The 58,635-nt window shown below is 49.0% G+C and overlaps 1 long non-coding RNA gene across 3 annotated transcripts; it reads right to left on the minus strand.

Annotated features, from left to right (window-relative positions):
- Window positions 1-20,492: 20,492 nt before the first annotated feature.
- On the minus strand, window positions 20,493-40,252 carry LOC133240098 (uncharacterized). Of its 3 annotated transcripts, XR_009734107.1 has the most exons (5): window positions 39,132-40,252; window positions 29,562-34,698; window positions 25,524-25,570; window positions 22,659-24,850; window positions 20,493-20,930 (listed from the first exon to the last, which is right to left on the minus strand). It is a non-coding gene; the product is annotated as an uncharacterized LOC133240098 (long non-coding RNA). The 3 variants fall into 3 exon arrangements; XR_009734106.1 differs by lacking the exons at window positions 20,493-20,930; window positions 22,659-24,850; window positions 25,524-25,570 and adding an exon at window positions 28,345-28,432 and having other exon boundaries at window positions 39,132-39,709; XR_009734105.1 differs by lacking the exons at window positions 20,493-20,930; window positions 22,659-24,850; window positions 25,524-25,570 and adding an exon at window positions 28,345-28,432 and having other exon boundaries at window positions 29,562-29,697; window positions 39,132-39,350.
- Window positions 40,253-58,635: the final 18,383 nt, after the last annotated feature.

The following is a 58,635-nucleotide window of genomic DNA, read 5'->3' on the forward strand; positions in this document are numbered from 1 at the left end:
CTGAAATAAAAATTAAATTAAAAAATAAAACTCAATGATCAAAAAAAGGAAACAGAAATGTGACAGGCTAGAAGTCAGAAATAGACGTGTGGGCAGCCCTGCCCACCTCCAGGGGCTCGAGGGGGGCATCTCCATGGCCCGCCCCCAGCCTGGGAGGGGGTGTGCTCCAGGCCGCCCTGTCTCCTAGGGGCAGAATTCCAGGCCTTGCCTTCCCCTGCGTGTCTCTCTGTATGTCTTCTTTTCTGTCTCCTGGAAAGACACTGGTCACTGCATTTAGAATCCACCCATATGATCCAAGGTGATGTCACGGCCAGTTCCTTAATTATTAATCCATCACAAATAAGGTTGCGTTCACAGTTTCCAGGCGTTAAGAGGTGGCCCTGTCTTCCCTGGAGCCCAGGTCAGCCACTGCCCCAGGCGTGGGGTGCACCTCCCCTCTCTGCCCCGGGAGAAGGGTGCTCCGTGGTTGGGGACCAGCGGGGGGAAAGGGGCCTGAGAACCACTTGCCTGGATGCTCCATTCCTCCGGATGCTCCCGGTTCCCACCATGCTCCCCGCAACCCCCCCCCGCCCCCCCGCCAGCTTCCCGACCCTCAGCTTTGGATCCCCTGCTTCACCCAGGGCCTTCAGGTTTCCCCTTCAGATTCCCAAGTGTTGACGGGCGCTGGCCAGCCCGGGACAGCCTGATCTTGGCTCAAGTGCTTTTCCTTGGACTGGTCACCTAGGGCCCTGTGGGGCGGGGATGGCAGAAACATGTGACTCTCAAAGGGTCCCCCAGGCCTGCTCCTTGAGGGGGTGGAGAGCATCTCCTTAAGAGGGGGTGGCGTGGTATTTGGGTAGACAGCTCTTGCATGGGCCCTTGGAGGAGAACATGATGGAATCCTGGGTTCCGCACTGTACCTGGGGCTGAGCTCCATTCATTGAAGTGCCAAACTCCTTTTTATAGGGAGACACGTTTTGGGGAAGATGTCAGCCTGAATCCTGGGGTCACGTTATAAGGGAGGCTATGGTAATGATGTAATCAGAGCAGCCCTCCCATTGATTCATCATCCTTCTCGTTTCTCATTGAAGTTTTGCAACAAAACTGCACAGGAGTCCCCAGCCCTGCCCCAACCCCACGGAGCCATCGAGGACACGGAGGCCTAGAACCGCTCAATGACTTGCCCGAGGTCACCTGGCTGCCAAGTACAGAGCCCGATGAGTCTGCCACCTTCTTCTCAGCATCCCATCACCTTCTTCTCAGCATCCCATCACCTTCTTCTCAGCATCCCATCACCTTCTTCTCAGCAATGACTGCTTTCATTAACGCCACACATTAGTCACTCCCTTTGGAAATCAGCTTGGCGTTAATTTAATGCCAAGGGTGCCGTGGGCTTCCCAGGTGGCACTAGCGGTAAAGAATCCGCCTGCCAATGCAGGAGACGCAGGAGACGCGGGTTCGATCCCTGAGTCGGGAAGATCCCCTGGAGAAGGGCATGGCAACCCACCCCAGTATTCTTGCCTGGAGAATCCCATGGACAGAGGAGCCTGAGGGCCTACAGTCCATGGGGTTGCAAAGAGTCGGACTCGATTGAAGCGATGTAGCACACATGCACAAGGGTGCCCTGTTAGGAAAGACGCCTGAATTCTGCGGCGCTCGGATCTGGCACGATCATAGGCCTGTGGAGGGGAGTGGGGGTGGAGGACCGGCCCTCCTGGAAGTGGGGGCTCCGCCGGCCCCAGCACAAGCCTTGGGAACCTCAGCCTCTTTGCCTCCATCTTTTCTTTCTCTTCCGGTATGATCACTGAGGGCTGGATGCCTGTAAATCTTGTGAAGGAAATTAATCAAAGTTATTTATCTTCCCCCAGCCAGGGATTAACGGTGGGGGACTCTAGCAGAGCACAGGAAGGACCCCTGGCAGCTCTGAGATCCCTGTTTGTGTGTGGAGATGAAACTACACGGAGTCAGATGCAGAAATGGGAAGGGGCGCCTTTGCCAGGCAAGCAATAGGATGACTGCCCGGGAAGAGGCTGGGGGAGCCCCTGGAGGTTTTATGGCGGAGTCTGCCTCTCCTTCCTCCCAGGCGAGGCTCACGGTGACCTTCAGGAAATGACACTTGGGAAGACTTCTCTTTTCCCAATACCCCCACACAGTCTTCATTTTCAGGAAAATAATTAATTTTGGAAATAACAAGGTAATAATGAAATGAACTCCATTTTTGGTGGGCTGCCCTCACCAGACACAGAAGCAGCAGGGCTGTGCACCCTGGGCCTCCATCACCTCTCTCTGGAGTCTGCACATTTTTTTTTTAATGCTTCAGATGCATCTTTGGCGAAGGATATGAACTCCACCCGTCCAACTCAGGACGTCATTAGGGCCTCAGCAGGCCTGCTGGGCTCTGTGGCTGCAGGTGCTATAAATAACCGGAGAGGTTAAAAAAAAAAAAAATGTGGAAGCAGATTTAAGGGCTCTTCTGCAAAATGAAACCCAGAAGCTGAGCCCTGGGTGGTTCTATTTAAAGGCGATCACCATCTCACCGTTCCCGTGGAGCTACACGTGAAGCCTGTATTCCTGGCGCTGAGCCGGGCGGGCGGGGACCGCTCCTCCCCCGCGCTTGGCGGGGCCGCCCCCGAGAGGGGCAGGCGGCCGACCTCGGCGCAGCCCTTTCCTCCCACAGGCGTCCCTTTGAATTGAGGAAAGTGAAAATAAAGTTTTTGAGGCCAGTGTCACAATTTTATCTTCTGTGAAAAGCAAAATCAACGAGGCTCTGAAAACTTACAAGCGGTTAGAAGACTTAACGTGTGGCCCTTGCCTTAGAGAGGGAAACAGAGAGAGCCAGAGACCCAGAAAGAGACAACAGACAGAGATGGAGAGAGAGAGACAGAAAGAGAGAGACAGAGGAAATCGGGCTGCACTGTTCCAAGCAACAGCCAGCAGAAACCTTCTTCTTTCTTTCTTTCCCCTGCTCGCTGCCACCCTTTTATTTATTTATTTTTTTTTAACACATCTGGTCTCAATCTTTATACACCAGTGGACAAAAGCAATTAGACAGCTCTGCTTTCCACGTCAAATGAAAGTCATATATTTTCCACGGCTGTCTCATTTGGTTACCCAGCTCTGCAGAAAGAGCTTAAATGGAATTTCAATTTCAGGCCTTTGCTTGACAGTCCTGTTAGTGACGTGAGAAGTCAGTGCAGCCGCCTCTCCCAGAACCAGGAGAGGAAGGGCAGAGTGACAGGTGTGAGCTGACGCGTGCCCACTGCCCAGTCTTCCTAACAAGCAGGCGGGCGGGGTGCCTGTGATCACTGGCTCAGGCTTGACTGACCCAGTGGAGGAGGCAACAGGAGCCTCCCTGGAAGGTGAAACTCTGACGGTCACTCCAGTGGTCGGGACTCTGCCAGAGACAGAACGCAGTACAACCCAGCCTAAGCAGAGAAGAGAGTTGGTTCCTAGACCTGGGACATTTAAGAGAGCGAATCTGGCCAGACACAGTTGATTCTGAAGCACCAAACAGCGCCATTTGCTTTCTTTCTTCCCTTGACTCTGCCAAGAAGAACAACTCCAATCAAAGGGCTGCCTGGGATACTTCCTTTTCAAAAAAGATTTATTAAAATTTTTAAATGTTATGTATTTATTTTTGTAATTTTATTTGTTTATTTATTCCCTGTGCTGGGTCTTCATTACTGCGAAGGCTTCTTTCTAGTTTTGATGAGTGGGGGCTGGTCTCTAGGTGTGGTGTGCGGGGTTCTCACAGCAGTGGCGTCTCTTGTTGAGGCTCCAGGCTCTGGAGCATGGACTTCAGTAGCTGCGCTGCCTAGGCTTAATTGCTCCTCGGTATGTGGGATTTTCCAGGATCAGGAATCAAACCCACGTTCCCTGCATTGGCAGGCGGATTCTTACCTACTGAGCCACTGGGAAAGCCCTGCCAAGACTTCCGGGATTGATTCTGGAATACACTCTCATTGAGTGAGGCGCCCGACCTTAAACTGATCACAGCTGTGGGTCCCTGGTCCATTCCTGGAGATGGGAATGAAGTCCGCTCCACGAAACCCGAGGACTGAATTTAGGTTGAGGTTTCTACAGAGAAAAAAACCTTTCAGAAGAAGGGTGAATGGCTGCAGAGCACTGTAGCTACCCTCCATGGGAGCCCTTGTGAACCACAGCTGGCACCCCCTGTGAGCTAATGCAGCTTGGTGCGCCCACCATTTAGGGGGCTGATGGCACCCAACTTCCTTTGGGCGGAAAGCCACTCCAGGCCCAGGACACAAGGTTGAGTGGGTGGCGATAAAGCCAGGTATCAGCCCACTGGCCTCCTCAGCCGGACACTCTTGCACAGTGCAACACCTGAACAGCTGTATTTGGCGGCCCCGTTGGGTAGGCAGATGTCCTGACAACCAGCCAAGACATCTTAGAAGAGGTCCTTCCCTCGAGGGTCCTTATCTGACAGGCTTAAGCTATGGCTTCTGCACGAGGCCATACACAGTATTCATTGTACAGCTTCGTGTTTGTTCAGCCTTGAATGTGTGAGGTTAACCCATGGTGGGGGCGTGCTGGAGACCGGGCCAGACCTGGCTCAATTGCTGGTTCTGTCCTTAAGCATCTAAGCCTTCCTGTTCCTGTCCTGATGCTTTTCTGGGTCTCAACCTCCCCAGGGGGACGAGAAAATGAAAGTGAAAGTGTCAGTAGCTTAATCGTGTCTGACTCTGTGCAACCCTGTGGACTGTAGCCCACCAGGCTCCTCTGTCCATGGGATTTCCCAGGCCAGAATACTGGAGTGGGTGGCCTTTCCCTCCTCCAGGGGATCTTCCCAATCCATGGATCAAACCTGGGTCTCCTGCATTGCAGGCGGATTCTTTACTGTCTGAGCCACCAGGGAGGCCCCTGCGGGACAGGAGGACCCTCCCCAACGCTCCCCCCTCCCACCCAAAGCCCTGATTGGGAGGAGGTCTGGCGGTTTGGGGGTCTCTGCTTTCCTCCCAGCCTTCCAGAGCCAGTATCAGCAGAAGCAAGTCTTTCTCCTACCTGCTGGCCCCCGTCCCTCAGATGTGTGAACCTCGTGGTTTTACTGCCTTAGTCAGATCCCGCAGCTCCAGGGCGTCCTCGGGGTGTTACTTCCCTTCGCCTCTGTGCTGATGACACACAACCCTGCCTTTCTGCCTGTTAGGCAAATCGGCGCCCACTCACCAACGGGCCCTGCAAAGCTGGGGCCGGAAGAGGCAGGATGCAAAGCAGAGCAGTGGGACTTCTGTCCGGTGGGGTCGGGCACTCGCTGGCTGGGCAGAGGGAGGACCATGAAACAGGGGTTTTCTGTAGGGGAGGGCAGGACGCTGCACTGACACCCCAACTTCCCCCGCTGGCCCCGGGAGCCCCTGAGGGGCAGATGGATTCATACAGATCCCATAGGTGGGCATTTAACACACCTGTTTACATGTAATGATAGCAAATTCTAGTGCCAGTACAGAGCTCCACAAGGATCTTGATGACTCTGTTTTCTGACAGAAACCAAACTTCCTTTTGGGTCCCTCTGCCTGGTCCCGCCCATCTCAGACCTGGGAAAGCCAGGGCACAGTGGCCAAGATTAGACCCCGAGGAGCTGCTCTGGGCGGGACTGGGGTCTGCGCAGTGTCCTTCGGGGTGAGCTGGTCTGCTTCTACTTTACTACTCACAGCCAAACGGGTGTCCCAAGGCTGATGGGTCAGGGTCATGGGTCTGGGTGGGGTTAAGCAATGCCTGTGGGTGCCACTGGGTGCCACTCGTGGAGTGTTCTGGGGGCCAGACAACCTGTCACACACACGAGGAAGCATAATGTCTATCATTCGACGTCTTCGGGGATCAGATCATACACAGGGAAGTGTAATAACCACGATGACCGTGATGCCTATACTCAGGGAGCCTCGTTCAGTTCTCAGAAGCTCCCTCCTTCTTTTTGGCTGTGCTGTGAGGTTTGCGGGATCCTAGTTCCCTGACCAGGGGTTGAACCCAGGCCTTGGGCAGTGAGAGCATGGAGTCCTAACCACTGGACCCCCAGGACATTAAAAAAAATTTTTAATGATTTATTTTATTGAAGTGTAGTTGACTTTCAATAGTTACTTTCTGCTGTACAGCAAAGTGACTCAGTTATGCACGTAAATATTCTTCTTCATGTGCGTTTCTGTTGTAGTCTACCCCAGGAGATTGAATACGGTTCCCTGTACTATCCAGCGGGACCTTGTTGTTTATGCATTCTTGATATAATATTCGATCGTATGCATCTGCTAGTTCCAGACTCCCAGCCCTTCCTCTCCCCACCACCACCCCTTGGCAACCACAGGCTAGAACCCTTTTATACAGAGGGTAAAGCCTTGCAGTTCAGAACTTGAGCTACTGGACTCAGATCTTCACTCCTCCAGTGAGGAAACCTCAATAAATTATCCTCCTGGAGCCTCCATTTGCTTATCTGTAACCTCCAAGAGGATATGGCCTCTGATCTCAGTTTCAGAGAAAGTTCATTGCAGTAGTCCATGTGAGACTCTTGAAAGCTTCCCCAGGTGACTCAGCAGAAAACAATGCACCTGCCAACGTGTTAGACACAGGTTCTATCCCTGGGTCAGGAAGATGCCCTTATAGAAGGAGATGGCAACCCTCTCCAGCATTCTTGCTTGGAGAATCCCATGGACAGAGGAGCCTGGCAGAATACAGTCCATGGGGTTGGCAAAAAGGGGTCGGATGCGATTTAGTGACTGAGTGTGCACACACATCATATGAAGTTCTTAGCTCATGGTCAGATGTGGAATAAAGTTTCAATACAAGTTGGCGACTGCTGTTAGGATCTGTGAACTCATTTGACTGTAATAACCCCGTTAAGTCATTTTCTTCTTTTGAAGATATTTTCTTCTTTGGCTGAAGGAGGAAAGTAAGACCAGAAAGTGAAAACACAAGCCTGGGGGCTGGGGAGGTCATGGAGTGAGAAAGAGGAGATTTGGGGTCGGGAGGGCTTCCCTGGTGGCGCAGGTAGTAAAGAGTCTGCCTGCAATGCAGGAGACCCAGGTTTGATTCCTGGATTGGGAAGATCCCCTGGAGGAGGACATGGCAACCAACTGCAGTATTCTTGCCTGGAGAATTACATGAACAGAGGGGACTGGTGGGCTTCTGTCCATGGGGTCATAAGGAGTTGGATATGACTGAGCGACTTTCACTTCACTTGGCCGGTGACACATTGCCACAAGCATCGTGGGGGCAGAGACTCACGCGCTGGGTGAGTCTGAGTCCCCTGCGGAGTGTGCAGGAGGGGCCCCGGCCCAGAGAACTGGAACAGAGCGTTAAGGGGCCACTCAGGCAAGGGACCGAGACTTTACAGTGAAGAGAGGAACAGACTTGATTGGCATTTTATCTCGCCAAAGAAAAGAGGCTATTCCCTCGTGGTCCAGTGGTTAGGACACCAAGCTTTCACTCACGGATCCCTCGTCGGGAAACCGAGATCCTGCAAGCCAAGTGGTAGAGCCAAAGAAAAAAAAAAAACCAAAACAGCAACAACAACAAAACACGAAAGTATGAAAACAACTTTCAGTTCAGTTCAGTTCAATCGCTCAGTCATGTCCGACTCTTTGCGATCCCATGAATTGCAGCACACCAGGCCTCGCTGTCCATCACCAACTCCCGGAGTTCACTCAGACTCACATCCATCGAGTCAGTGATGCCATCCAGCCATCTCATCCTCTGTCGTCCCCTTATCCTCCTGCCCCCAGTCCCTCCCAGCATCAGAGTCTTCTCCAATGAGTCAACTCTTCACATGAGGTGGCCAAATGAAAACAACTTTACCCTCTAACAAAACTGAGAGTGTAGTCTCAGCCGTGCGCTCATTCTGAGAACAACAAAAAACTCTGAACCTTTTTTTCTGATAAAACTATAGTCTTCTTTACTGCATTTTTGACTGGCATGTCACATTCATAGAGGAGTACTTCCCTCCTCCCCCCACAAAAATATTTGAAGGCCTGGTCAATTTTTAAGGCCTTTCCTGAATCCTTGATATTTCTGCTATCTTGTCTTATTTCTGGGTTTTCCCTTTGGTAATTGTTAACTGGCCTCAGTCACGGTGGTCGTTCACAGGCCTGCTAAGTGAGTTTCAGCGACTTCAGGAAACCCGGAGACTCTGCAAGATTTGCAATTTCACCTGATGAACTGATTTGCATTGAATTTGAATTGTAATTTTGGATGTTGCTACAAACCACACAAGTGTCGATGTGATGGGTGGGGGTGGCTGCTGGTGTGAAACAGGGAGAGACTGTGTTATGGTCCATGAGCACAGAGTTTCACCTTACGACAACTTTTGCTTCTTAAGCAAGTCATAACTGTAGGTACTTGGGCAACAAATTCTCAAATAACAACCATATCCCGTGTAGGCATGAGGCACATGGTTTTGATAAACACAGGGCTCCACGGCCAGAGATGCGGCTAAAAACTTCCTTATACAGGTGCTTGGTGTGGGATGAGAGGGGGCAGAAAAGCCATGATGGTAACGTTATACATAACAGTGAATAAAATAGGAAACTACAAGTCCCTACTGATATAAATAAATAAATGACTCAATTGCAAGTTTGATGAGAAATGAAGTATTTACATGGTTTCAATGGTGTCCACAGAATACTGATGAAAGAGGAGAGAATCACTTTTGAGGAGCCTGGGAAACACCATCAAAGAACCGAAAGACTGGCATATGGCTTGTATAAAACTGATAGCTAGTGGGAAGCTGCTGAATAAGGCAGGGCGCTGGACTCAGAGCTCTGTGATCACCTAGATGCAGGAGGTAGGAGGGAGATGCAAGAGAGAGGGGGTAAATGTACACTTACGCTGATTGGTGGGGTCCTACAGCAGAGGCTACCCCAACATTGTAAAGCAGTGATACTCCAGGGCAACAAACAAGCAGACCAACAGAACGTCACCAGCACGGGGCAAACTGAGACCACGCCCCACACAGCAGGACTCGGAGAACGCAGCCTCACTCCGCAACATTCCTGCCAAAGAAGCATTCTTCCTTCCCAAGTCTAGTCCAGGGGAAACCTCGAATCAAACCCAAAAGGAGGGACATTCTATACAAGTCTGCACCATCATCTTCAAAAGTGTCAAGGGCATAAAAAACAAGGGGAAATGAGCTGCTCCAGAATGAAGCAGCCAGGAGAGGCAGGACGACCTACGCATGGGTGACTCTGAATTGGATCCCTCTGCTGGGAAAAGGATGTTTTTGAGCTAGTTGTTAAGACTTGAATGGGGCTTGAGGGTTACATGGCAGCAATGTATCAGGTTAATTTCCTAACTCTTCAAAGGGTTGGGCTCCATGTAGGATGTCATGTGGAAAAGTGTGCTGAAGTTGCAAGGCATTGGGTCTGCAGTGTGGTGGTTGAGTCACTAAGTCCAGTCTGACTCTCTGAGCCCTCCAGGCTTCTCTGTCCGTGGGATTCTCCAGGCAAGGATACCCGAGTAGGTTGCCATTTCCTCCTCCAGGGGATCTTCCCAACCCAGGGATCAAACCCGCCTCTCCTGCATTTGAAATGCTGGTGTGACATTTTCACAGAGATGCCAGGAAGCAATTAGATATGATCTGGAAACAGGAAGAAGGATCCCAGTGAGCAACATGAATTTGGGGTTTATCTGCTTGGAAGCCAAGAGAGCAACTGAGTTTAGTGAGGAGGGGGTGAGAGAGTGAACAGGGGAAGGCGAGAGGAGTATGGTGGAAGGGAAGAGAGTATGGGGAGGGGAGGGGGAGTATCGGGGAGGGAAGGGGACAGTTTACCAGCCCTATGACCGTGGGACTTTAATCCATCTGTGCCTCAGTTTCCCTGTCAGTTAAGTGGGGATCATATTACCTCCTATTCCTAGGATCACTATGGAAGTTAAAGCTGTTGAAGCTTTTTTTCCTCCCCCACCCTTTATTTTATTTTATTTTTTTTCATTCTCCCCCACCCTTTAAAGATGCTGAAGCTTGATAACCATTTGGAACCACAGACAGCACTGTGTAAGTGTGTGCAGTTCAACAAGTGTGAACACCAGCAGCAGTCCAGCCACAGACACATCCCTGCTCCTGCTGCAGTGGGAGTGATGTTCGCGTTACACCCAGAGGCCAGTCTAGCTGTTTGTATGTTGGCAGCTGGGGGGGCCTGTGCGATCGCTCACGAGAATCCACGTCGGCTTTGGCACATGTGGCCCTGGAGGTGACCGCAGAGGGGGCTGCGGAGGGGAGCAGAGAAAGCCTGAGTTTCCGCAGGCCTGCCCTGGACATGCTGTCTCCCCATCTCAGCCTAGTCGTAGGAGAGCTGGCAGGTTCTTCTGCAGCGTGGACGAGCCTCGAAGACCTGATGTCACCAAAGGATAGATAGTGTGTGCTTCTCTCTCTGGGGTCCCTGAGTGTCTAACTCATCACGACAGAAGGAGAATGGCGGTTGCCAGGGGCTGGGCAGGCAGGAATGGGGAGTCAGTTTTTAACGTGGGCAGAGTCAGTTTTGCAAGATGAACAGAGTTCTGGAGGCGGTGGTGGCAGTTGCACAGCAGTGTGAAAAGGCTTCATCTCACTGAACTCTTCTGTTACTTTTTTGGCCTTGAGGCACGTGGGGATCTTAGTTCCCTGTCCACCAACTGACCATGTGGAAGCGGGAGTCCTGACCACTGGACCACCAGGGAGGTCTCAATTATAGTCTCAGAAATCGCCGAGAGGGAAGACTTTAGATGTGTATTTTTACTACGTTAAAAGTTCTTTAAAAAAATCCAGATTTTGGATTTCCCTGGTGGTCCAGTGGCCAGGAATCCGCCTGCCAGTGCAGGGGACACGGGTTTGATCCGTGGTCCAGGAAGATCCCACAGGACGCTCAGGGCAACTAAGCCCATGCACCACAACTCCTGAGCCTGTGCACCAAGAGCCTGCGCTCGGCAACGAGAGAAGCCTGGGCATGACTGGAGAGCGGCCCTCACTCCCTCCAACGAGAGGAGCCCCGCGCGGCAACGAAGACCCAGGGTGGCCAGAACAATTCTTAAATAAATAAATACATTTTAAAAATAGGCAGATTCTGATTCAGCACTTTAGGAGTGGGGCTCGAGATCTTGCATTTCTGTAAACCTCCCAGGGGAGGCAGGCGACACATGACCAAGCTCTGTGCCAAGAGCCCACCCTGAGTTCCAAGCTGCCACACTGCCGAACCAGTGCCTTTAGCTCCTCTTTAACAGCCCTGGCACCTGCTTCGCATTAAAGCTATAGGAATGGCTTGAGTGAAATGCAATTGGACTCTAAGCCCTTTGAGAGCTCTGGCCTCCTCATTCGGCACTCAGAGAAGCTGCCAAGAAAGCTTCCATCACAATGGACACAACCGCAGCGAAATGCTTCTAGAGCCAGCCAGGGATATTTTCTGATTCTCTTGGGCTGGTCTGGTCTGTTTCTAAGGGAGCTCTTCCAACGGGTCTGAGCCTGCGTCTTTCCTTTGCTTAGCCCTCCAACACAGGGACCTCCCCTGTGATGCTGCCTTCCCAGCACAGCAGCTGGTGCATCATAGGCGTTCAGTAAACGCGTACTGAAGGGAAATAGCTAACTCACGGATAGTGCTTATAAAGCAGTGCTCTGAGAATTTTATACAGTGGGTTACATCTTCCCCAAAGGCCATAAAATATCTTCAGTCCTACATGTTCTTCTTACAATGTGACCTGGGTGTTCTTCCTATTGAGAAATGGAGTTTCGGTCCTTCCGCTTGAACCTGCGAGGACTCGGTATGGATCAAACCCGCATGTGAAGGCGAAAGTCAAGGACCGTTTGCCCAAGTTTTCAAATGCTGTATCTTTTTTTCCTAAAATTTTTTTTTTAATGTGGGCCATTTTTAAAGTCTTTTTAAAAATATGTGTTTATTTATGTTTGGCTGCGCTGGGGTCTTCACTGCTGTGTGCGGGCTTTCCCGAGTTGCAGAGCGCGGGGCTACTCTCTAGCTGCGGTGCCTGGACTCCTCATCGCGGTGCCTTCTCCTGCTGCAGAGCTCGGGTTCTAGAGCACAGGCTCTATAGTCGTGTCGCACAGGCTGAGTTGATCAGACGCACGTGGGATTGTCCCAAACCGGGGATTGAATTTGTGTCCCCTCCACTGGTAGGCAGATTCTTAACCACTAGACCACCAAGGAAGTCCCCGTTTTTAAAATCTTTATTGAATTTGTTACAGGATTGTCTCTGTTTTAGGTTTTGGTTTTTTTGGCCATTAAGCATGGGATGTGAGCTCCCTGACCAGGCATCAACCTGGACGCCCTGCATTGGAAGGTGAAGTCTTAACCGCTGGACCACCAGCGAAGTCCCAAATGCTGTATCTTTGAATTTAAATTTTGTTTTCACTTTATTTATTTTTTTTGGCCACGCGTTTTGTGGGATCTTAGTTCGCCGAGCAGGGATCACACTCAGGCCCTGTGAGTGAAAGCAGTGAGTCCTAACCATTGGTCCCCTAAGGAATTCCCTCCAGTGGTGGATCTTTGGAGAAAAGATCTTTCTAGAATCGGAGCAGACCCTCTTCCTCTGTTAGCCAACGATGTCAGAAAAGGGCTGGATGATGAAGCTCCCACCAGTAGGTGTGTGGTACGTTATTCCTAGGGATCTGGGGGTTTGCTGGGGGTGGGTTGAACCAGGCTGTGTTCAGCTGGAAGGAAGGTCTGGTTTAGCTGCACACATCTGCCGTCCTCTTCTAGAACCAGGGGGCTCACCTAGGTTGTTCTCAGGCAAAGGCATTGGCTCAAGAGAGGCACACAAACCCTGCCAGTGCTTCGGAATCCCCTCCAGCATCTCATTTACTTGTATCCCTGTGGTCAAAGCACACCTCACAGCTGAACCCACAGTCGAGGAAAAGAAGGAGAGTGAATATTTTTAACAATAGCCACACGTGTTCCGACGTTAACATATTTAGAAGTGTTCGGAGATCTTACATATATGGTGACCATGCCCTCATTTCATTCAATACCCTGAACACACTATTTTCAGAGTCAACCTGGTAACCCATCCCATAAATGTGCTCCAGTGAATTTCATCACTCCCCAGTGGTTGAACATTTAGCTTGTCCTTTTTTATTGCTGCTATAATTAATATTACAACAGCCCATGAATCTTGGCTCACATTTCATGATGATTTTCTTAGAAATGAAATTTCTGATCAAAGTGATTCAAAATTTTAAGGCTGTGGACAGAGAGTTGATGGCAGAGAGTTTTGTTCAAACTCCCTCTTCAAAATATTACACACAGACTGGACTCTATAAGCGGAAACTCACTCACTAATTAGATTCTTCCTTGTAGAACATGTGAGCCTCAAGTGAGTTTGGGTTGCATAAGCCAATTTTGCCCAGGATTGGTTACCCATGAAAATGGGAAATTTACATTTTACCGGGACAGAAACCCAATGCTGAGACCCTTAGTCCGAGACAGCACATTTATTTTGCAAAACACTGTGGAGGAACATAGAGTTAAACCACACTTTCTGTGAAAAGTATTTCTTTTTTTGTTATAGAATTCAATTGCTAAACCACACATGATGACCAAGATGTGTTACACTTTTTAAAATTGAGTTCACGTTCTGGCCCTCAGCATCGAAGTTGGTGAAGAGTCCAAACTGGTCATTTTTGAGAGGACACACGCGTGCACCACCACTATCCCCAGCCAGGGTCACTGTATATGCAGTGACAACCACGGGGGGAGTTAGTCCAGGCTGTGGCCCTTTCTGGAGTTGTAAAGTGACGCCCTCCATGCCCAGTTAGTTATGCAAGAACCGTGGGCCTTATGCTAGGCAGAGGTGAGACTCGAGGGAAGCGGCAGGGCACAGCCTTGAAAAGAATGAGTAGCTGTTGAGGACCTAACAAACTGCTTAGAACCGACCCGGCCCAAGATGGCCAAAGATTCAACTTCCAGTGGACCTTGAGCCTCATTACATGCTAACTGAAACTCATCAGCATCCGAGTGACACCCTCAAAGGCACCAGTACCGTCTGAGGCCAACCAGGAAAGGCCAAAAGCAGGTGGTGGCCCAATTCCTGGAAACTCCGCCCCTTCTCCCAAGTAGTTGGGATAATCTTCCCACTCAGCACCCGATGAAATTTACCCAGTCCATAAAAGCTGACCACCCCGTTCGGTGGGGCCTCTAGCTCTGAAATGGCCTGCAACCAGTCTATGGGGGGGTATCTCCCTGGATAACTCTGCTTCCACTCCACTTCCGCTTGCTCTCGCATTCCTTCCTGCAGGAAGCCAGGGACCCTCACTTGGCCTCCCGTGCCAGGGACTCTCCTGCGACTGGGCTGTGAGCCTCCTCTTGCCCCATTTTCTTCCTGCAACAGAAGTATGCCAGGCTTCTGTTTCATGCGATTCCTGATGCGTTTCTTTCTTGTGTGCACGCTCAGTCGTTCAGTTGTGTCCGACTCATTGCGACCCCATGGACTGTAGTCCGACAGGGATTCTTGCTACGGGATTTCCCAGGCAAGAATACTGGAGTGGGTTGCATTTCCTCCTCCAGAGGATCTGGCTCACCCAGGGACGGAACCTGCGTCTCTTCTGTGTCCTGCATGGGCAGGCAAGTTCTTTACCACTTGTTCCACCTGGGAAGCCCCAGATCTGGGCCTTGGAGAGCCTTGCCCGTGTCTGTTTGAAGCTGGGTATCTCTGCAGGCAGCTCTGAGGGTGACTCCACTCTTTTAGGCCCAAGCTCAGAAATGGCGCTCTTCACCAACACTCTCAAGGTGCAGTCAGGTACAGCTCAGTCCTCCCGGGTACCTGCCCGGCCATCTCTATGCCTGGTCCTGCCCCTCAGGCAGGGGTGTTAGAACAGGCCCAGGTTCTAAGGCCTGCAGAGCCACCATGCTCTCTTCCACTCTTGAAGCTCACAGCCACCATCTCCTTTGCCTCAAATATTTCAGATTAATCCCCTTAGTGGGCCTAGGCATGCTACGAAAATGCAGACCCTCACCAAAACTGGCCCGTACATAAATGAAAGACACAGTGACATTGTTACCCCCAAACTGGATGTGTGTCTTGGTGAGTGCGGAGCCAAAAGACACAATCACGCCAAAGATCGGGAGAAGGGAGAATTTATGACTTGCAGCCAGTAAGGAGAACACCAGGGATCTTTCCCAAAACAGCGTCTCCAGGAACAACAAAATTGGGGAAGTTTTTTTTTTTTTTGTGGGGAAGTTTTAAACAATGAGTACATGCATATTCATGAAGGAGCTTGAGCAGAGGAGAATCCAGCATAGAACTGGGGCAAAGGTCGACAGACTCCAGGTTTTAGTTGATGGAAGCCACCAGGGTCAACACCATCACCCGCCCTCCTCTTGGGTGGGGCCCTCAGTTCCTGTAGAACTCAAAGGTACTATTATGTTTGATATAATAATAATAATACCTTCCCCCTGAGGAGGAAGCAGGACTTGCTTTATCACTGCACTGTGCTCGGACTGCCTCTTCTCTGTCCCTTCATTCCTTTGTTCCTTTAAGATCATTATTTATGGAGACCTGTTAAGGGATAAGCACAGTGACCAGGCCTAGGCCAAAACGGCTTCTCTTAGGTCAAGAAATCCATGCCTCGTTCTCTTTCCCTGGGGACCCCTAACCTGTCTATTTACAGTATGAGACCTTAGGGAGTGGTGGGATTGCCGCAGGCCAGGGAGCACATGATCTGTCTAAAGGGGATCACGTGACTTGGATTTTGCCCATTTTTGCCACGTGAACGTAGGGGACCAGAGGTGCTCCATCTTTGTTTTCCAAGAGAACCCAGAAATTTAGATTTTCATAAGAAATCTCCCACTGTTTGAACATTGCAATACATGTTTAAAATTCATATTAAATTCTTCAAGGCCAAATAAGGATTTTCTGGGCCTCCAATTTCAACTTGTGGCCTCAACCTCAGAAAACATAGGGGGAGGCAATTGCACCAAACAGCTTCCCTTTTTCCCACAGAAAACACAGGAAAAGGCTGTGTTTTTCCTCTGGGGCTCGGGGAAGTCAGAGTTCCAGGTTCAAAGGCTGGTTACCTTCTCTGCAGGGATGCAGGTGAAGAGGGTGGGGAAACACCTTTCATTCTTTCTGGGGGAGTCAAGGAGAAAGGAGTCCTTTCTCAGCCAGGATGGCTGATGGAGAACGCTACAGGCTTGAGTGTTTGGATGACTGCTAGTTGGAAAGTCAGACATAAATAACGTGCAATAATTACATTTATTTATTTAAAAATTAAAATATATTGGAGTATAGGTTTTTTAACAAGAATATTTATTTATTTGACTGGACCAGGTCTTAGCTGTAGCATGTGGGATCATATTCATCACAACTCTTAGTTGTGACATGCGGAATCTAGTTTCCTGACCGGGGACTGAACCCAGGTCCCCTGACTGGGAGTGTGGAGTCTTAGCCACTGGACCACCAGGGACGTCCCCGGAGTACACTTGGTTAACAGCACTGTGTTAGCGTCAGGTATACAGAAAGTGCTTCCGTTGTACGTATATTAATGCGTGCCTGCATGCGTGCTAAGTCACTTCAATCATGTCTGACTCTTTGCGATCTTAAAGACTATATCCTGCCAGGCTCCTCTGTCCTTGGGATTCTCCAGGCAAGAATACTGGAGTGGGTTGCCATGCCTTCCTCCAGGGGATCTTCCTGACCTGGGGATCGAACCTGTGTCTCTTATGTCTCCTTCACTGGCAGACAGTTCTTTACCACCAGCGCCACCTGGGAAGCCCTCATAATTAATGCATCTATGTATCCTTTCTTCATTCTTCAGGAATGAAGGACCAGAGAAGGCTTTCTACCTGGGGCGTGGTGTGACCGGGCCTGCAGTTTTGCAAGTCATGCTGCAGATTAGGGCCTGTGTCAGGGTGGATTAGGAGGCCAAAGCGGGTGTGTGTGGGCAGACTGGTCCGTGGAAAGCCTGGTGTGGTGTGGGTGGGGAGAGAGGAAGGGGCTGTCACAGGCTCAGTGACACAAGAAGAATCGGCAGGAAGTGAGGCTCCGTGGAGGGGAAGTAATCAAGATCACAATCTGGGTGGCTTCGCTCTCCCTTCCTCTCCTGGGTCCCTCAGGACGCTGCTGGGGAAAGCCACGGTTTCAAAGGAGGAGGTGATGCTCACCGTCAGCAAGGCTTGCAGCCTGAAGCCGCTCTTCCCCTTGCAACCCATGCAGCTCTGACATGCACTGCAGTTTACACTTTAACATCTCTGATGCTAGGATACATCAAATGACCCATGGCATGCTGGAGTTTAATTGGTGTTTGTTATGGGCTAAATTATGTCCCATACAGTTCTTCTGTTTAAGCCCTAACCCCCAGCACCTCGGAATATGTCTGTATTTGTATTCCTAAGGTGCGGCGGGAGGAGTTTGGGGTTAGCAGACCCAAACTGTTATACGTAGAATGGATAAACAACCGGGTCCCTCAGTATAGCACAGGGAACTATCAACTTCCTGTGATAAACCAGAGTGGAAAAGGATACATATGTAACTGAGCCACCTTACCCTGCAGCAGAAACTAACAGGTGATAAATCGACTTCAATAAAAAACAATGTGTCTGTATTTGCAGGTAAGGCCTCTAAAGAGGTAATGAAGTTGGAACTTCCCCGGTGGTCCAGTGGTTAAGATTCCGAGCTTGCAGATGCAGGGGGTATGGGTCTGAGTCCTGGTCGGGGAAATAGGATTCCACATGCCGTCTGGCCAAAAAGCAAAAGAACAGATAAACGGATGGGGTAATGCTTGTACCATATGTTAAAAAGTCACATCTGTACACATCAGAGCAGAAAACCAAATACATAATAAAGAGATCTTAAAAAAAAAAAAAAAGAAGTGACAAAGTTAAAAATAAAGCCTTCAGGGTGGGTCTTGCTCTGATATGACTGGTGCTTCTTATAACAAGAGGAGATTCAGACACAGACACGTAGCAAAGCCCAAGCCTGTGGAGGCACGGGGAGAAGTCGGCCATCTGCGAACAAGGAGTGAGGCCTGCAGAAGAGCCCAGCTGACACCTTGATCTTGAACCTCCAGCCTCAGGACTGGGAGACAGTAGGGCTGTTGTTTAAGCCACCTGGTCTGTGGTTCTTGGTGACGGCAGCCTTCGCATTTGAATACAGTGGGCTTTTTCTTTCTCAACGGTGCGTGGCATAGTGGTGGATCTTAACACTGATGCGGGCTAAGCGTCCTGGAGTCTATGAACTCGTGTGCATCATCGTTTTCCCTTTTGTTACTTACGGTCCTCACTCATGTGTGCATGACTCTGACCAAGGTCACTATACCATTTATCACCCTCCTTGGGATGATTTTAAAAGTGGAAAGGGAGCTTCTATTAGTAATGATTCAGGGACTACACGGGGGTAGCCTGGCATGTCCTGGGCGGATATGGACCCCAGTCCCCTCCACTCTCCCTGGAGGGTGTTAGAAGGAAAGCGTGGCACTTACCCCAGGGGGACCTCATCCCCGCGTGCCAGAGCCCAGGCCACCGCCTGCCCGACAACAGCACAGATGATGCCGCCCACCGAGACAGAGGAGCCAGGAGTTCCTCACTTGCTCAGACAGCCCTGGATTCAGGGTGGATCTCTTTAAAAAGGCCGGAAAAGGTATCTTCATGTCATAACTGGTTAAGCTCTCCGTCTCAGGCGTGTCTTTCTCAACTGGTCTGCTACAAGGTGGGAAATTCCCATGGCGCTTCCTTTTTCGAGTTCACGCATCACGGAGTCTTATAAAAACGCGAAAGCAAAAATTACCCTTGAAAAGTGACAGCTTATTCAGCGATTAAACCATAACTTCTGTGAGCTAATTAGGAAAAACCGTTGACTGAGCACCAACTACGTGTTTTATATACATCGTCTCACTGGACTTTTCACAGTGAACCCAGTGGGGTGAATGACATGCCTCCATTTTCCACAGCAGGAAGCTAGCACTGCAAGCGCTCTGGGGCCTGTTCAGGGCCACGCAGCTGGAAGGCGGGGCCAGGATTCGCAGGGGGTCCTTGACTCTGATGCTGAGTTTTTTCTGCTCTGCTGTCTGCGTTCTTTCTCCCTTCTGTCAGCTACAAATTGGAGCTTGCCAAGGGCATTTGCCTCCCGCCTCTGCTGAGATTGAACCCTGAGCTGCTGCAGCTGCTGACCTTCGACACCCCCTGAGGGGAATTCAGGGTGGAGAGTGAGGCACCCTGTGCCCCAGGGAAACTGGTGGGACAGGTCTTCAGATGGTTAGATATTTTCAGGAACTGATTTCAGGATCCCAGTCCTTGCATCTCTTCATACCTAGAAAGGCACTAAATCCCTTTGTGGTGACATCAGCTCCTCGTGACTAGCAGAAAACCTTTCGTAACGTAAGCTCTTGATTGCACTGAACTCCCCCTTCACCGAAATCCTACATACCGACCTTCCCCTACAACCTCTTTGGAGCGGACTGTCAGGGCTTTCTGAGGTGCTGTCTCCCAGGCTGCAGTCCTCGCTTTGCCCCCAATAAAGCTTAACTTGCGACTCTCACATTGTGCACCTTTTTAGTTGACATTTCCTTCTTTTTAAAAATTGTATTTATTTTTTTATTGGAGTATAGTTGACTTACAACATTGTGTTAGTTTCAGGTGTACAGCATAGCAACTCAGAGTACATATATATATATATATTCTTTTTCAGATTCTTTTTCCTTGTAGATTATTACCAAATCCTGAGCCGAGCTCCCTGTGCTATACTCCAGGTCCTGTTGATTATCCATTTTATGTACAGTAGAGTGCATCTGTTCATCCCAAACTCCTCATCTATCCCTCCTCCCCTTTCCGCTGTGTTATCCATAAGTTTGTTTTCTATGTCTGTGAGTCTGTTTCTGTTTTGTAAATAAGTTCATTAGCACCACTTTTTTAGATCCCACCTAAAAGCGATACATTTTATTTGTCTTTCTGTGTCTGGCTTAGTCACTAAGTATGATCATCTCTAGGTCCATTCATGTTGCTGAAAATGGCATTCTTTTCTTTCCTTTCTTCCTTAACTAAGTTTTATATGTTTACCCAGCTTGCAAATGTTTTCCGTGTTTTTCAGATGCAGCATTTCATAACGAATAAGGACTGGGAGGAGAGACAGAGAACCGAATGGAATGGGCTGGATGTGGGAGGTGGGAGGACTTGATTTCTGGTTCTGCTGGGTGGTGGCCCCGAGTTTCCGGTGCTGCGTGTCCTAGACCCTCATTCCAACTCTATTAGTTGGTAGCGACAGGCAAATAGCACCCACATTTCGCCTTTATTTCAGCAGGCAAGTATCTTATAGTTAACGGTTTTAATGTTATTTGGGTAAAAGGCACTCAGAGTACGAATCAGTCACTAACATTGCTTCACCTTCTAAAACTGGACAGGATTGCTTATTTTTTTCTTATGTCAACGCTCTAGCGAAAAAATGTATTTGACTTAAGCAAAAAAGATCACTCTAACACATTTTCAAAGTTACAGGTGCTGATAATAAAGTGCTAGGGTGGAAATCAAAACAGATACCTGGAAATCAAAATAAGGATTTTTCTTGAGGAAAATATGGGCTTTTCTATATTTCTCTGCCTTTGTGACTTTGTGAGGGTTTAAGCCCAGGACATGGCTTGCCAGATGGCGCTGATCCACTGCTCTGAACAGGTAAGGGAGGAGCTAAGACATACACAAGCTTTTGCAACAAAAATCAGGTAATCAGAATATCAAAAGATTTTGCTGTTGCTCAGTCGCTAAGTCGTGTCCAACTCTTTGCAAAGACATTGACTGCAGCACACCAGGCTTCCCTGTCCTTCACCATCTCCTGGAGTTTGCTCAAACTCACGTCCATTGAGTCAACAATGCTATCTAACCATCTCATCCTCTGCCTCTCCCTTCTCCTTTTGTCTTCCCAGCATCAGGGTCTTTTCCAATGAGTCGGCTCTTCGCAGCAGGTGGCCAAAGTACTGGAGCTTCAGCTTCAACATCAGTCCTTCCAATGAATATTCAGGGTTGATTTCCTTTAGGACTGATTACAAAAGATTTCTGTTAAAGAAAACCAGATAACCCAAGTTAATGAAGTCAGAGCTTTTCTAGCTCTGGAAAGATGCAGGAGTCTGGGCTCACTGAAATCACTCTTCGATATGCACCTTAGCTATCTAGGGCCAGAATCCTGTTTCTCTCTGTCGTGAATCCCCTCAGGGTGCACAGCTGGGGAAAGGCGGCGGGCAACTGCAGTGGCTATGGGCTTGAGGGCTGCATCATCTTTTGTCCGTATCACCCTCAATTTGCTGCCACTGGAAACTTGAAAAAACAAACAAAAGATTAGGAATCTGGGCGAATGGCAAAGCCACAAGATTCTGCCATCTGCCTTTCTTCCCCTCCAGCTATCACCATGACTACGCACACCCAAACAGCGTGCCCAGGCTCAGAAACGTGGTCCTCCCCTTCTGGCCCGCCTCACGAGAAATGTGGTCCTCCCCTTCTGGCCCTCGTCACGAGAAATGTGGTCCTCCCCTTCTGGCCCTCCTCACGAGAAATGTGGTCCTCCCCTTCTGGCCCGCCTCACGGCTTTGACATGAAGTCCTTGGCATCAGACCAGCCAGCCTTTGTCCGAAGCCCCAGGTACAGGTGCACACTGACCCCCTGAGACAGTGGCTCCTGGCGCTGGGGAAGGCAGCATGGGGTCCTCAGGAGACGAGGGTTTCCCCAGTCTGGAGTGATGGGTAGGGAGGAGGAGGAGTGGGTGGTGAGAAGGGGGTAGGGGCCTCTGCATCTGGGCCCCATGGGACCTGCGTGTACTCCGGGGGCAGCAAGCAAGGCCCCTTCCCCTCACCTCCAGCTCCAGCTGTGGATGCAATCGCAGCCGGGAACTGGTGGGAAACAAACACAGCTCACTTGAAAAAGTCAAAGTGTGTCAGCCGCTCAGTTGTGTCCTACTCTTTGCTACATCACGGAGTAGAGTCCGCCAGGATCCCCATCCATGGAATTCTCCAGACAAGAACATTGGAGTGGGTAGCCATTCCCTCCTCCAGGGGTCTTCCCGATCCAGACATGGAACCCTGGTCTCCCGCATTGCAGGTAGATTCTTTACCGTCTGAGCCACCAGGGAAGCCCCAATTTATAGAAGATTCACTAATCTCTGATTTAAGTTTCCACTCTCCCTAGAGTGCTGGAACCTGAACCTGAATCAGTTTTGGCCTTCCTGAGGGCCACAGGCAGCCTGCAAGGCACAGTGGGGGGTTCCCAGGGGCCGCCTCTCCTGGTCACCCCTGGTACCCCCAGGTACAGAGCTGTACCCCCAGCAACCCGGGTCCTGTGCTGGGCAGGGGAAGCTCAATCTGCCGTGTCTGTGACATGTCAGGGGCATGAACCTCAGAGACACGCAGGAGGACCCCCCCCCAAGTCTGACCCCCTGTGTGGGCCCCAGGGAAGCTGGTGCCCACCCGACTCGGGTCTCTCAGGCCTCTTCCGGCTCCTGCTAGGAGGCAGGCAGGCGGCTTCTCGCTCCAGCGCCCCCGCCCACAGATCTCTGCTGTTTCCAGCTGCAGGAATTTCCTTTCCTCAAGGATCAGCTGGAACATGTCGCTCCTACAGACGTTTTGCTGGCTCCTGGAGGTGAAGCAGGGAACGCTCCTGCTCTGGGGCACCGCCCTCTGCTGCGGGCCAGGAGCTGGTGCTGGGGGGTGGGAGGGGGGCAGGGAAGCCCGGACTAGGAACGGGTAAAGAGGACCCCTCAGAAGGGCTCCCCCGCTCCCACGTGATGAAACTCACTGGTTTCCTTCTGCTCCAAGGGCTGGGCACCCAGGAAGCTGGGACTGCGTCTGCATCTCTGCGTGTATCCTTGGTGAATTTCGGACGAAGTAAACCAGGGTCTGGTGCCTTATATGGGAAACCCTGAATCCCAGAGGGCTCCCAACTGCACCCTCGCTGCCGGAGGGGACCGGGGGAGTGGGGAGGGGCCGGTTCTGGGGAGGAAGGGATGGAGTGGGGAAGGGAGCCGTTCTCGGGGAGCCCCACGTAAGGAGGGGTCATCGGAACCATCATGAATCTGCATCTATTTATGAGCTTGGTGACAGTTTTATTACATGGAGGATAGGAAATTCCAGTGGGACGCCAGTTCTCCAGAGGAGAGGTCCCAGAATTGTCCACTGAAAACCAAGCGAGTGAATGAGTGAAAACGTGCTCCAATTCCAGTCCTTCAAGACCTGTGAGCAGCAGCAGCATTCGCTTGTATTCTTTAGGTAGTTGGGTCAGCAGGATCACAGTTCTCTGCATCTACTTAAATATAAACCACAGTGAGACAGAATCAACGCCAAATTAAAACCGAGCGACTAAATATAACTCAGATACCAAGTATCTTTGCTTTCATCTGGGAAGACAGCCAAATGACACATGTTTGGATTTATTTATTTTTTTTAAGGGGAAACAAATTAATTACTTGGTAAATATAGTTTGCTAGGCCAGATTGCTCGGAACGTGAGAGAAAAAGATAAAGAATGGTTGCTAGTGATTCCAGCAAAGTCTATTATTTAAAAGCTGGTTACTTTCGCACAAGGGGCAAATATTTGCCTTTTTATGTTGGCCTTAAACGTATTGATGTATTTGAATAAAGATTAGGCTGACAATTAATCAGTATCAACATCTAAGGTTTACTTGAAGCTGGAATTAACTGGAGTCAGTAAACTCTGCCACAGAGTCAAAAGCCCGAGCCTTATCAAAATGACGGAAAGGTTTGGGGTTTGCAGCATTGATGGGCCTTTCTTGTCTGTGTTTGTTGTCAGCCTCTGAGCTAGCTGAGTGAGTGGCTCTGCTCAGGGACCCCACTGTCTGATTCTTGCCTTTGGTGTTTCTGACCTATTTAAGGAGAGCAAATTTCTGGCCTGAGACTGCTACCCTGAGTTCTCCTGAAATACCCCTTCAAAGTTTATTCTCCAGCAGCAGGATGGCGAGTGCCCGCTTGGGACTGGCATACTGGTAGACCAAGATCCCTTTTCCCAGGCACCCACCAAGGGAGGGTGGTCACTAGGGAAGGAGAGAAGGGATGAGCCACAGGACCCTTGCATGTACCACTGCTCCCTACTCACTCTACAGACCCGCGAACAGGTAAGTAGAGCGCAGGGGCCCCTTACTCCTGAGGCTTCCAACCCCGTCTTCCCGAGCCCCTCCCTCTCGGCTTCCTCAGAACCCCTGTTTCCTAAGATATTAACAGATGCCACCCCTTGCCCCCTCAGGGAGGGGTTCTGTGGTTGAAGGGTGCTTGAAACAAATTTAAACAACTGTTTTTCTCTCTTGCAAGAATTCTCAGAACCTTTAATATATTTGTTTACGTCGAGAATCTCTTAAGAGGAAAAGACGTGACCTGTGACATTTAGAAATTTTCGTGATTTTCTACGCATGTGTTTTCCCTCGAAAGGGTTTACAGCAGAGCTGGTAAGAAGCAGGTCACCGGGTGACACGCAGTTTGTTTCACAAACTGGGGAGCCTGCTAGAGCAGTTCCAGTTGCCCAGAAACAGGCCAGTTCCTTGCGGGGAATGGTGGAATGGGGAGTCGAGGAAAAGGGGGCCCGGGACCCGCTTTGAAGTGATGATCCTTTCTAGCTGCCCTAGCTGCCCTTGCTGCCCGTTGCCAGTTATTTCCAGCGGATCCTTCTTGTAACTTGGGAGGCTGGAGAAGCCGGCCGGATACGTCAGGGCAGGAAGCTGGGCTGCCAGAGGCCAAGCCCAAGTGTGAGTGCCTCCCGAAACCCTGCCCTGCGGCCCCTCACCTGCCTCTGAGGGGTGGGAGGCATCCACGGGGCCATTGAACGTGGTCCTGGGAGAACCCACGAGGCCCCTGGGACTGGGCAGTTCAGGATGTGCTGCGTCAATCCCACTCCGGTGAACAGAGGAAAGTCAGGCCGTCGGGCCTACTCCCTGGGACCCAGGAGCATCTAGAGACGGCGTGATGGTGGAGAGCAGCTGGTCTGGGGACAGAGAAAGAAGGCGACACCACTTTAAGAAGTGTCCTTGTCTCAGCTAAAGCCCGTTAGCTGAAAGGAGACAGGTGAATTAGTAGCTGAGTCCTCAGGTTTCTCAGCACTCACGGATCAGCTCTGAGAAGAGCCATAGGGTCTGATGAAGTTATTTTTAAGGCTTCGCCATGGGGAGTCTCCTTCGAGGCACAGATGACTCAGAAGTGGGCCCTGTGTACAGATTTTATTAGATAACCTCCAAGGCTTATTTTTACAAAGTAGAACGTAGCACTTTGCATTTGCAAAGCAATTAATAGTGCACATATTAGTTAATTAATAGTGCACATATTAGTTCAGAGCCCATTTTGGGTTCAAGAGCAACATTTTGGTACTTAAAAATTAATAGCAATGTCACAAAGGGCTTATAAAAAGAGATGGATTACCCCAATTCTGTATAATGCTACGCTTTTATTTGTCATTACTTTAATTACTTAGATATTATTTTATATGTTTTCATTATTTTAAAGTGCCTTGGGAGTATGAAAGATGTCTCACAGATAATGTATTCCACTTTAGCCCGAACAGCCTAATCATAAGTAGCTGTAGATTAATGCATTTATCACTTAAAATTTCGTTTTAATGTTCTGTAAGCAAGTGAAATGGACGTCTCAGAGAAGACGGATACCTCACATGCCATGGAATTCCTCCTCAGAGAATAGATTACGAACAGTCCTGGGGAAGGAAAAAAAAGAAAACAGTAGAAAGAGTTGTACAGAAGCTGACAAACCCCAGTTAAGAGCCAGCGCTGAGAAAATAGCGCACATCCTTTGGAAATGGAATATTTATTCTCCACTAAAGTGGGTCTTCCAATTTCCACACGTTCACGTTCTTCTCTATTTCCTGCCAGGTGAGCTGGGGTGACTGTCCTGCAGACGTGGCTGCTGTGGTTTTCCCTCAGCAGGCAAACTCCAGATAAACGTGACTCATGGTCACGGATCCCTCCTTGAGGGTTTTTAAAAATAACCTACAGCTGCTATTTTTAGCCAACCTGCCAGCCCGCAGGCCTGAGGCTCCCTCTTTCACAGAAAGTAATTAACGATCTCTAATCCCTCAGGAGAGGGAGACACTGAAGATCCTGATACGGAAACAAAAAATCCGCTGTCTTCACCCATGGACACAAAGCCGGCCACCCTCCTGCCGGCCCTGGTTGAGGCTCAGACTCATGGAGAAAAGCAAACAGTTTTAAACTTCTGAAAGAGGTGTTATAAATGGGGGAGGGGTGGGGGGGGATGAAGCAAAAGGTTCAAAAGCAGCTGCATCCTCTCTTTTCAACCAAGACTTTCCCCCCTGACTCCAGCTCATTTGTTATTCAATTTCACTTCCCACTCGATGCTAAAGGTTTGAAAGCTTTTGGCAGGTCTCCGTGGAGTCATTTAAGCGCTCTAATAGAAAGACCAGAAGGGCAAATTATACAAATTCATTCTGAGTCAAACACTCTTATTTTAGAAAATAAGAAAATCTGTGGTTTCAGAAGACAGAATATGGACCAGTGAGACCGTGTTGTGCAGGATGGCCTGGCAGTGCACGAAGGCTGTTGGGCCAAGTGGACAAGTCCCCGGGTCTGGAGCTCCGGCGGGACCCTGGTGTCACACCCCATCAACCCAGTCACCCTCTTGGCTGCGGTGGACCTGTCTCTCTGCATGCACCAGTGCCCAGCAAGGTTCCGTAAGATGTTACAGAAACGTTTGCAGGCTTGACTCTTTGAAGTTGATGGTAAGCAAACTTCCTATTTGTGACACAAGTTAAATGTGTTCAGTAGATGGAACTCCTGGGGATTTCCCTGGTGGTCAGGGGCTAAGACTCCTCACTCCCAATGCAGGGGGCCTGGGTTCAATTCCTGGTCAGGGAACTAGACCCTACATGCCAACTGAGACCAGATGTAGCCAAATACATAAATAAATATTTTAAAAAAATAGATGGAACTCCTTATGAATACTTGTTTTTCTTAACATGACACTTTAACAGTTATTTTCTCTTTAGCTCCTGATTGTTTCTCTAGAGTCTCGCTCTTCCTAAATTCCTTTTTGTTGTTTTGTAGAGTACAATCTCCAGCGATCCTTTTAAACGGGTCCTGTGAATGGTATCTTTTCTGAGTTCTCACTTGTCTGAAATGCCTCCATTTTTTCTTACACGCCTGCATGCGGAGTCGCTTCAGTGTGTCCGTCTCAATGTGACCCCAGGGACTGTAGCCCACCAGGGTCCTCTGCCCACGGGATTCTCCAGGCAGGAATGCTAGAGTGGGTTACCATGCCCTCCTTCAGGGGATCTTCCCAACCCAGGGATCGAACCTGTGTCTCCTGCATCTCCTGCATTGGCTGGTGGGTTCTTTACCACTGTGCCACCTGGGAAGCCCATCTTTTCCCTACGAGAATATTTTCACTTGAAATCGATGTTCATAAGTCTTTTCCATTAGAATTTTAAAGATGCAGCTTCATTGTCTTCTCGCATCAGCTGTTATTGATGAGAAGTGTGAGGTCAAGGTGATACTCCTTCCCCCCACCCGCCATACAGTGTTTTATTTTTATTAAAAAAAATCATCTGCTTTTTCCTTTTTCCTCAGGGAGATCAAGGCTTTGTCCCTAGTATTCTGAAATCTCACCACAATGTCACCACTAAGCACATGGCATCTTTTCTTTCTCCTATTTTGGTCTTTGGGGCACTGTTGTTCAGAGGACTCGTGCATTTCATTAACTCTGGACATTTTTCTTCTTTTGAGATATTTGATCCCATTTATCCACTCTGTCCTCCTTCTGAAACGTGTTCAGGTGGACGTGGGAAGCACGTGACAGTCTCTTCCACGTTCCCAACTTTTCTTTCACGCTTTTCATCTCGTTTCGGGGAATTCCTTAGTTCAGTCTTCCTGCTTTTTGGCCAGTCCTTGTAGGTAGTAGGTGCTCAGTAAATGTTTGTTGAGCTGAAATGAATTGCACCGCTTGGGGTGCGGGGAAGGGGATCCAACATGTGTGAAGCCTAGAGCTGGATGGCCTTGTAACAAAGGCAACTAAAAATAAAGCACATTGTGGGAGGACAATGAATGTGCGCTGATTTCCCGGGGCAGAGATCACCTACTGGCTAATCTCTGAATACCAAGAAACGCTGAGAGATTTGGGGAGGGGCCAAACACATGTCTGGCCCCTCCCCAAACGTTCTATAATTCTGGCAACAGGACAGTGATTGATCAGAACCAAATAAAAGTGCTCTTCTGACTCCATGGACACTCCACTGCTAATTCCGCCCAAGTCCCACCCCTCCTGTGGTTGGCCTGGTCTGAGTTCTGCCATTTAACGTTGTAAGAAAGATGATACCAACTTGGAAAAAAGCCAACAGTATATCCTTTATTTAAAAATTAATTTTTATTGTATTATAGTGCATGCGTGCTCAGTCGCTTCAGTTGTGTCCAACTCTCTGTGACTCTATAGACTGTAGCCCACCAGGCTCCTCTGTCCGTAGGATTCTCCAAGCAAGAATACTGGAATGGATTGCCATGCCCTCATCCAGGGGATCTTCCAAGCCCAGGAATTGAACCCGCGTCTCCTGCATTGCAAATGGATTCTTTACTCACTGAGCCACCTGGGAAGCCCATTGGAATATAGTGGATTTACAATATTGTGTAAGTTTCAAGTGTACAGCAAAATGAGTCAGACATATATATATGTGTGTGTGTGTGTATATATATACTTTTTAAGATGCTTTTCCCATGTAGGTAATTACAGAGTATTGAGTAGAAAAATAAATTATTTGTACCATTGTTTTAGATTCTATATATAAGCGATAATGGTGTATCCTTTCAATATTCCATTGTCTAGAGGTCCTGTGAGGGGTTATTGAATTCTTTAGGGCTGCACCAGCCCACTGCCACTGGTGGCTTTCTATTTAAACTTTAATTACAATCCACTAGTATTCAAAATTCAGTTTCTCAGCCATAGTGGCGACATTTCAAGTAGCCCATGTGGCTACTGGGCTGGACAGCCAGATACGGAATATGCCATCACTGCAGAAAGTTCTATTGGATAACGATGGTCTAAGGGATGAACTTTGCTTAATTTTCCATTCACTACTGAACTTGTGAGTCACATGCTAACTTGAACATGCTTGTCCAAATAGATTTCCGTCTGTAGGAAACGACAACCCCCAAGGTTCCAGTTTTATTTTCCCGTGAGACATGAACCGTTCGGTTCATCTCTAAGTTAGCAAAGTTCTTTCACGCACCTTAGCTAACTGACTAGGTAAACCTCTGTTTCTCAAATTTTCCTTTGAAAGAACTCATTCTCCTGCTGGCTCCATCATTAACAGGCTTAGTGGATTGAATGGTGGCAGGTGAAGGCCCTGTCCCAAGGCCACAGGTGTAACCCTGTACCAAGGTCATCTCCGGCACTGACCAAGCTCCATAGCAACCGTTGCCATGAGCCCCCCAACCCCATATTAGGTAAAAATAGCCACCCTGTGACCCACGCTATAGCCCCCTAGCCCATCGCCTAATACCATCCTTCCAGCAGGAGTTTTCTTTGTCTTGCGGCTATAAAAGAAATTGGCTCCAACCCCCCAAAGCGTTGACTCTCCCTTGAAGCTGCCTGCTGTTCTAACAGCGTCTCCCGCTCTGATAAACTATTCTCCTCTCATTCTGCCTCATGTCTGGAAATTCTTTTCCAGCCCACATACAGACCTGGGTTCCTCGCATGGGCCTTTAATCCAGTGATGAGGGGGGCTTCCCTGGCCGTACAGAGATGAAGACTCCAAGCTTCTACTGCAGGGGCGCGGTTTCAATCCCTGGTTGAAGAGCTTGAGAGTCCTCATGTGGCCTGTTGCAGCAAAAAAAGAAAAAGAGAAAAAGAAAGAAATCCAGGAATGAGTGGCGCTGCGGAGGACAGGCGAGACTGGGAGGAAGGCTCTCCTTTAGAGGCTGGATGTGGGGGCAGGTGGTGCCACACTGCGGACCCTCACTGGGCCTTCTGGCCCCCAAAACTGGGGAGAACACCTTCATACTGGTTTAAACCATCTGCTAAGTGGTAATTTGTTACATTAACCCTAGAAAACTAATACAATCAGTTCAACAGAGGTCTGGTATATGCTCATTTTATATTTCTACCTGAGTCATACTATTTCAAAAAATAGTTAATTTCCTTATTTTTGGTTGTGCTGGGTCTTTGGTGCTGCTCATGCGTGTCGGTTGCCTGGAGTGGGGCTGCTCTCCACTTGCGGGGCTCAGGTTTCCTATCCGTGTCTCTCGTTGCAGAGCTCAGGCTCTGGGGCACAGGCTTCAGGAGATGGGCCGTGGGCTTAGTTGTTCCAGGGCGTGTGGGATCTTCCCAGACCTGGGATCAAACCGGTGTCCCCTGCATTGTCAGGTGGATTCGTAACCACTGGCCCACCAGCGACCTCCGAGAGACACGCTTTTAACTAAAAAAAAAAAGAATGTCTTTTGAGATTTGCATTTCTATTCAAGCTCTGCTCTTCCGTTGTCTCATCTTCCTATCCTTCTTTGTTGCCTTCCTGTCCCCGGCAGGGACCGAGACCAGACCACCTGCCCTAGCCCCGGAGGAAGACCTAGCCCGTTGGCAGGGGAGGAGGAGGACTAGCCCCGGAGGAGGACCTAGCCCTGGAGGAGGACTAGCCCAGGAGGAGGACTAGCCCTGGAGGAGAACCTAGCCCTGGAGGAGGACTAGCCCTGGAGGAGGACTAGCCCTGGAGGAGAACCTAGCCCATTGGCAGGGGAGGAGGAGGCGCCTGGTGTGGGAGCACAGACTCTGCAATGAGCCTCCAGGGTCAGCCGCAGCGCAGCCATGAGCCGCGGTGCCCTGAGCGAGGACTGTGTTCTCCCTGGTCCTCGGTTGCCTCATCTGTAAAATGGGGGAACAGAGTAACCACCTCTCAGGACTTTTAATCTCTGCATGATGGACACGGAGTCGTGCACGCAGGCCCGAGGGAACTCACTGATACCGTACCGTGTGCTCCAACTCCACATGGAACAGTGACTTCATCATTGTCCCCTGAAAGGACAACCGTAGCGCACTGTCTTCTCGGGTGTTAGGGCGTTCACCTGTTGTGCCAACGGTCTCTGCTTCCCAGCTCGGTCTCCCCGGGAAGTGAACTCAGAGGCTTCGTGAACAGCTGTTTATCAGGGAGCACCCTCGGGACCTGCAGCTGCAGGAGGAGTGAGAGGCGTCATCAGGTGCCCTCTGCCGCCCTTGGTTCCTGCGTGGGGCCGCCCTGGCAGGGCCCCGGTGGCAGTGGCTCCCCGTTGTGGCAGCCACGCCCGGCTGCCTGCCCCCTTCCTGGCAGCTGGGTGGCTGGGGTGGTGGCACTGCGTCCCTTCCTTCGATGACGATCCCCCAGCAGGGTGCGGTCAGGCCTCAGGGTCCAGGGTGAGCCACCTGCTTCCGCCTCTCTGTCCCCCTGCACCCCCTACCCCTCCCTCCTCTTTTTCCAGGTTGCCCTTGGTGCCAACCCAACAAGAAATGGGAGGGAAGCTGAGGGAAGGGGGAGCCAGGGTGCCTTTGCCCGGGGCGGTGAAGGGGTGGGGCGTGTTTCCTCTCTGCAGCAGGGTGGCGGGCTGCCTTTCCATAACCAAGGAGGTGCTCTTTAAAAGCTCGAATTCCAAAGGGATTAGGCCTGTCTGGGGAAAGGAATAAAAGGAATCTACTTCTGTAAACACAAAACAAAGATCAGAATGAGGGTTTAAAAGTAATGCTCTGCTAAGCTGAGGAAAGGCCAGGAAGACCATGCGGTGAGCTGGAAGGGGGTTCCCTTCGGACCCAAGACAGAGAAACGGTGAGGCCAGTGTCGGATGTGGGGCCGGGCAGGTGGCAGCGATGGAGAGAGCATCTGGTGAGTGCCTCCTCCTCGGGCAGCGCACGCCTTCCCTCTCCTCGCTGGAAGCCACCGGTTTGCTCTTGGTGGCTCTACGCCTGCTTCTTATTTGCTACTTTCACTGTTTTGTTGCTGTGAGACCACACAGTGTTTGTCTCTTTCTGTCTGACCTACTTGACTTAGCATGATGCCCTCTGAGTCCATCCAGGTTGCTTCAAGGGGCAAAGTGTGGTTCTTTTTTTAAGACTCACTAATACTCCATTGTCGGAGAAGGCAATGACAACCCACTCCAGTCCTCTTGCCTGGAAAATCCCATGGATGGAGGAGCCTGGTGGGCGGCAGTCCATGGGGTCCCACAGAGTCGGACACAACTGAGCGACTTCACTTTCACTTTTCACTTTCCTGCGTTGGAGAAGGCAATGGCACCCACTCCAGTACTCTTGCCTGGAAAATCCCATGGACGGAGGAGCCTGGTGGGCTGCAGTCCATGGGCTCGCACAGAGTCGGACACGACTGAGCGACTTGGCAGCAGCAGCAGTGCTCCATTGTACGGGCTTCCCTGGTACCTCGGATGGTAAAGAATCCACCTGCAATCTAGGAGACTCAGGTTCGATCCCTGGGTCGGGAAGATCTCCTGGAAAAGGAAGTGGCAACCCACTCCAGTGTTCTTGCCTGGAGAATTCTATGGACAGAGGAGCCTTGCGGGCTACAGTCCACGGGGTCGAAACAAGCAGGACACGACTGAGCAACTGAGCACGCGACCAGCACTCCTTTGTGTATGTATATATTCCGTACCTTCTTTATCCACTCATCTCAATCATCGTTTTATTTTTTTAAATTTCATTTTCTTTCTTTTTGGCCGCACTGGGTCTCTGCTGCTTCGAGGGCTGTCTCCACTTGTGGTGAGCAGGGGCCACTCCCCGTGGTGGTGGGCAGGCTTTTCAGGGCGGTGGCCTCTCGGTGCCGAGCGCGGGCTCTTGAGCACGCAGGCTTCGGGAACTGCAGCACACGGCCTCCCTACTTGTGGCGGTGGGGATCTGTTGCCCCGCAGCGTGTGGGGTCTTCCCAGGCTGGGCACTGAGCCCGTGTCCCCTCCACTGGCAGGTGGACTCTTAACCACTGGACCCCCAGGGAAGGCCCCTAAGCATTGTTTTAAAAGAAAATAAAAACCTACCAAGGTGTAAGCAGTCTGTCTCTATGGACTTGCCCGTATCAGCAGGATGATCCGACCCCCAGCTCTCCCCAGACAGAACAGACACACGGAGCACGTTTACAGAGAGCCGACACTGCGACCCACAGGCGTGTGTGCTGAGGGTCTTCTCCAGCAAGGAGGACACTCGGCTGGGTGTTGAACTCCTGTGGTCGTCACGACAGGAGCCCATGCTAGTCCGCTAGGGGCTGGAAGCAAGCCACGTCTCTATCAATGTCCCGAGCTGCCTTCCCATCGGACAGCCACTTGGGGAAGGGCGTCCCGCCTCCTGGGCCCGCAGGGACCGTTACTGCACCCCTGTGGGCTGCGTGCAACATGCTCAGTGGGTCTCTGCACATGTGTCTTTTCTTCAGCCTGACATGCATGCTTAGTCGTGTCCAACTCTTTGCAACCTCATAGACTGTAGCCCACCAGGCTCCTCTGTCCATGGAATTCTCTAGGCGAGAATACTGGAGTGGGTAGCTATTCCTTTCTCCAGGGGATCTTCCCAACCCAGGAATCAAACCCCAGTCTCCCGTAACAGCAGGCAGATTCTTTCCCATCTGAGCCACCAGGGGGAAGGATATGGTGGGACTTGATGTCTGACTCTTCTGGACAAATAACCACACTTGCCAGGACTGGGCTCTTCCAGTCCTTAGGATGGTCCCCCACCCGGGAGAGGCCTAAAGGAAGCAAGCATTCTTAAGAGAGCCGAGAACAACGTCAGACCAGATCTTGCAAGGCCAGTCGTGACCTTCACGTCTTGCCAAATGCAGAGACAGGCTGACCGCCGCCCCCAGCATTCCTGCTCCGCTCACTCCTCACTTCCTCTTTGTTTGCCCCTATTTTTAACTGGGCACATTGTGACCCAGAGTGAAGTACCGATTTGTCAGCTGTGTCCTTGTGATTTGCCTCTGGCAATGTGATGCAGTCTGTGGGACTTCCCAGAAGGCGGTCTAAAGGGAACTGACTTGGCAGGGTGGCGTCTCCTTTTGCATTTACTTCTCTTCTTCTGGCAGCCTGTCTGGGACCCCGAGGCAACCCTGAGGATGGAGGCCAGGTGCAGGGCTGCAGTTCCAGAATGCATATGGAGTCCACATCCCACCAGCTTCGAATGACTGCCTTTGTGGAAGGAAGAACTAGGCTTCTAGCATGTCTAAGCCATTCTTATTTTGTTCTGTTTCATGCAGCTGAATCTCACCCTCATGGATCCGTAAGACAAGGTCTCCCTTTTCTCCTTCTTTCACTGATAGTCATCCATGGAGCAGCCTTGGCCTGTCCATTCTTCATCCTAGAATTCACTGAGGCCAGCGGGCTGGGAGGACCTGCTCTCAGGCATATTTGCGCTTGTAGGAGGACACCAGGAAAAGCAACACTTCTCCCCAGAGAAGCGCTGTGGCACCACCGGAAGTAAAATTTGGAATCCTGTAACTTGCCCCTGTAGATCCGGACACATGTAGGGACTTTTGTCCTTCAGTCGCTCAATTGTGTCCAATTCTTTGCAACCCCATGGACTGCAGCACACCAGGCCTCCCTGTCCATCACCAACTCCTGGAGCTTACTCAAACTCATGTGCATCGAGTCAGTGATGCCATCCAACCGTCTCATCCTCTGTCGTCCGCTTCTTCTCTTGCCTTCAATCTTTCCCAGCATCAGGGTCTTTTCTAATGAGTCGGCTCTTCGAATCAGGTGGACAAAGTACTGGAGTTTCGGCTTCAGCATCAGTTCCTCCAGTGAATATAGAGGATTGATTTAAGGATGTATCAAGTGCGTCTTCTGATCTTCAGTGGCCCCAAGCAAGCACCTGGCCACAGGAGTGAGAGGAGAAATAAAAGTTAACTAGTTACAGGTTTTCGTTTTTTTGGCTGACTTCATGTTTTTTTTTTTTTTTCACTTTTTATTGGAGTATAGTTGACTTATAATGTTATTTGCTTCAGGTGTGCAGCAAAGAAGTCTACTTTTTATACATACATATGTACTTCCCTGGTAGCTCAGATGGTAAAGTGTCTGCCTACAATGCGGGAGACCCAGGTTCAATCCCTGGATCGGGAAGATCCTCTGGAGAAGGAAATGGCAGCCCACTCCAGTTTTCTTGCCTGGAAAAACCCATGGACAGAGGAGCATGGTAGGCTACAGTCCATGGGGTCGCAAAGAGTCAGACACCACTGAGCGACATCACTTTCATGTACATATATATATATATATATTTCATGGGTAGCAAGGAGATTAAACCAATCAATCCTAAAGGAAATCAATCCTGAATATTCATTGGAAGGACTGATGCTGAAGCTGAAGCTCCAATACTTTGGCCACCTGATTTGAAGAGCTGACTCACTGGAAAAGACCCTGATGCTGGGAAAGATTGAGGGCATGAGAAGGGGGCAACAGAGGGTGAGATGGTTGGATGGCATCACCGACTCAATGGACATGAGTTTGACTAAGCTCCGGGAGTTGGAGATGGACAGGGAGGTCTGGCGTGCTGCAGTCCATGCATTCGCAGAGAGTTGGACATGACTGAGAGACTGAACAACAACAACTATATATATATATTTCATATTATTTTCCCTTACAGGTTATTACAAAGTATTGAATATAGCTCCTGTGGTATACAGTAGGTCTTTGTTGATCATCTATTTTATATACTGTATTGTGTATATGTTAATCTCAATCTCCTAATTTAGCCCCCTACCCCTAACTATTTATGTTTGAGATCCCGGCAAATGTGTTTGGAAAGACTGTAAATTTATGGCTCATTGGAAGGTGTCATTATGCACATTAATTTTCTCTAGGCTTTGGAAAGCAATTTCAAAGGAAAATTATATTTTCTAACTTATATGTAGGTTCACAAAACAACTATATCTCATATGAAACATTTCTAAAAATGCTGGTCATCTCTAGCACAATTACATAAAAGTTTGAACTTTTCTCTTAACAGTTGAATGGTTGGCAGAATTAGTAAGAAATAAGGAAATTGCTTTTGAAAACAGAAGTTGAAAGTTCTTTGATTTAGGAGCGATTAGAGAAATTTATTTGCTGAGAAGTGTCGTATAACTATAATAAAAGTCATTATTCCTCCAAATACTGTAATTTGTATACAACACTTGGGCTGATTTATGAAACATTTTTGTTCCCTATGAACCATGAGTGTTTTACAAAAAAAGTATGTATATTGAATTTTTTGATAGCTTTGTTTTTACCCATGACATCATTGTCTCCACAGTAAACTAACATATTTTCCAAAAAGTCACACATACTCACTGCAGCAATCACTTACTGTTTCTCTCACAATCAGTCTCATGTAGGGCTGAAAGGGTTTAAGAGTATTCTAGATGATTCTAACTTTAAAAATGAATGATTAAGAAATCTTGTCTGGGGACTCCCTGGTGGCCCAGTAGTTAAGACTTTGCCTTCCAATGCAGAGTGTGAGGGTCAGATAGCTGGTTGGAAGCTAAGATCCCACATGCCTTGTGGCCAAAAACCAAAACATAAAACGGGAGCAATATTGTAGCAAATTCAATAAAGACTTAAAAACAAGAGAAAGAAGTCTCATCTGATTCACTGTACTTCTAACCACCTCTGAGTAAGACCATGGAAATTTCATCACGAATCTTTAGAGATCTGTGGAAACATATGTGCCTACACCTTTTTCCTCTGCACTGCTTGTTTAGTTAACTTCTCATGCTTGCTGCATTGATAAAAGTCAAGTTTCTCTGTGGTTGGTATCTGGGAACTAATTTTGATAAAATCGGATGAACAATGATACCATCAGATGAACACGTCAACTCTGGGAAGGCAGCGTTTTTGCCTTGTGCTGCACCTGGCTCTCTACTTTTGTAGGTCACTGAGACCTTCCTTCTAAGTGGACATCTTCCATCTGAAGGATGTGTGTCAGTCACTCAGTTGTGTCCCGCCCTTTGCAACCCCACAGACTGTAGCCCAGCAGGCTCCTCTGTCCATGGAATTAATTCTCCAGGCAAGAATACTGGAGTGGGTTGCCATGCCCTTCTCCAGGGGATCTTTTCAACCCAGGGATTGAACTATGGTATTCCCCCCTGCACGCTGGTTCTTTACCATCTGAGCCCCTAGAGGAACATAAAGAAAGGGACAGAGGAAAGAACTCTGACAGAACGCTAGGTAGAACCTCTTGCATCGGTGTTAGGTGATGTACATTCGGCTCTCCCTATTTATTTACTAGACAGTTGATATGGTTTCCTGTTGAACTGGAGGTTTCTTGCAGTTAATGTCCGTTAGGAAAGGAGGAGTAATAACAAGTTAAATACCTCAAAGAAATGTTGCACATTCAATGAGAGTTGCCTAAGAGAAGGCTGGAAATGTAATTTTGTCTGTGATATCTGCCTTCTCGCAGGTAGGTCCCTTCAGTTCTGTGAGCTGGCATGCTTAGTGTCTGATCCAAAGTACAAGACAAATATGACGTTCACCTTCAATTGCTTAATCCTATAAACGAGCCTGGAGTGTGAACATAAATGTCATGACTTTTGTTATGATCACAGATGAATAGGCTTGGCTGGACTTCGGCAGCTCGTGTTTGAGAGCAGTTCTTAGACTGAGCCAAAGCCCACCCCTGGGGACTCCCCCCCCCCCAGCTCTGGTCAGTGTGGCAGCTCTGAGGTCTTGGGTCGTCAGCACCACCATACCCCTATTTGGACTGGCAAAACTGGCAAGACTGGCAGACTGAGTGCCAATGATCACAATGTCGCTCCCAACAAACACATTCTGCCTGGCTCATTGCTGCCTTTCAAAAACGTCATTTGTTGTTTCTGTTTGATTGCACTGGTACTTTACAGGAATAAGACATGATACATGAATATATTCTCTTTGTAAAAACTAAAATATGTGAACTCAACACACCATTAATTGACTGGATACCCTGACAGCTATGGGCTTCCCAGGCGGCTCAGTGGTAAAGAACTTGCCTGCTGGTGCAGGAGACGTGACTTTGATCCCTGGGTTGGGAAGATTCCCCCAGAGGAGGAAATGGCAACCCACTCCAGTATTCTTGCAGGTAAAATCCCATGGACAGAAGAGCCTGGCTATAGACCATGGGGTCTCCAGGTGGACACAACTGAGCGACTGAGCACGAGCACACACACACACCCCTCTAGACTACTTCATCCAACGACCGCAGAATACACATTTTTTTCCAAAGCTCACTTGGAGCAGACACCAATATCTGCCACGTTTTGCCCTGAAAATACACCTTGCCAAATTTAAACAAATGGAAGCCACATGATGTTTGCTCCCAGACCACAGTGGAATTACATTAGAGATCAGCAACAGAAAAAGAGCTGGAAAATTCCCAAATATTTAGGGATTAAACAACACACTTCTAAGTGACATGTAGGTCAAAGAAGCGATCTCAAGAGAAATTTCAAAGAAATACAACTTATCAAGTTGTGTGGAATCCAGCAAAAGCCGTGCTTAGAAGAAAATGTATAGCATTGAATGCATATATTAGAAAAGAAGACGATTTAAAATCCGTTATATAAGCTTCTGTTTTAGGAAAACAGAAGAAAGACAAGTTAAATCCAAAGTTAGCCAAAGAAAAGAAATAACAAAAATTAGAGCAGAAATCAATTAAATTAAAAAAAGGAAATCAATAGAGAAAATCAATGAAGCCAGAAGCTGGTTCTTTGAAAAGATCAAAAAAAAAAAAAAAAAATCATAAGTTTCTAATCAGGCTAACAAAGACAGAGAGAGAGGAAGCACACAAATTACTAATGTGAGAAATGAAACATCACTACAGATCTCATGGACACTAAAAGACAGAGAATAGTATGAACAACTCTATGCCGGCAAGTTAGATAACCTGGATGAAATCAATCAGTTCCTTGAAACAGGCAACTTGCCAAAACTCACACAAGAAGAAATAGACACTCTGAACAGGCTTATATTTACTAAAGACATTGAATCAACAATTCTGTTTGCTTCCAAAACAGAAAGCATCAGGCCCAGATAGTTCTCTGATGATTTCTACCAAATATATAAGAACGAAATTATTACAATTCTCTACTATTTTTTCCGTAAGATCAAAGTAGAGGTAATACTTTGAGTTAATACTAACTCATTCTGGGAGGCCAATATTATTGTAATACCAAAAACAGACAAAGACTTTACAGGAAAAGAAGACTACAGATGAATGTCTCTTATGCACAGACATAAAAATCCTCAACAAATATTAGTAAATTGTATCAACAATTGCACCCAAGGATTACATACCATGACAAAGTGGAGTTTATCCCAGGTAAGCAAGGCTGGTTCAACAACAGAAAATCAGTGAATGTCACCCATCACATCAACATGATCAATAAGATGCAGAAAAAGTATTTGGCAAAATTCAAAATGAAACTCTCAATAAATAAGGAACAGAAGAGAACTTCCTCAACTTGATAAAAAATATCTATAAAAAACTCTGCAGCCAGATGCTGCAACTAGAGAAAACCTTAGCACGGCAGTGAAGACCCAGCACAGCTGAAAAAAGAATTAAAGAAAAGAAAAGGAACAAGGCAAGGATGTTTGCTCTCTCACTCCTTTTGAATGTTGTACTCCTTAAAATACATATAGCCGATGTTTCTTCCTCATCTTCTGTCCAGGAGAGGCTGATGCTGTCTGAAGCCATGGGCCTGTCTTTATCAGGTGTCCTGAGGATAGAGCTGCTCTGAGGATTGTCCCATGAACACCCTCGTTCCATTTCGAGTTTTGACCCATGTCTGATTACATGTCTTCATTCTTGTCATCTTCCAGGCCTTTCCTTTCACCATCTTGCACTCTGCAAGGGCTGGGTAGGCCTCCTCCGCCTCCTCCCCTTCCCCAAGCCACACCCGCCCTGCAGCACTCAGGGGTGTGCTGGGCCTTCCAAGCCCTTCTCAGCTCTACCTGCCCACAGCGCCGACCTTCTAAGGATGGAGGGGCCTAGCTGAGCCCTCCAGCAGCCACAGCGGTTTTCAGATGCTGGAAGACCGCCTCTGACTTGGACCAAATGTGGCAGACGGGACACCCGCCTGAACTCTGCCCTCTCCCACAGCCTGCTAAATGACAGCAAATTAAAAACAGCGATACAACCCATAAGGCCAAAGAAGACGAGAGAGGGGATGGCAGAGATGAGCCACAACAATGAAATTTTAGACAAGCAAAAGGAAAAATGATAACTACTTCTGCAGAACTGGGAAACTGAAACCTACTTCTTACAAACGAGGGGCATGTTGGCTTGGCAGAACTCTAGAATTCTAGTCTCAGGGTCGGAGGGTCAAGGTCCTCTAAATCCTGGTGTGTGGGGTGGGGCTACACCCGCGGTTGACTGAAAGTTTAGCTGGTGAGCAATTGGACACCCAGATTACCTTCGCTACCCAGCCAGCCAACTACCCTTCCTGTGTTAGTGACCTATTGCCGTGTAATAAGTCGCCTGGCGATGTAGTGACCTAGAACAGAAGTTGATGGTTATTACCTCGCCATCAAGAATTCTGGAAGGGCTCAGCTGTGTGTTCTGGCTGAAGGTTGCTCATGAGGTCTGACTGCTGATAGGAGCTGGAGGTGCCCCCTCGAAGATGGCTCCCTTCCGTGGTGTCTGTTGGAAAGAGGACTTGGCTCTTCTCCACAGACTTCCCATGGGCCGCCGGACTCTGTGCACAGAATGGCAGTGAGTGGTACCAGACAGCAGGCTGGGAGCTGCCGTGTCTCTCCTGACCTAGTCCTGGAAGTCACACTCCATCACTTCTGCTGTATCACGTTGGTGACCCAGGCTGCTCTAGCCACCTTGGGAGGGACCTACGTAGGAGGTGCCAGTACCAGGGAGTGCCAATCGCTGGGTACTGTTTTGAAGGCTGCTCACACTTCAGTGTGCACACAGACACCCAGACCACCAGACATTCAAGGGAACAAAGAGAGAGAGCAAAAAGAGAAACAAAGGAATTCAGAGAAGACAATATGCAGGGAGCAGAAGAAACTTAAAAAAAAAAAAAGGAACTAAATCTTCAGGGAGAGAAGTTAATCTATCCCAACCGTGAAACAAGTCTAGGATGCGATACCAATGATAGTGAAAATCATAGCAAGGACCTCACAGGGTCTCCCCGCCCAACATTCATGGAGGTCCGTACAATGGAGCAGACCTTCTCCTTAACAGGACTATGCTGTATTAGCGCTTTTAATCCTGCAAAGAGCCACCCAGAAGGTAGCGTCTGTGACTATGCTTGTTTTATAGAGGAGGCACTAGGTCACTTCTCCAAGGCACAGTCGGTAAGCAGAAAAGTCCAGGGACTTTCCTGGCAGTTCAGTGGTTAAGATTCCGAGCTCCCACTGCAGGGGGCGTGGGTTTGACGTAATCCCTGGTTGGGGAACTAAGGCCCCACAGACTGAGCTGCGCTAGAGCTGAGCCCTGAGCCAGAACTGAGAGAGGGCGTGAGCTGCTAGCAGATCCTTCACTAGAGAAGGAAGGAGCTTGGTTCCAGAAGCAGGTGCGGTTGAGAGCGACTCAGCCTTGCCTTAGCCGCAGGGAGGGGCGGCTTGTAGCAGGGGCTGAGCCTGTCTGCCTGCTGTTCCTGCCATGGGGGGCAGGCTGCAGCGTGGGGGGTCAGAGTCCAAGGGGCAGCTCAGAACAGGCCCAGTGCCCTGCCCACTGCCCTGCTGAACCCACACCCCGGTTCTTGGTACACCCCGCTGGAATCCCTGGAGGAAAATCAGAAGTTTATAGACGTTAGGAGCTGGACTCTGGCAGTCACGGCTACACCATGGCCTCCCTTGATGACCCCTGTTCTCTTCTTTTTAATTTTAATTTTATATTTATGTTGGAGTATAGTTGATTTACAGAGTTGTGTTAATTTTAGGTGTACAGCAATATGGTTCAGTTATACATATACACACATCTATTCTTTTTCAAATTCTTTTCCCATTTAGGTTATTATAGAATAGCAAGCAGAGTTCCCTGTGCTATACAGCAGGTCCTTGTTTATTATTATTTTATATTTAGTAATGTGTACATGTTAACTCCAAATTTCCAATTGATCCCCCCCCTTTCCCCTTTAGTAACCATAAGTTTGTTTTCTGCATTGGTGACTCTGTTTCTGTTTTGTGTATAAGTTCATTTGTATCATTTTAAGATCCTGCATATAAGTGGTGTCATGTGAAATTTGCCTTTGACTTACTTCACTTAGTATGATAATCTCCAGATCCACCCATGTTGCTGCCAGTGGCATAATTTCATTCTTTTTAATGGCTAGTGGCACAGTTGGTTAGCCTGTGGTACGTATATTACCGCTGTTCTAGACCATAATGATACGGTGACCATTTAGTGGTCCCTTAGTCAAGTCACTCTAAACCTTTGCCAAAGCTCTGTTTCAGGGATAAGGAAACAGTGGTTCAGAGAGACTTTTCCCGGGCTTCCTGGCTGCTAAGTGGCAAAGTGGGGTCAGAGCTCAGGTGGCACGAGTGGTGAAGACCCGCCTGCCAGCGCAGGAGGCACAGAGACGTGGGCTCGATCCTCAGCTCGGGAAGGTCCCCCGGAGGCGGGAATGGCAGCCCACTCCAGTATTCTTGCCTGGAGAATCCCAGGGACAGAGGGGCCTGGCGGGCTACAGTGCATGGGGTCACACAGAGTTGGACACGACTGAGCAACTTGGCGTGCACGCCTGCCCACTGGGCCCCTTCTCATAGGAGAGAGTGTTTGGCTCAACTCTTCACCCTCCCTTGGATCCACATTTCCCGGTCTTGTGAGTGTGTTCGGTCATGTGACATTAGCTTGTGATGTGACCCAGGGCTTGATGGTCCTGTGCGTCTGGCTTTGCTCTCTGGCGCCTCCGCTGACCTGCCTGGGCAGGCTCACGGGTCTCAGGAAGGGAATGAGACACCTGGGGCAGCCTACCCCTGTGGGCCTGACTCTGTACGACCCCACAGACTATAGCCCACTAGGCTCCTCCATCCATGGGATTCTCCAGGCAAGAATACTAGAGTGGGTTGCCATGCCCTCCTCCAGGGGATCTCCCCAGCCCAGGGATCAGACCCAAGTCTCCCTCATTGTAGCCAGACACTTTACTGTCTGAGCTACCAGGGAAGTCCCCCTTGGGCCCATAGGCCCACAAGGAGAAAGGAATGCTGTTTTAGGACACTTAATTCTGAAATCATTGGCCAAACAGCCTTTTGGTGGCTTTGGCTAACTGGTCTACCAGGCCTTAGACATGCCTGCTGCTGGGATGCATCGGAGAAGGCAATGGCACCCCACTCCAGTACTCTTCCCTGGAAAATCCCATGGACGGGGGAGCCTGGTGGGCTGCCGTCTATGGGGTCGCACAGAGTTGGACGCGACTGAGCGACTTCACTTTCACTTTCACTTTCATGCATTGGAGAAGAAAATGGCAACCCACTCCAGTGTTCTTGCCTGGAGAATCCCAGGGACGGGGGAGCCTGGTGGGCTGCCGTCTATGGGGTCGCACAGAGTCGGACACGACTGAAGCGACTTAGCAGCAGCAGCAGAGATGCATGCAGGTGCCTCGTGGTTGAGAGTCCGAGAGAGAGGCTCAAGGCTGCTTGGCTGAGAGGAGCAGAGGCAGCAAAGCAAGACACAGGACACAGATCATCTTAAGTTTCAGATAAACGTCCAGTCTCTTTTAGTACAGCTGCCTCCCAGGAAGTATTTGGGAAAGACTTAAACCAAAAATGATTCAATATTTATTTAAATGACACATTTAATTGGGCCTCCTGTATTTTGCCCGGGAACCTGATTCTGGCAGATTTGCAAGAGTCAGTCTACACAGACAGCGCCCGTGTGTAGACACGGACCTGGGGACGTCCCTGGTGGTCCGGTGGATGAGCATCCACCTGCCGATGTCGGGGACACGGATCGACTCCCGGTCCAGGAATGCCCCACACGCCACGGGGCAACTCAGCCCACGCGTCACAGCTGCTGAGCCCGCACTCTAGAGACCGGAGGCCACAGCTACTGAAGGCCACGGCCCAGAACCTGCAGTCCACAGCAAGAGAGGCCAGCCCAGGGGCAGACCACACGCGCAACCAGGAGCAGCCCCTGCTTGCTTCAACTAAAGAAAAGCCTTTGCAAGGCAACAAAGACCCATCACAACCAAAAAGAGGTAAATAAGTAAAATTATGGTTAAAAAAAAAAAAAAAACGGGCCTGAGCTAGAGAGTAAAAGAGATGGACGAAGAAATCACCTCCTGGACTCGGCATCAGGTAGTAAGTATATTCATAGGGCAGGCGCTAAGTCTTCTGAGGTTCACTCTACCTGGAGGACTGGGTCAGAGAAGAAGGTGCCTAAAATGTTAAGAAAGGACAGGCTTGCCGGTGGCTGGGGGGAGTCTCTTCCAGCTTTATCATTCAACCGCTCCACACTTGGGGGAGCTCTGGATTTCCTAGTTCCAGAGCCTGCTGGAAACACAGAGAGCACCCCTCTCAGCAATGTGACACCTGCCTCCCTTTTGCTGGGCTCGGGGTGCGTTTCCCAGGTTACGGCCCCATTTTTCTCTGAGGTGCCTGCAAAGAAAGGCACTCCAGGTGTGGAAGACAAGGCTGCAGCCCAGGGCCCAGGAAGGAACTGCCCAAGGATGGTTGTCAAGAGGTCAGGCCAGCGGGCAGGCAGTCGGTGAAGTCAGGGAGCCAGGTGAAGCAAAGAGAGGAAAGGGACCCGGGGAAGTTAGGGAGGAGCCGCCGCAGGCGGCCAGGGACTCCGTCCACCTCCGCTTTCAGCTCTCTTTAGCAGATTTGCACAAGCCTCTGTTCTCAGTCTTTGCACAATCCGTGAATAATCGCCAGCTCAATCCAGGGAGAAATTCCACTCTCTCAGCCAGCAGCACAGATTGTTGCAGGAAAAATGACACAACTCCATCCTCTGGGCAAACTTGCAAATTATTACAAATTTCCCCGTCTCTCCTGCACTCACACAGCTGGCTGGAAAAGGTGTCAGTTTTTCCATGGAGATGGGAGGCTCTTCCTCCTGTGATTCTCGTGATCAGACGCATCGCTGTAGCGCTCTGTTGGCTTTCATTCCGGGCTCCCCTTTCCCCTGACATTGAGACGAAGCGGCCCAGGCCCTGCGTCTGATCACTCCGCAGGACTCAGGCACCAAGCTTGCCTACGCCCAGCCCAAAGGTGGATGCCCACGAGAGGAACCCTAGCCAGCGAAGATTCCCATCTCTAGATGAATGACATCACGCAGACGATGCCGATCACGTGTGTTCAGGGCAGAATAGTTCTGTGAACCACAGCCCACTCATCTGAGGGCCAGGGCTGACCTAACCTCTGAAGCCTGCCCTGACCGTTGTCAGCACTGGGGTCGTGCTTCCTCTGGACGCAGGCTCCTGCTCCCAGGTGGCTTGTAGATTTCCAAGCTGCTTTCCCACTGGGATTCAATCCAGCGAATAATTACAGCACCCCAATGGGGCTCATCCCCTGTGCCAGGCTCCAGGCAGTCCAACAATTAACGAGACACGGGGTCTAGTTTCAGGAAGCTTGCCGTTTGGAAAGGAGACCCATGAATTGCTATGATGCAAGAAGAGACTTCAAGAACCTGCATGGTGGCAGTGACCACTGGAGGAGGGGGTGTGGAGAGATGCTCCCAGGCAGGGAAGGTCTGGAGACGGTCTTGTGGAGGAGACAGCCTTTGAGCTGGGCTTCAGGAATGGCCTCTGGGAGGTCAGGAGCATCCAGGCACCAAGACAAGCAAAGGGGAGAAGGGAGGGTGATCTCAAAGAACGGGGTTTGCAGGGAGAGGAGCAAGAAGTCTGGTTTTAACGTGAGACAAGGAATCAAAGCCTCAGAAGCACTTCCTCCAAGGAGCAGTCGCTCTGGTTTGTGTCCCCAGCTGGACTTCAGATGCATTTGGGGTCTCTGTCCCACCATGCTCAGCCTAACACCTAATGCCTTCCCCTCACATTAAGTAGCTAAATTAAAAAAAAAAAATATATATATATATATATATATTTGGCAGTGCCAGGGCTCAATTTCCCCAAGACATGTGGGATCTTAGTTCTCCTACCAGGGATGGAACCACTATCCCTTGCACGGGAAGGGGGATTCTGAACCACTGGACCACCAGAGAAGCCCCGAAAGGCTAGATTCTAAAATAGTTTACCCTGCTGGGTCAAAGGATGGATCTTATGTTTACCAATGTTAGTTAGTCACCATGAGTCTTCAGGCTGTTTCTTTAGAAGAAAGTAGCTCTGAGCTTTGACTGTCTCTGTTGATAAAGAGAAAGTAAATTCTCCCTGTTGCAAAACCTTTTGGAGCAGCAGGAAACCAATCTGTCAACTGAAATTGATTTATTCGCTCAACTGGAATGGCCCGACCCACTTAACACATTCCCTGAGAGAGGGCTGTTTTCATTCAACCCATAGGGTAGGGCTGATCATCACATGATAACTAATATCTTCATGAGGAAGTCTGGGTAGAGATATCCATTGCAACTTAATAGATGGAGAAAACAAAGTACAAATTTCACAGTCACGCAGATAGATATTCGCTTCTAGTTGGATAATGTATTTACCAGGTCATCCTAGCGTAGTTCCCTTAGATACAGGACGAATTCCATCTGAATTTGCATCTCTAACCAGAAAGCCAGAGGCAAGGGCTTCCTAATCATCATGGAGAGGGAAACCCAGTTTTGCAATATTCTCCATACTCACTTTTAAGTTTCCAGTAGCCTCTGTTTTCTTCTCCTCAGGACAGTTCTTTACAGCTTCTTTTGTTCTTGTTTAGAATACAGTATAGCCTTGAACAATGCAGGGGTTATGGCCTCCGACCCCACAAAGCTGAAATCTACGTCTACCTTTACAGTTGACCCGCGTGTGCGAGCTTCCACATCTGTGAAAGGAACCCGCTGGGGACCGTATTTAGTGACGAAAATCCAGCTGTCAGTGGGCCTGCTCAGGTCAAGTTGCTGTTGGAGGGTCAGCGGTCCTTCTTCACAAGCACTCCCCGGATCTCAGCTCGGAGGCTGGGGATAGTTCAGAGCTCAGCGGGCCACGTCTGACTCTGACACTGACCCCTCCGTCCGTGAGGAACTGACGCGTGACGCCATGTCAGCTTCTAGAACCTCCTTCTAGAACCTGGATCGCCCGGGCCCTCCAGACACTCGTGTGTGTTGATCTCAGGTGCAAAACAGCTGCTGGCCTCGGAGGCGTCTCGGGAGCTCTGGAGCCAGGAGCGCCAACATCCTTGATGCTGCCAGGAGGCAGGCAGTGGTCTCAGAGTTAGAGCGCCTTCCGGACGGATGCGCTGTGGTCGGCGTGTGTGGCGAGAGCTGCAGCGGGACTCCAGGCCTGTCGTCGTCAAGCGGGGAGATGGAGGCATTGGAGTCAGGGCCCTCTTCTGCCCCTCCCTCATCCAGGGGCTCAGTGACTCACTCACTCACTCAGCAAAGACTCGCCAAGGGGCCGCCTGTGCGTGTGCCGGGCACTGCTCAGTCTGGGAAGACAGAGGTGGGGAACCAGTGTCTGACCTCCCAGAGCGTCCCAGATGTGGGACTCCGTCCTGGGATGTGGGAATCTGCAGGTAAAACTGCGCAAGGCTTGGGATCCCCTGGTGGTCCAGTGGTCAAGATGTCCCCTTCCGATGCAGGGCGTGCAGGTTCGATCCCTCTCGGGCGAGCTGGGGCCCCACATGCCTTGTGGCCAAAAAACCAAGAGGTAAAACAGCAGCGATATTGTAACAGATTCAATAAAGACTTTAAAAATGGTCCACATCAAAAAAAAAAAAAAAAACCAAACCTTAAAAAAATCAAACTGAGTAAGTACTGGGTAAACTGGGACAAACTGGTGGGGGACAGACCATTAGCAAGGGCACAAATAAATAAATATGTTAAGTTCAGACAGTGAGACAGGCCAAGGAAGTAAGGCGGGCGATGTGGTAACTGTCAAAGGGAGGAGGAGGCGCTTTTTGTTTGTTTGTTTCCACATATACCTGTATCCATTTTCCCCAAATCCCCCTCCCAAGCAGGCTGGCTCATGACACTGAGTAAAGTTTCGTGTGCTACACAGTAGGTCCTTCTTGGTTATCTATTTTGAATACAGCATTTACCAAGGCCCCACCCGCCATCAGTGGCTTTGCTTGTGTTAACTCACTTTACCCTGGTAACAAAGGTAGGTTTATCTCATTATCCTGCCCACGTGACGAGGGAGAAACCCAGGTACAGGAGGTGTGAGAAGTTAGCAGTATGTCCATGACCTTCCCAAACTCCCTAACTAATCCTTCCCCCACCCCGCCCCCCCCGCCCCCGGCAACCATAAGTTGGTCTTCTAAGTCTGTGAGTCTCTGTTTTGTAAGTACGTTCATTTGTATCATTTCCTTTTAGAGTCCACATAGGGGATGTCATAGGTTATTTCTCTCTGACTTGTTTCCCTCGGTATGACACTCGGAGGTCCATCCACGTTGCTGAAAATGGCACTGTCTGATTCTTTCTAGTGGCTGAGGAACGTTCCGTTGTACACCCGTACCACATCTTCATCCATTCATCTGTCGGTGGACACTTTGGTTGTTCCCGTGTCCTGGCTGTTGTAAACAGTGCCGCGATGAACACTCAGGTGCGTGTATCCTTTGGGATTATGTTTTTCTCTGGTTATTTGCCCAGGAGTGGGATTGTAGGGTCATGTGGTGGCTCTGTTTTTAGTTTTTAAAGGAAACCCCATATTGTTCTCTAAAGTGGCCATACCAATTTACATACCCACCACCAGGGTAGGAGGGTTCCCTTCTCTCCACACCCTCTCCAGCATTTGTTGTTTGTGGATTTTTTGATGATGGCCGTTCTGACTGGTGTGAGGTGACATCTCATTGAAGTTTGGATTTGCATTTCTCTAATAACTAGGATGTTGAATATCTTGTCACGTGTGGCCACCTGTCTATTTGGATGTCTAGGTGATGTCTAGAAATGTCTATTCAGGTCTAGGGAGGAGGAGGCTTTTGTGGACAACAGGGCAAGGAGGCTGAAGTGTCGTTGGCCAGTTGATGGAACAGGGACAAAGCGGGCAAGTCAGGGGTCAAGGGAAAGGTTGAGGCTGGAGGGGAGGGGAGGGAGGGGAGGAGTCAGGAAGGCAGGGGAGGAGCTGGCCTGGGATTCCGCGTCAGCGTGAATACAGCCAATTAGCTTTTACCAAGGCCCCATCCGCCATCAGGGGCTTTACTTGCGTTAACTCGCTTTATCCTCACAACGAAGGTAGGCCTATCTCATTATCCTGCCCACGCGATGGGGGAAGAAACCCAGGGACAGGAGGCGTCAGAAGGTAGCCAAGGCTGATGCTCTCTGGGCATTTGGACCAAACGCCGTCTGGGGCCTCCGTGTGTGACCCGCCCAGTCCAGACGCATCGGATCCTGTGGCTCCTGGACCGTGCTAAAATCTCAGCCTGCCCGAGGGCTGTGCCAGTGCAGTATTTTCACAATAGGCTTCATACGAAGAAACCAAGGAGGCGAAAAGATTATGGCATATTGCCTTTTTAACTTCCACTCTGCTTCTTTATAAGCACCCTCAATATGTTATTCTCGCCCCTTGATGAATATAGAAAACAACATAACCATCCAACTGCAGAAGCTGTAATCTCGGCAACCAAATCACTTACTCGGCTGTGCTTAACAGTGGGGATTTCTTCCCTCCACCATTTCTGATAAAATGTTTGCACAGCATTATACGGGGAAACACAGAGCTACAGCAATAAAACACGAACAAGGATAATTTGTGTGTTGGCATTTCCACAATAGAATGTCAAGCGTTTCATACCCCAGTGATATTGAGCCTTTCTAAGCTGACTGCTTTGAAAAAAAAATGCTTTATGTTCATTTTATTATTCATCTTAAGCTGTACATATATATTATAGACACTCTTTTTGTATGATATGTTTCTCAAACAATATTTTAAAGTCTGTAATAAAAATAAACATGCATTGAAAATGACTGCATGGAAATATGCATTGAAAACGATGCTGTCAGGAGAGCTAACAGGCAGTTTTTATTGAGGGAGAACTTTTTTTTTCTAAGACCTGCCCTCATTTCATTTAATAGCCCTATCCTTCTCAGAATTCCCTGCAATGATCTTTTACAAAGGGACTTTGTTCCTTTTGTGGGACCTGATGATTAATCAACGTGGACTCATTTCTCTCATTATTCATAGAGTTCTGCTTCAGACACTTTCCAGGTGGTAGATAAGGATATTCAGATCCCAGATTTAACTGGAAATCATCATATCTTAAGAGCACTTAAAAATCACACATTGTAAAATGAATTGAAAAGTAATCTGTATGCATCATTTGAATTTTAGGGATTTATTTATTGTTAAGAAATAGCTTTTTTATTAAACCATCATACATTGTTGAGACAAAAGTTTCAAAAGGGGGAGGGGTAAAGGGTAGGAGAAACCTGTAGCTCACTCTGGTTTTGCATTTCAAAAAGACCCTCAAAAGCAGAAGGGACCAGCCCTCAGGTCCCGCCCCTCCCCACCATGGTGTGTAGGAAACCCAGTGAAGACCTTGCACGGTCTGTGCAGATGTTTGATCTCAGGTTCCCATCTGGTCCACATGGGGTGTGATGGGGATTTAAGCAGCCTCCAGAGGGAGAGAGTTCTGGAAACTGAGGTGACTTATCTTTGGAACTGCGTACAAGATTAGGAAATTGCAGACATGAATATGGACTAAATAGATGTTTTAGTTTCTTCATGTCAAAGACAAGAACAATTCACTTTTGTCTCAGAGTGAGCCACTGGTAAAAAGGTTACAAATACCTGCCATCTGACAATCGGATCCCTGGTGCCCAGGTCACAGGAAGGAGGCACGTGGGCAGTGGGTTGAAAAATGGTCTCCTAAAGATACGCCCATGTGCCAGTCCCCAGAACCTGCAGCCACAAGCCAAGAAGCGCCTGGACCGCGGAGCCTCTGTAGGAGACGTGCCTGTGCTGACTCCTTGACTGCAGATATCTGGCCTCTGGAACTGCGGGAGGATGCATGTCTGTTATGTTAAGCCACCAGGTTTGTGACCACCTGTTACAGCAGCTGCGGGAAACTAATAATACAATGTGTCATAAGTAGCGGGAGACAGAAGGAGAGGAAATTATTTTTTAGCTGCAGGCTCATGCGGGCTGGATTCTTCCATCAGGGCACTGTGCAGTGACTCCAGGAACTGGCAAACAGCAGCAGCATCCCGAGGCAGGCAGCCTCGTAGGATGGCCACGGCCTCCACCCTCTGGAGTCGCTTTCCACGGCACAGGGATATTGCAGCTGTAATTAAGGTAACTAATCAGTTGATTTTATTTTTCTAAGTATGTGTGTACTTGGCGGTGGTGGGTCTTCATTGCTGTGGGGCTTTTTTCTAGGTGAAGCGAGGGGAGGCTGCTCTCTAGCTGCAGTGCGTGGGCTTCTCACTGTGGTGATTCTCATTGCAGAGCACGGGCTCTAGGAGCTCAGGTTTCAGTAGTCGTAGCACACAGGCTCGAAGGCACAGGCTCCGCAGTGCTCTGGGTCATGTGAGATCTTCCCGGATCAGGGATCGAACCTGGGTCTCCTGTACTGACAGGCAGAGTCTTTACCACTGAACCCCCAGGGAAGCCCAAATCAGTTGATTTTTAACTCATGACTGTCTGGGGATTTTTGCAGAAACCAGCACCTGTAGCTGGTGATTCTTATTTTCACTGACCAAAACTTAATTCTGTTACCTCACTAATACTCTGTGAGTTATTACATTCAGTAGTAACACCTGACATGACTGTAAAGTCTTCTAATTTTTGTGAAAGGTTGTTTTCAATCCAGTCTTCTGCAGAAGCTAAGGAGCAATCTCCAGCACCATGAGTTTCGTTTTTACTTTCCCTATCAGAACCAGTCACTAAGGATTTTTTTGGTCTAATATTCACATCATCTGAATCAGAACTATATTCTGAAGAACTGTCATCTTCTGAGACACTAGTATATATGTTGCTCGGATAATCAGAGAAAGTATCTGCATAAAATTCACCAAAAAAATTCTTCACTGAAAATTTCACGATATGTCATTTTTGAAAAATTTCCGTTTATAAGATACACAAGGTTGGAACAAAAGCTTAACAGAGCAAAATATGAATGATAACGACAATCATAAGTTGTACAATAAACCTTTGATCGATTTTAAGCTCTAACAGCTTTGCATGGTGATGTTAGTTGTTTCACTGTCTGAAAACATATTGAAACATCTCTGGTCAATAATGTGTTAAGATAGAGACATTGTTCCCGTGGTCCTCACCTAATCACACCAGCTTCTTTAAATGCAGAGAGTCTTCTCCAATTGGTAGCAGAAGGGGATGTCATTGAGACACATTGCTGGCTTAGAAGAAGCAAACGTCCATTCTGTGAACTGCTGATGTAGGGAAGTGGGGAGAATGGGGACCGCGGTCCCGCAGCCATGAGAAAACGGGTTCTGCCAACAAGCAGCGAGCTTAGAAGGGGACCCAAGGCCTAGCTGAGAAGCACAGTCTCAGCCAGTGCCCTGATTTGACCTTGGGGCATCCTGAGCAAAACACGGCCACACCACGGCCCAGTTCTGCCTGCAGACCTGTCAGCTGATGAGTGGGCATTGTGGTGAGCTGCTTGGTTTGCGGGAACCTGTTAGGCAGCAGTGGATAACTAGTGTGCATCTCCATTACTGGAGCAGTGAGGAGTGGGCAGAGATCACAGGTATGACAGCTCTCTCCAGTCAATACCTCCACTCGTCTCCACCTTCTTCCACCGTCCATCGCCTGCACATCCCCTATGTGCCTGACTGTAAAGGATCTGCCAAAACCCAGGACGTATCTTCTATGATCTGACGCATCCAGGTGAATCCTGAAGAAATCAAGTTCTTGGTCCAGCAGAGGTTCTTGTAGGCAGGTGCTAAAGTCATATAATATGCAGAATAAACTTGCCTGTTCCCAAGTGAAAGCAAAAGTCGCTTAATTGTGTCTGAGTCTTTGCGACCCCATGGACTTTTTCACCAGGCCAGAATACTGGAGTGGGTAGCCTTTCCCTTCTCCAGGAGATCTTCCCATCCTGGGGATCGAACCCGGGTCTCGCACATTGCAGGTGGATTGTTTTCCAGCTGAACCACCAGAGAGTGGGTCCAGTGCACACACACACACATACCCACACCCACACCTGAATGCTAAGATGTAGTATGCTGATTTTCAAGAGGCAAAAACTATAGGCATTCACTTTAACCAAGAGGAAGAAAACTGCTCTGGACGTGATTCAGAGACTAAGCCTCATCTCTCTGTACACAGCCTACCCCTCCTGGGGCTCACCTCCCTGCTCTCGGCTCTTGCACACGCTTTCCCTCAGCCTGCACTTCCACTTTTCAAACGGCAGACTTCATCTTTAAGGTTTCAACTTAAGGATAGTCTCCCCCAAGGGTCTTCTCCCTGACCTTCCCTTCTGCAGTTGGTCTCCACTGTCAGTCTCTCCAAGTTTATCTTCCTTCTGTCATGGCACTTCACAGTTTATAATTATATATTGATTTCTTTTTCTGTTTGCTTGACTACTAGAGTATGATTTTCTATATTATTCAGGAGTCTGTTGCTTGCAAGCAACAGAAATCCCTTCTGACTTGCTTAAATTACAAAAGAAGGGGAGCTTTTGTAAGAGTCAAGGAAAAAGTCTCAGCAAGGGTGAGAATGGTGACTCCTGTGTGACTTTTTAGTCCTTCTCTCACAATTCCAGCCACTTTGGAAACCTGGGTGTCTGCACTCACATGTCAAGTTCTGGGAGAGGGAATATGGTGGGTTAGGTTAGGTTGACTTTCCACCCTTGAACTTCACTGTGAGCTCCTGTGATGGATGTGTGTCCTGTGAAAGCCCCTCTGTTGTTTTTCTAACACGTTACTGACTATTATTAACTAGAGACTATCAGAACTTTCTCAGACAGTGATACAATGAAAATCACCAAACAAAACTGTTAGAGCTTAAAACTGATCAAGGGTTCGTCACACAACTTACGATTGTCATTATCATTCATATTTTGCTCCGTTAGGTTTTTGTTCCAATCTTGTGTATATTATAAACATAACAATTTCAAAACTGATGCATTGTGAAATGTTGAGTAAAGGAGATTTTTTTTGGGGGGGTGAATTTTATGCAGCTACTTTCTCTGATTATCCAAGTGACATATATACTAGTGTCTCAGGAGATTATAGTTCGTCAGAATATAGTTCCTGTTCAGATAATGTGGATATTAGACCAACAAAAAGACAAAAAACCTTAGTGATTGATTCTGATAGGGAAAGTGAACATGAAATTCACACAGTGTTGGAGAATGCTCCTTTGCTTCTGCAGACGAGTGAATCGAAGACGTTTCATGAAAATTAGAAGTCTTTACAGATGTGTCAAGTGTAACTATTGGACGTAATAACCCACAAAATGTTAGTGAAATAATAGAATTGATTTTTGACAACAACTTTTTCGAGCTGATCATTTCACAAACAAACTTGTATCACTAACAGAATGAAAAACCGTATGGAAAGTATGATAAGGCTTTAAAATGGACTTATGTAACCAATAATGATATGAAGAAGTTTCTCGGATTAACAGAAGGGAAGTGGGGTTGGTTCTGGGCAGGGAGCAAACGAAGTGAACATAGATTGTGTGGAAGGGTGTGGACAGAGCGATGTCACCAGATCTGTGGGCCTCTGACTTCCTCAGTCTCTGATTGGCACAAGTCTCCAGCAGACGTTACCACCGTCAGGAGACTCTGTCACCACACCTAGGTGTTCTAGACTGAATGTCTGTGTGTCCACAAATTCAAACGCTGGACCCTAACCTCCAGTGCGATGGTGTTAGGAAGTGGGGCTTTTGGGAGGTGGTGATGTCATGAGCACAGGGCACCCGTGGGTGGGATCAGTGCTGTCATCAAAGAGGCCCCCAGGAGCATTCTCACCACCCGTCATGTGAGGAGCTAGTGAAAAGACAGCCATCTATGAACCGAGAAGCCGGCTCTTCACCAGACACAATCTGCCAGCACCTTGACCTTGAATTTCCCAGCCTCAAGCACTGTGAGAAATACATTTCTGTTTATAAGCTTCCCAGTCTATGGTATTTGGTTGTAGCAGCCTGAATGGAGTGAGAAATTGGTAAGGAGAAGTGGGGTGCTGCTGTAACAAACACCTGAAATGTGGAAGTGGGTCATGGGTGGAGGCTGGGAGAGTTTGGAGGTGACTGCTAGAAAGAGCCACTTTGCTCGGAATGGACCGTGAAGGGTGATTCCTCTGAGGACCTGGGAGAAAAGAAGGGAGCTGGAAAGACAGCCTCCCTCCTCTTGCCCGTGGGTGCAAGTCCCCTCGAACCGCAAGGGCCCAGCCTGAGCCTGGCAGGAAGGTCCACCCTGTGCCTGATCCACGATCGTATTTTGAAAGCACATGACTTGTTTGATTTCATGCCCTCACAGCTGCAGAGGAGCCTCCTCTGCATAAATTGCACCTTAAACCTCGCCTGGATCTAATTTGGGTGCTATTTAGATGGAACTTGGACTTCTGAGATCTTTCTGGGAGGAGTTAAGACTCTGGGAACCACTGGGATGGCATGGAAGTATTTCATAGGCAACAGGGGCGTGAATGTGGAGGTCGGGGCAGAATGCTGTGTTTGTGAGCACCAGTCTATAGTGGTTTTCACACCATGGCACAAAATAGACTAAAACAGTAGGTAAACCGGCCGTCACAGGCTCATCCCGTCTGTGTGTTCTACGGACCTGGAGACATCCAGCATTATGCTCGACAAGGCAATCCGGACGAGATACAGTGAGAAACACTGAGGCTGCAGCTCAGAGGGGCGGGATGGGGAGGTGGGAGGGAAGCTCAAGCTGGACCGGATGTGTATGTATGGTTATCACTGACTGGAGCTGTTGTATGGCAGGAGTTAACACTACACTGTAAAGCAATTATACACTAATTTTAAAAAATGGAGGCTCCAGAGAGAATCTTAAGCATGAATCTGGCCTTACCACTGTGACTCCAGCCAAGTCAGCCTGCCCGAGCCTCGACTTCCTTATCCATAAAATGGGCATCATTATGTACATTTGTGAAGACTTTGCTTTCTCAAAAAGTTTTACATTAGAGTATAACAGCTCACTGGAGGGGATGTAAGATGCCCTGAGAGCAGACCATCCGCGATGTAACCTAGCAGTTCTTCTACAGAGAAGTGAAACACGCCGTGGAATGTCTGGCCCTATGTTCTGAAGGTTTTCCACTTGCTTTGTAATTAAACACCCTTTTATGGTCCTGGGGGTAAAGACTGGTGAAAGACAGTTAGTTTTCAAGGGAACTTCTTTTGTGACCTGGCAGGATTCCCATAACTGTCCGGGAGCCCCATCGCTGGTTCCTGGGACAGAGGATGCTGCCTATGGAGTTGAGTCACTGCCCTGCCAGTGACCACCTGCCGGCTGACAGGGACAGTCTCGGAGCAAATACGGCAGAGATGTAGCAAGTCACCTTTCAGCTCGGGGCTTTAGGAGTGCTTGAGATGTTTTTACTTTTTAAAGTACTCAGCCTGTTTTATCTGAAAACAGTTCCTGCAGGACTTCATTGCATGCATGTGTCAGTCACTAAGTCGTGTCCGACTCTTTTCAAGCCCACAGACTGTAGCCCGTCAGGTTCCTCTGTCCATGGGAATTCCCGGGCAAGATTACTGAAGTGGGTTGCCATTTCCTTCTCCAGGGGATCTTCCCAATCCATGTGTCATCATTCAAGAAACCCTCTGTTCTCCCCTTTTCACTTCCTCTGCTTTGCAAAAGACTTATCTTCGTTGATTGAGTAGGAAATACAGGAACACAATTTTTAAAAAGTCAAATGTATTCACAGATTACAGTGAAAAGACCCCCCTCTCACGCCTAACCTCCCCTCACCCTCTCCCTCCCCACTAAAATGTCATCAGCTCCTTGGAGTCCTTCCAGGTGCTCAGCGGGACTCGTCTTTGTTTGTATATGTGTGCACTCTAAAAGTGAATGGGGCACACCACGCACTACTATGCTTTTTTTTTTTTTTTTAATCACAGCCTTAAGATGTAATTCTCACATCATGGGTTTCCCAAGTGGCTCAGTGGTGAGGAATCCCCTGGCAGTGCAGGAGCCGCGGGTTCGGCCCCTGGATTGGACAGCTGCCTTCCCCGCAGGGGGTCCCCACTTCGTGTGCACATGCCCCTGGTGTTTCTCTGGGTCCTCAGCCCCTCGTCCAAGGACTCCAGTCAGACTGCACTAGGGCCACCCCAAAGGTCTCATTTAACTCTTTAAAAGCCCATCTCCAAACACAGTCCCTTTCTGGAGTACAGGCAGTGAGGGCTTCATCATATGAATTTGGGGGGCACAGAACTGGATCATAAGAGTGGAGGAACACCAGCCCGACGGGCCTGTTTGGAGGGGGCAGAAACAGGGCACAGAGACAGTGTGCACAGCAGGCACCCCATAACAACTTTCTGTGCCACCTTGAGGACCGGTGGGGCTGTACCTCCCCAGCGTAGTCCTCAGCGGGTGAGGACCACAAGGAGGGTATCTGGAGGACTCCTGGGAATCCTTGCCCGCTGAAAGGGGGCGGGAGCAGCCTCCATCCCCAGGGCTTGCCAGACGCAGTGGTTCTCAGACGCGGACTCGCATCTGAATCCCCTGAAGGGCTTGTGCATTGCCCCCAGATTGCTAGTTGTTGGTCTTCGATGGGAAGATGGAGGAAGGGTATTTCCAACCAGCTCCCAGGGCTGTTTTTGGTCCGACAACCACACAATGGGATAGTCATGAACCTCGTGTGCTCCTGGTGCATTGGAGGCCAAGAATGAAGAATGGGTGGAGAGGGAGAGAGCGTCCTGGGAAATAATGGCTCGCACAGGTGCGGGGCTGCATTTCTAGGGCCAGTGTGATGACCCCAAGTTAGCTTTGCCCTCCATCTTCATTGACTCCAAGGTCAGAGCCGGGACAAGCTTCCAAGCTATTCTGCCCCCAGCTGGACGGGCTCGGCCTCTGCCTCCTCTTCTGACTCCCTCCCGTCCCCAACCTGGTCCGCTTAGTCAGCTGTGGTCACCCGCGAGGAGGAAGGGTCCCCCGGGAGGAGCAGGCCCCTGGCAAAGCAGCAGCTCCGACGGGAGGGGGGCAACGCCAGAGCCTCCGGAAATGTCGGCTTCCCCCATGGAGTCAACTGGATGACGGGCGAGGAGAAGGCTTTTCTACTTCTCATTGAAGTAGGTTTTATGTGTCTAAAGATGTTTTATGGAAACAGAAATTGTACCTGATAAAGTGCCAGCATTAATCCATTTGATGTGTTTAAGGGAAGCATTTTCACAGCAACATATCATGTTAATGTAAGTCTGATGGATGAGAAATGGCAGAGGATGATTTAAAAAACTCTTTGTTTTTTTTAACACGATGGAGAAAAAAGACTGACTTTCCATTTTATTTTTTCCTGTGAGTAAGTGTATCTCTGATCCTAACAGTATTTGCTGAAATAGAGTTTGGGCTAAAATCCAAAGGGAGTTTTCAGAGTGGGGCAATTTCTTTCTACATCTGCTTCACGGGCTCAGCCATCAGACCAGCAATTCAGTTCAGTAAACATTTATTGAGCGCCTACGGTGTTGGGCATTATCCTGCAGATGGAGGGAACACACAGATGGCGGTGATGGGAGGTAGTTGGACACCCCCGCCCTCACCCCATGCCATTCCACCTACCCCACCCCAGTCTACTCTCAATGCCTGATTTGTCTTATTAAACAACTCATACTGGACCTCTCTGGTGTCTCAGAGGTGAAGAATCCGCCTGCCAATGCAGGGCACGTGGGTT

The sequence above is a fragment of the Bos javanicus genome, chromosome 27, assembly GCF_032452875.1.
Source record: "Bos javanicus breed banteng chromosome 27, ARS-OSU_banteng_1.0, whole genome shotgun sequence".
NCBI classification, from domain to species: domain Eukaryota; kingdom Metazoa; phylum Chordata; class Mammalia; order Artiodactyla; family Bovidae; genus Bos; species Bos javanicus.